Genomic DNA, 60,948 nt, shown 5'->3' with positions numbered 1-60,948 from the left:
GTGTGGTGGGGTGAGTCTCCGCCAATTTTTTTTTTTTTTTTATTAGATTGTAATAGAGATATTAAAGGTCTTCTTCAAATTTACTTTCGTTAATTCGTCTTTGAGAGGTTTTGGTTTTGGTCTCCCTCTTAATGGAGTGATAGAGATGCGGGTTGTCCTCTCCTATCCTCGATCATTCAACCAAAAGGAAAAAAAAAGAACAAAGAGTTTGGAATTCAGTTCTGAACTAAGGGTAACATATCAGATTTAGATGATGATCATCATGTCACATTCATGCTAATTGACGTTATTAGTTAATCGATCAGGGTTTAATTTTTTTATATAAAGCCCCGTTTGGGATTACTTCGCTTTTAAAAAATCAGCTTTTATTCAAAATTTTAGATTTTATTGTGTTTGATAAATAAATAAAAAGCAGCTTTAATTGCAAGTTATAGGTCACTGGCAGCAGATTTTAGAAGCAGCCTGGAGGTTGCTTTTAGAAGCTGTTGTGGATCAAAACACACTCTGCAATTACTTTATGTACCGACTGCACTCTTAAAAATATTATTTACCAAACATGAAACTGTTTTAATTCACAATTGATTATTCTCACAACACAGCAGCATCAGTTTTTTTTTTTAAAAGTCACAGCAATCCCAAACTAGCCCTAAGTATTACCCTTCATAAAATTAAAATAATACAGATAATTAAAGTTCACACTCACAGCTGAAATCATATAAAAACTTAAACTAAGAGATACATAAATCCTAGGTCTCACACTAGCTCCAGTGGTCGTATAAAGTGAGCATTGTTTTGCTTGACATGCAAGAAACTCATCATGTTGTCCTCGAAATTGCGCGCATAGGGAGACCTCCATCCATGTGCAGGGTGAACATGGTTCTATAGGTTGCGATTTTTGTTTCATCCACCAATTTAAAGCGAAAGTAGCACAGAAGTGCCATTGATACCATCTTCATCTGCCGGTAAGCAAAGTCCTTCCCTATACAAATCCGAGGACCAGCCTGCAAACAGGGCATGGTGAAGTTATTAGCCAACGTTTAGACAGCTTAAGATATGATATAAAGCAAGAGAAATGAAGTAAATGAGACCAACATGAAATGAGACGAATTTGAAAGAAGATTCAGGCTGGAAAATTCCATTTTTGAGCCATCTTTCAGGTCGAAAATCCTCAGCATCTTCTCCCCATATATAAGACATTCTGCCCATGGCATAGGCCATGTAGAACACTCCATCACCTTTTCTTACTCTGTATCCATCAGGAAGAATGTCATCTGTCTCTGCAGCTCTCCCATCCTTAATTAGAGAAGCCGAAAATCACAAACACATTAGTATTACTCGAGTCTTGAAATGCTATATAGAATACAAATAGAGCTATCCAGTTTAGTACAGTGTTTATTTTGATTTTCCCAGCATATATATAAATTATCAGGGTTTTCTAAAACCATAATATAAGAAGTATCCCATTGCAAAACCATAGCATACCACAGGAACTGCAGGGTATAGCCTCAAGGTCTCTGTCAGTGCTGCATGAAGATAATGCATTTTTTCAAGAGCTGCATCAGTTAAATTTGCCACAAACTTGTCGATGTCAGCTTTGTGGTTCAAACCAACTACATCCCTCACTTCTTGTGCAACCTTTTCTTGAATGAGAGGGTTTTTGCACAGCATGTAGAAGAACCACGAGAGTGTAGTTCCACTAGAATCTTTGCCAGCAAACATAAAATTCAGAGTTATATCCCTTAGATACGTATCAGTCATTTCCTCTGGCTCCTTTCCGCTTTCCATTAGGAACCTCGATAGTAGATCCTCCTTTTCATTCTTTGGAAAGTAAAATGAAATTCAAGAATTTTGATTAAGTAAAATTAAATAAACCATGTACAAAACATAGAGCATTAGAATGTAGCGCATATATATATATATATATATATATATATATATATATATATATATATATATTAGTTTCACTTACAACGTAGTTTTCCCCTGTCATCAATTTCCTTTTGCTCCTGATAAGTTGGTAAACAAAGTCATCAATTACTCTGACATTCTTTTTAAGTGTCGCTTCGGATCCAATGCAGAGAAATCTTTTCAATTTCCAGAATGGATCTGCATATCGCCAATACATGAGAGCATTTGATTCATCAAATGCATTTATAAATGCACTGCCTTCTTTGAAGCAATTCAGTTCTGTTCCAAACCCAACTTTGAATATGGAATCTAAGGCAGATCTCATAAACAATTCCTACAACATAAAAAAGTCAAGGAAAAAGACTTACATAACAATTTATATGATAGCAAGCTGTTTAAAAGTCAATTCAGTTATGATAACAATTTAGATTACTTACTTGCATATCAAAAAACCCATTGTCACTAGAAAACTCAGAAAGAGCTCTGACCAGTTTGGCAGCATTTCTTCTAAACACAGAGCAGCTAAAGTCTCTAAGAATTCTCGTCGAAAACTCTATGCTCGCAAGCTTCCTCTGCTGCCTCCACTTTTCTCCATCAACAACAAATATCCCTTGCCCAAACATATCAGACACAATGTCTTGTTGATATTGGCCTTTCGTATACTTGGTAAAGTTTGTTTTCAAAACATGCTCAATGTTTCGGGTGTCAGTCGTGTATATTTCGCTTTGTGTTGGGGCGAGTATCCGGAAGGTTGGGTGTTCTTTGGCGACGTTGGTTTGGTAATTTGTTGTAGTGGAAGAGCTGGTCGAAGACGGTGCCCTTTACAGGCGGGTAATTTGAGTTTCGGATGGACTTGCCTGTGAAAATTCTAAGTATGAGAAAGGAGAAGGATAGCAGGAGAAAGAGGATTGAGAATAATGTGAAGGTGAGGATGGTATAGAGAATAGTCATTCTTCTTTGTAAGATAAAGAAGCAAAGACAGTAGTATATATAGGAAAAAACTAACTAGTCTGAGGCATTAACTTATATTATTAAACTATTTGTTAAGAATTTAAAATGTCAATAAGAAGCATAGAAGTTGAAAATTTGAGCCCGCTGATGAAAAGCTTTTAAATGTGCACACCTAGGCTAAACATTTTGGCATTTTCTAGAACAGTATGTTCCGACCAATCAAGATATTAGATTGATGGTTAACAAGAGAGAGCCAGATAGTGGTCTAGAAAAGAAATTATTACCTTGAATGGGTAAAAAATGGAAGACAGATGAGGTTCCGGGTCAATTGGTGCATTACTTAATTAATCCCAGAGCAGATGGACCTCAACATTAGCAGGTGTATTCTAAAGGCATATAAGATAAGAAAATGTCTCACTATCAGTAGTGATTATCATGACTATTATGCTAATATTGACCTAAGCATCTGCAAAATAGAATTGATTCATGGAATAAGCCCAAAGAGAATACCTAGTCAGCACGAAAATTGGATTTCTTGCGGATTAAGGTTTGTAATAATTATTCACTTCTTCCGTGTTAAGAATTGGACTTTTTCTTTAAACCCTACCTATTCACTTTCCACTTATTTGTTTTTATGTCAAAATGAACTACTCACTTTTCCAGACTCTCTTGCCGCAAGATTTCTATAACATGTGCATAGACTTCTGCCCAAATAACCTATGTTTTTTGTTTACTCAGCAGAAAATAAGGAACATAATAATAAGTTTATAATTAGCTAGAAGGTGTCTAGGTGCTCTACGACACAACAAATCCATGGGCAGGCCTAGCCTCATTTTTATATGTCTTTCTACTGAGATACTTTACAAATAACCAACATGTCACAGCTTGCCAACTAGCAGATCTTTATGTATACAAATCTCTGCTATGTATTTTTGTAAGTTACGATTTGCTAGTTCATTGCATTTTTCTTGTAATGAAGGGAGCCAGAAATTTCTAGTTGTGCCAATAGAGAGTCATCATGCGGAGCAGAAATGTCAAGAGCAAGCACCCATGCCACCATAGAGATCATGGCATGGATATTTTTATTAAAATGGTCGAGTAATTTTGTATATATAGCATGAGGTTCTGCCTTGATCTGTGCATGTCAAACCCTCATGCGTCTTTAGTTGTACTTGCACTTAAAAAGAACCACCTCCTACTTTTGTAACGAAAGCCTCATGCCCAATCCTTGCATGCTCACGATTTATGACTCGTTTTTCACGTATACCATGTGATGAAACTAGTTTTAAAGGCTTGTTGCTGTATATACATAATCATCGAAACAAGCTTACATGTAGTTGTTATTAATTACTTATTTCTTCTAATTAATAGAATTTAGCTTCCATGTAATGTTTGACAGTATTATTGGAGAAAACTATAATTATTAAGATATTGGAGAATGATAAAAATATATGTTTATAGCTAAATGTTAAAAGGAATGCTTTAAATTAATTAAGATCCAATCTTAATGTATCATTTCTCATTGTATTGAACACCTTTATTAAAAGTCAGAAACATCAAAAATGGCAACCTTGTCTTCAATATTTACAAGAGCTTGGGACTTGTACATTGATTATACAACTTATAATCTTGTACCATTAAGAAGACGATGTGTTACATTTCCTCTCCAAGTCTAAACTTCTGTTGAAATTGATAATTTATTAGTTATGAGTTACTTGTGTAGGAATAATTAGCTCGTATGGCCTAGCCTGTAGTATTTATCTTTATCTTTCATTTTTTATAGTAGAGTGTGTAGGTTAACTGATTAATAAATTACTTTTTTTTTTTTTTTTGTTAAAAGCACTTTGCAATACACCAAAATCGCATTCGTTTTGGGTCTTTTGGTTTGATAGTTTAATGTTGAAGGACTATTTATTGTTCACGTAGTATGTGGTTTCTAGTTAGTTGGTGCTTTTGTTGTAATGCTCTCTCTCTATTTTTTTCAAGATAGAAATTTAGTCTTTCCTATCTAGCTTCTTCTTCTTTTTTCTTCTCATTTTACTATTGGAGTAAGGTGTTGTCCCCTTTTTTTATTGTATTTTTCTTTCATTATTAATAAAAACTAAATAAGAAGACGGATGTGGTGACTTCTCATAGTGTGGCAAACCCTTTGCCTTCGGATTTGAAGAGGTGGCACTTGTTCTATAATTCATTTGCCTGTGAATAACTAATATCGCTTAAATCCTTAATTAATTATATAAAAAGAAAGTTTATTAGCAACAACTATGTGCCTATAACAGCCCTAACAAGTAACAACTTATTAGGCTCTACTGCATCAAAAAAACAAAACAAAACAAAACACTTACTAGTCTGTCAGTCAACAATTTTTAAAATTTTGACACGTGTATTAATCTTGTCTATTTTGTTAATAGAGTTAGCTAAACTGGTATAGGGTAAAAACCCAAAAATATATATATATATATATATATATTTTTTTTTTGAACTAATGAAGTTTAATTGATATATAGAAAAACTCATGCCAAGAAGGCCATTACATACCCATCCGCTGACACATAACAATGGCCGGACAAGAATTCATGGAGGAGCCACAGTGGTACATAGGATAGACCTACTCTATTCGAACTTATCGCTCACTTATTTAAAAGTGAGCCTATAACTATGTCAGACATTTACATAGTTTATAGGCTAAACATAAAAGAAAAACCCTATATCTTCTCCTTGCCCTTGAAGCTAGGGCTTGGAGGCTTACCCGAATACAGAACACTCAGGACATCTTCAGCAGGAACCTTTTTTGCTTTGGGAGGATTTTTGTTCTTTGCTCCCAATGGCCTACCTCTCTTCTTCTTTCCACCAAGAAGCTCAACTTGTAAAGGTTTTGGCGTCATGACCTCTGCAAGCACTAGCATATATACCACCTGGTGTCTCCACTAAACCCAGAGATTTGGCCATGAACTTTGTAGGGAATTCAAGCATTTTAACTCTCTTGGATGGAGCAATAGGGATTGTTTTGCCCTCCAGTAAATCAGACATCATAAATTGCAGCTTTTTTGGAGAGGGGAAGGGCCAATCTCTCTTAGCAGGTTGGTCGGTGTCAACGGGTACCAAGGCTAATTCATTGTCTTCATTAGTTTTTTTTTTTTTTTTTTTTTTCTGCATGACGAAGAACAATAGGTTTGCGTACCTTACTAGTTTCAACACCTCCAAAAAGAGACCGTCCCACAAGTGGAAGAATGGGGGTGGTAAGACCTTGAAAGTGAAACAATTCATTCTTGAACTGACTGTCTTGACACCTTAAAAAGGGACCATTGATATCTAATTTTCTTGTCGTCGGTGTAGGAGCAGCCATGACTGCCAACACAGTGGCTTCAACCTTGCATACTTCTCCCTTGTGATACACAAATTGGCATATGTTGCATTTGCCCACGACATTCTCAAAGAAGAAGTGAACCTCTTGCTCTACCCCTTTGCCAAATTTTAGGGTTTTTTGCATGAAGAAGGGTTTTGAAATTGCATGAGAAACCCTAACCCTAATTTCACAAGTTGCATCAAACAGCTTCTGATCCAGATGAAGAAATTTACCCGCAACAGAGGCAACGTTAGCAATAGTGTTCCTCTGTTTATATGCTGGCGGCATGTCGGTGATGCGAACCCAAAAGAAAAGATCCTCCATCTTTACAGATTGCAGAGACGCCACTCCATCATATGGCTGAATAACAACCAAAGCACGATTGAAACTCCACGGTCTACCCATAAATACTTTATTTCTATCTCCCCGAAGATCAAAGGAGAAAAGAAAGCGATTCAGAGCTTTCTGCGGAACGCTGAAACCTTTGTTCAGCACCCAAATTTGACGAAAATGCCTACGCAGATCAGCAGCATTTGTTGGCTTTGTAGTTAGAGGCCTTGCCAGAAGGTAGGACTGGGCATTGGCTTTGTAGTTAGTGCTTATTTTCACCCTCTGGATCACGGGCACAGTTTCCATACTGACCTGGGTCACCGGGTCAGTTTGCAGGTCGCAAAAGTGACCCAGAGGTCACCGGGTTAATTTGAAAACTGTGCCCATGACCCAGATGGTGGAAATAAACATAAAAAATAGTGAATAGTAAGTGACTTGCTAACCCAACGGGTGGACTTGCTCCAAGAGATGGGTTGTTTAATTTTTCCCAACTCGACCCAATAAAATTGAAGATTACTTGAATTTTATACAAAATTGCTTGATTATTGAACTGTATTTTAAGCATCAGCGTATGCACCCAATATGTTTTAGTATGTTTAGCATCAATACACTGAATTTCAACTATTATATAGCAGAAAAGTTCTACTGTATGTTAATTTATCAATACATCAAACAAATTCATTCAATATAGAGGTAAACTGACTTTATGCATTCATAGTCTGACTTGGTTTAATCTCGAATTAGTTAACCTTTATATCGAACTAGTCTACTATTTATCAAACCTTTTTACTTGATGTATGAGTACCTTAATGTACATTTCATGAATCTATTAACTTGAATTTTGAGTTGAAGGTTTAAATTAGTTGATTCTGATTCAGAATAAGTAGTAAACAATACTCATCGAAAAAAGTGTATTCCTATTCTAATTAAATAATGTTAGTAAATTTCATATTGAGAATAATTCATTCCTATACTAATTTATTTTTCTCTCCACATTTAGGTTGTCATTTGATTCTTGTATTCTCTATTCAAGTAAACAAACATGCCATAAGATATATGTTTACAATAAAACCAAAACAAAAATGTCATGAACCAAACACCACCCAACAATCAGAATCCAGATCATGCATTTTCAACCAAATTGATAATCAAAACACTTGTTTAGCATGTGTTCGACCTGAATCTATGCTGTGCAAGTTAACACTCATGCTTGAACTACACAAGTTCACCACTTAAAAGCATCTTTAGCAATGCTAGCAATTTTTGAGTCAAATTTTAGTCAAAATAGCTAAAAAATCATTTTGGCTAGCCACTTTAGAAATACATCTGTATCAGTGCTCTCTATTTTAGCAAATTTTGAGTTTATATTATTTTTCAAATGAAGATTAAATAGTTTAAATGTATTTATAAATTACGTTTAAAATTAATGTTTTAAATTACAGAGAGGCTCATCTCGCTCTCTATATTTAGGAGCGAGATAGCTAAAATTTATAATGAAGAGCTACTTAGCTAAAACATACTCTCTAAAATAGCTAAGGAAACAAAATAGAGACTCTACTAAAAATGCTCTAAGAGAGTTGCACCCAAAAGAGAATTTAATTCCTTCTGATAATATGAGACTCACTGTTGTTGGCAAAAGTAAAATGTATACAGTATACGCATGTGATAGGGATATTTAGAAGAGTTACATGGAGTCATTAAACAAGTAGAATTGATTTCTTCCTGTAATCGATATGACATGTGCTGATTGTCAGGTTTGTTTGTATAAGACTTCACTAAGGTATTGGAGAATGTTAAAAGGTATAATTCAGTGCTCATTACCTAGTTGAGATTAAGGGTGATGATAGATTGAGTACTACAGTACTACTAGTGCAACTATTTCGCTTCATCTTTGTCAGGATAACAATCTTTTGTGAGCTTGTGAAGATTGTTAGAATAGTGATTACATTGTTCATTGTTTTAGCAGTAACTTTCTTAATACCGTACTCAGTTGTGTTTATTATAATATTAGCTGTAAAGTAGAAATAGTAGCAGCTAGCATTTCTACTAGCCAATGCTTAATTGTATGTTAAAGAGAAAAATCTTTTATAATTTTAATTCATTAACTGTTTGAGATTCAATAAAGATTTGAGAGTGATTTTTTTTTCCCACTGTTCTAAGTTTCTTTATTCAGTATAAGTAGGTGAAAAACTAAGCAAAATATTAATCAACAAAGTTCCATTAGCTCTTCAGAAGCAAGGTTGTGGGACGTACTTCATTCCCATTTCCTTTAAGGAATATAGGTTTTATCGTAACAGATGAGTTGAACTGTCAACTGTGCAAGGAAAGTAGTGTGCTGTCTCATCAAATTGCAAGCCCCATACTCAATCCCTGATCACAACATGTCAGAGACTCTATTCCAATGCCAAACTCATTTCACTGGCACATGATGTACTTATGTGCCAATAAAATGAGATTAGTACCACCGTTACCAAGACAAACATATAGCGCGATGTACTTATGAACTTAAATACAGAATGTCTGTTATCGTTCTTGATATGTATTTGTTAACTGCTACACCCAATTTAATGAACCAAACAATGCAATTAAGTGATACAGTGAAACCACAATAGAAATGTGTACAGCGGCCGCCTCTCTCTCTTGTTTCTAGGGTTAGGGTTTTGGCTTTCTGTGCAATTTTCAACTGATCAGCTATGAGTTCTGTTGATACCATGGTCGCGCATCTCGCCTCCTCTCTTGCAATCGCCGAGGGGAAGAGACAAGTGGATCTCCGTCCATCACAAGGCAAGGGCTTGAGGCAGTCAGATGTTGTTATGGTTGGGAAACTTCTGACAGCTAGGGAGTTTAAGGTTGCGATTTTTTTGGGGATGTTTCGTTCTGCTTGGAGGGTGAATGGCACGTTGCAGGTGTGGAGGAGGCAGAGGGCCAACGTGTGCTCTTTACCTTCTCGGATCCGGCGAACCATCTTAGGGTTTGGAAAGGGGCGCCATGGGGTTTCAACAGAGCCCCTGTGGCATTGGTTGAATATGATGGAGTGGTTTCGGTGGAAACGGTGCCATTGATGAAGGCATCATACTGGATCACGCTGCAAAACATACCTCCTGCATTCTGATCAGAGCGAATCATGATGATGATTGGGTTTACCCTTGGTGACTTCCAAGAGAATGATAAGTAAGGCAATAAAATGGGGGAATATCGGATCCAGGTTGAGATCCCCTTTTCTCGACCTCTGCCATTTCAGAGATGGTTTTGGGTGGAGGACACGGTGGAGTTCCTTTGCAAATTCTACTACGATAAACTGTTTAGTCGCTGTGGGGTTTGTGGTTTTATCACTCATGTAGGGCTGTCTTATTCCTGGCTGGCTTTGGATGAAGATGAAACCACAGCGGCGCGTACAATGCTGGTTGAACTGGTAGCGATGTAGGTGAGTTCTGGATTGCAGCCAGCGCAGGCAGTGATGCTAACGGGCTTAGGGTCTGGTTCTGCTAGCTACAGCAGAGTCAACTCGGTTTTTCAACCTACGGTTTCAGTCAATTGCCAAACCCTAGTTTTTAGAACACAGGTTCCGAATGCTATACTGGAATCTTTGCTCCATAATCCGGCCTATCTAGTGCAAAAACCATGCCGCAAGTCACCATTAGAGAGCTTGAAGGTACGGAGGTCATGGCTGCAAGTGTAGTTAGGAAGCGCAAGGATAGTGTGGAAGCTGAGGTTACGGTTTCTCCAAAGAAACTGAAGTTGAGTTTAGCAGTGGGGAAAAGGAACTTGGATCTGATTGACATGGGTCTGATTCCAATAAGCCAAGAGAATGATGGGACTACCAAGAAGTTGAGAGGAATACCTGTGGGAAGCAAGAACAAGCTCCCATACAATACTGCTGACAAGAAGAAGGCTGCAAAGCCAACAGATGCTGTGGAAAACAAAAAGAAAGCCAAGCAGAATTTGTTGGATAAGTTGAACAGTGCAAGTGAAGGAACAAGCTCTAATCCGAAAGGAAAGGAGCTTGTGATTGCTTAAAAGCATATGTCCCAAGGGTGCAAGCCTGTGTGAGGGTGGAAAGCTTCTATGAGTTTTCTAAGATGTCTCTAGTTTTTTGCTTGTACCACAATTGCGTGATTGGCAGGTAAAATGCTAGTTGAATGATTTCCTTTTGTAGAAGACAAGGTGATCCGTTCTTGTGTAAGCTTGCACAATGCAAGCGCTTTTTAGAACTTAATTGTTTACAGTTTCTTAGATAGGTTATACCAGTGTTTATTATCCGGGTTTCTTGTTTGAGAGTTTGTAGACTTTGGCCTTTTCATGGCTATTGATTCTAATGATATCAATTTCTATTCAAAAATATATATATATATATATATATATATATATATAAATGTTGTAAATTACCACCCAACAGAAATGTTCCTCATCCACATGATCGATCATCCAATTTTCTTCAACTTAACCCTCATGTTCAACTATATATAAAACTCAAAAGGAAAATTCTACGGTACATTAATATACCGATACATTAAATAGACTAAATTTGATACAAAGCTAGATTGACTCCATGCATAAATAGACTAACTTAACTTGATCTCAAATTAGTTTACCTCTATACTTAATGTACCGTAGAGACAGACGGTAGAGTAGACAAACCCAAACTCAAAAGAGTTGCACCCAAAAGAGAATGTGATTCCTTCTTTGCCCCGGCTTTGTCCCACTACAGCTCCATGCTCATAATACCAGACTCATTGTTCTTGGCAGACCTAAAATGTACACTATGATAGTGCTATTAATTCATATTGAGCCTATATATAAAATTATCAATTACACAAATTGATATTTATGGCTAAGTGTGTCATACTTAAATATCAAAGCTTGGAATATTATATAAAGGTAAATGTGTCAATTGTTGTTCCTTTTTGTATTGTTATTCTTTGCTAATATCTTTATCTATAATTTGAGCATATGAAACTGGTTCTACTCTTATCATGTGAGGTAAGATTCTGACGACTTAGCTAGTCACTGGCTAGTTGTTATATAATCATTAAACAAGTTTTTTTTTTTTATTTTTTTTTATTTGCTGATTTCTTCTCTGTAATGGATGTTTGTTGGTTTGATTTAGTGTTTTATGCGACTTCATTAAGGTACTGGAGAATGCTAAAAGAGATTAAGGTATGGTATAAACATGCAAAATTTTAATCAACAAACTTTTATTTATATCACAAGAGAAACATCAACATTTGTGTGGAATCATTCCTTTTCTTTTTTTTTGTTACAGTATACACACAACCTTATATGAGATTTCTTTAATTATGTCAATATTTTTTAAGAGACAGTGATGTACTGATGTTGATTCTAAAAATTTAAACAACTAAATAAATACTCGATCACTCGGCTAGAATTGATCCCAATGTGTAACACATGAATAAAATTGGATGATATGAAAGTGATGTGTTGACACTACTTGATGTAAATGTAAATGCAGAGCAGAGGATCCTTAAAAGAATATAGATAGTGTACAATTTAATATGGTAGCAATAGCCAAACTCCAAAAGAATAAAACAAATGACATCAAATATAAGCAATGCAATAAGCACAAAAAAAGAAAAAGAAAAAAAGGAACAAATCAATGAAAACAAAAATTAGGGAGACCAAGTTTATCTCATAGACATTTGTTAAAATTAAAATGAAGTGAGAAGGCTCCATCCCACCACGTCAATTAGGGGAACATTCACATCGACTTGGAGATTGTAGGAGGTCCTGGAGATCCACGTTGGAGGTTTACGGGATTCTATGGATATGCTAGGACCACAGAAAGAGATCGGTCATAGCAACTGTTACGGAATTTGCGTGATCTAGATTCTTTACCCTGGGTTGTTATTGGGGATTTCAATGAAATCCTGAATAATGGAGAAAAGATTGCTGGGCTACTTCTTTCGGAACATCAGATGCGTGGATTTCGTGAAGCTCTTGGATATGGTGACCTTCTTGATGTAGGGTTTTAGGGTGCTATGTCTACATGGTGGAATTCTGACACACTGATAGCTAAATTTATAAGCTATTGATTTTCCTTATTCTCCTGCAAATATGTCAATTGTAATATAGGGAAATAAGGGTCTCCCGCAGAGGATTAAGTTAAACTAAAAGCTTCAACAAAAGTCACAAAACGTGACTGCAGTTCCTACTGAACAGCAGTCGAAAAACAAACTAAAAACCTAACCAAAAAAACCCAGAAAAATATGAAAATTTACAGAGACGAACTAGACACACAAAGCGTCCATCACACAAAATTTGGGAATTTTTGGAGTTCGTTTACTATGAGAATAAAATACGTTAAAACAGAGAACAGAAAGAAAAACGAAACTGAACAGATTTAAGATTGGTTGATATCAACATGATGAAACTAGCTAGGAAGGAAGTATCCACCTCCAACAATCACACACAACACACTTTGTCCAATTTACTTCCAATTAACTTAGTTGAAGACGCTCAGATTGGCTCGGTACGCTTGAACACAACCTATTACCCTTTCTTACTTTGTACGCTAGGCAGGAAGTGCTCTACACCTAGACTATTCCCAAGCAATGCAACCTAAAGGTACGTTTATTAGATTAAACATGCAGAGATCGTTAAGTTTGAAAAGAGTTTGAGCAATCACTAGGCATCGCAAATAACTTAGAGCCTTGCTAAACCTAGGGTTTTGTTTACTTGCTAGTGAAAACTACCAATTACTTCTCTAGATAATTTGAGGAATCCAACTATTGATCCAGGCATCAAACAATCAAAGTATTAGAACCCTAGCATGCATACTAAGTAGGCCTCCAAAGCATACAAACATAGAATTCATCAATGAGAAATCAGTAAACAAAACCTCAACTTTATTAATTGGAAAACAAATTGAATATCAAAGCATGTTATGGATCATGTCTAGGGGCTTCAACTGCCCCCTAACTACCGGAAATTTAGTTACACATAATTGGAATCAAAAACACAAAATAATGAAAAAGGGAGGAAGAAGAAGAGAGGGAGAGCTGCTGCAGATTGATCTCCTTTTATATGCTTAGAGGTTAGGAAATCCAAAACCTAAAAGAATTAGGGTTCACGTGCTTAGGTGGAGTTTTCCTATTGGCTCTTGAACTTGATGACTTATTCTAACCATTCACATCGTGCCATTTGTCCATCATGAGTCGGAATATGAAGCACAAACTCATCCTCGGGCTTCTTGGTGTGATTTGGGCCTCGAAACATAAATTCCCGTCCAACCTCAGATTCACGCGCAGCCTGACCTCTTGTACTAAATCTGCCATAACTTTCTCTAGAAAAATGATATTGATGAGCCGTAAAAATATTCGGAAACTAGACATCCGAGGCTATCCATCACTATAAAGATCATTCTCTGGATCGTTCTGAGCTGGTCTCAGTGCTCTGTCGAAGTTAACTGATCTGCACAGGCAGATTTTCCAATTTTTCTTTTCAATCCCTCTTTTACTTCTTTTCTTCTTCTTTACTCCAAGATACCTATAAAATAAATAAAAAAAGTAAATAACTAGAAAATACACTAAACTAACAAAGAAAGTATGGAGATTAACGCTATTAACATCGCATAGATATGCTCTTATCACACACAACTCCTATTAGATCGTGCAGTTTATACACTCTGTTGGTGGGATATCTACGGGCATGCATGAGTGCGTGTGATTCTGACCATCTTCTGATACTCTTACAAGCCAGCTCTGTTCCATTGGCCAAAATTCCAAGAGTGCACCGGTTCAAATTCAAAGCTTACAGGCTTCAACATAATGATTGTGATGAGGTTGTGAAGCAAGCATGGGCAACAAACGTGACCGGAAGTCCTATGTACTATGCAGCCAAGAAGATTGAGTTCACAAGGATACAGCTTGATGATTGGCAAAAGAGAGCTTTCAGGACTAGGCAGCAACAGATGTTGGGGGTGCATGCTCGTCTTGAGGAGTTACTAGAAGTTCCTGTGTCGGTGGAGGTGCAGAATGAAAAGAAAGAGCTGATGAGCAAATTGCAAAATCTTCTTTCACAAGAAGAATCTTTCTGGAAACAACGGTCCAAAGTGACATGGTTGAAGGAGGGGGATAGAAACACAACCTTCTTTCATCGAAAGGCTGCCAATAGAAAGAGGAAAACTTCATTCATGGTCTTTATGATGAAAATGGGAATTGGTGTGATAATGACGTAGGTTTGGAAAGAGTTATCTCTACTTATTTTCAAAAGATGTTTCCTGCTTCCAATATAGATTTTGAGGCAGTGAATGACACTTTAGCAGCTATACAACCGTGTGTAACACAGGCAATGAATGTACAATTGTGTGCTATTTATACACAGGATGAGGAGGTGAGGACTGCTTTGTTTCAAATGTATCCCACCAAATCCCCGGGACCGGATGGTATGCCTCCTCTCTTTTTCCAACATTATTGAGACACTATTGGTGTAGACATTACTGAAGCAGTTCAGAGTTTTCTCCATTCAGGTCAACTTCTTCGTGAAATTAATTTTACTCATATCTGCTTAATTCCCAAAGTCGATAATCTGGAAAATATGTCGGAGTTGAGGCCTATTGCTTTATGCAATGTTATCTACAAGATTTGCTCTAAGGTAATAGCTAACAAATTAAAGTTGATCTTGCCTGAGGTGATTTCTCCATATCAAAGTGCTTTTGTTCGGGAGATTGATTACTGACAATATCCTTGTGGTCAATGAAACTGCTCACTTTGTTCATAACAAGAGGGAGGGTAATGAAGGTTTTATGGCTTTAAAGTTAGATCTAAGCAAGGCTTATGATCGCATGGAATGGAGCTTTTTGAAAAAAGTTCTTGACACATTTGGTTTTGCTTCTTCATGGATTGAGTTGGTGATGCAATGTATTAGTACTGTCCGGTATTCATTTTTAGTCTGTGGAAGGCCTCGGGGGCTTGTGATTCCTAGCAGAGGACTGAGACAAGGGGATCCTTTGTCTCCATATTTATTCTTAATTGGAGCAGAAGGTTTCTCTGCTTTATTGCGCCGGAAACAAGAGTTAGGTTTGCTTCAAGGTATTAAGGTTTGTGATGGAGCCCCTTCTGTCAATCATCTTTTATTTGCTGACGATAGTATGTCATATGCTCATGCTCCTTTGGAAGATTGTTACCAGATTCAGGAAGTTATTGAAACCTACGGGAGGGCCTCAGGACAATTGGTTAATTTTGACAAAAGTTCAGTGGTGTTCAGTAAAAATGTGGACTTTGCTATGCAAGAAGAAATATCCAGATTGTTGGGAGTAGAAGTTGTTGAGTCCCATGAAAAATACTTGGGATTACCTACTTATGTAGGGAGAAAGAAAACTGCAACCTTTCAGTACATTAAGGAAAATTTGGCTAACAAGCTTTCTAATTGGCAAGGGAAGTTACTTAGTGGTGCTGGAAAGCTCAAGCGTTACCTACCTATGCTATGAGTGTCTTCCAATTGACAAAGAGTTTTTGTGAAGATTTGGAACAGCTTTGTGCTTGGTTTTGGTGGGCATCTACAATGGATAAAAGAAAGATTCATTGGAAAACATGGAATGCGTTGTGTAATCCGAAAGAAGCAAGGGGACTAGGGTTTCGTAGCTTGGCTAGCTTTAATTCGGCGATGCTTGCTAAACAAGCTTGGAGGATTATTTCTAACCCTAATTCCTTGGTTGCTCGAATTTTTAAGGTAAAATATTACCCTACAAGCTCATTTTGGTTGGCAGATAATCATTCTTTTCCTTCATATTCTTGGAGGAGTGTTTTCTCTACAAGGAATCTATTGAAGCAAAGCACATATTGGCAAATTGGTTTTGGGACAGAGGTCAATAATTGGAATGATAATTGGTTGCCGAGTTTGCCTAGTGGTAGGCCTCATGAGAATGCAGCAGGTCTTGCTGAAGTGATTCAGGTTTCTGATTTGCTCACTACTAATGGTGCTTGGAATTATGATATGATTGTTAGATTGTTTTCTTCAGAGGAAGTGGAGGCCATTTTAAGTGTGCCTCTAAGTTTGAGAAGGGTTGATGATAGATTGGTCTCGAAATTGGAACGGGATGGGAAATATTCTGTTAAAACGGCGTACAAGTTCTCCTTCTCTCATTCTCCTGCTTGTGTACCCTTTGAGCTATCGGTTAACACTGATTTTTGGAAAAAAAAAATTGTGGAAAGTGAAGATTCCTAATTCGGCAAAGATTCACATGTGGAAAGTGTGCCATAATATTCTTCCATCCACTACACCAAAAACTGCATCACACAACGGTGAAAAAATGTCGTCTGATTTGAAGAGTCACCGTCGTCTATCTCGATGTTGTCTGATGAAAAATCAGACGACGGTGAATTCACCGTTGTATGATACAAAGTCAGTCGACGTATATTTCTTAACACCGTTGTCCAAGAACTCGACAGATGCCGGACGCACCCATGCTCAGCAGTTCACACAACAGAATTTGCTTTCATGCCGTTGTGGGTTGAATTTTCATACAACGGTTTTGTAGTTCAGCTGTTGTGTGATTAAAAGTAAGACAACTGTGTTCTAGTATTTTCTGTTGTATGAGCTTAAAACTAGACGACGTTACTTATTGAAATCCATTGTGTGATAGCTATGAATGAGTTAAACTAGACGACGTTACTTATTGAAATCCATTGTGTGATAGCTATCAATGCGTTGTGTGAATACCCAGAATTTTTTTGTTCAGACAACGTTGGTTGACATTTCTGAAAATCTATTGTATGTTTGCTGCAAACATCCATTCTCTAAATTGATTTGTGCATTAATTTGGTCCATTTTACCCAATGAACAGTGAATATATCTATCAAGCAATCCATCATAATATCTAACATTCTGTACATAAAACTGCAAAAGGCAGTATTTCCCAAACAAAGTTGTCCAAATTTCAAGCCAACAATAAAAGAAGAATAGCATTCTAGTGCATGCCCATCTACTTGGGACATCAAAAGCTAGCTGATACACATTGTTCCAAAACATGCACTTCATCTAATGCATGAAAATGTACCAGCAGAGAAGCACAAAAAATAAACTACAGAAATAACTGCTTTCAAATGTCTGCGACACTGCAGTCTCATTCAACTGATTTAACAGCAAGTGCTGACACTGCAATGTAGAACAACAAAAACATGAGAAATGAGAAATCTTACTAGATCAATTCTTGTTCTATCTTAATATTTAATTGGGACGTGAGAAATCTTGGCCCACTCCACACCGAAAATTCCAGAATCGACTATCATCGTCTGTAGTGGTGTCTTGCGCAAGCAGTCGGGCAGCCTACCAAGTTTCTTCAAGTTGGTGCAAGTTTTTCAAATCTTGCAACTTCAACATTCCTTCTTTGTGTAATGACCTGTGAGACTACCCAAGGCAATGGGTACCAAGTTTCTTTTATGGTGTAGTACGACCACTTGACAATCCATCATGCCTAGATTTAGTTCAACAAAATGTCAAGGAGTTACTAATTATTTAGTTGTTCAACAAATAAGCAACCAACATCAGTAAGCGGCGCATTTCAGTACAACACCCAAAATTTATATATTCTTGTATCATGAGTAGTAAAAAGATAAGAAATGACCAGTAAGAAATAGACAATAATATAACATACAAAACCTTTAAGATTTGATCTGATGAAGAGAGAAAGCAGGATAAGGATCACCAACAGCTAACACCATAGGTCCCTAGCTAGCAATCAGTACCAGTATTAAACACATATTAACAAAGAACTTAAAGTTTGTTGTGATATCGACCTATCCAGCTTACCTATGCAGTACTTTTAATGATCTTCATAACTCCAATGCCATTCTCGGTCCTTGAAGCTTCAAAGTGGTTTATAAATGTACCCTGGAGACTTTTTTTGCCTGCAGAAAATACATAATTAGAGCATTTCTTTATAAAGTGAATTGAAAGTAATGTATTCCATACTACGTATTCAAATTTGTATTTGGAGATGGGGCCTACAAGTTTTTAAGCCTACAAGTTTTACAATTAGGTCTTGGAGGTCTAAACTTCCAAAACATTGCCTCTGAAATTTCCTTTATGGTGTGTACCACCACTTGACAATCCTCATCCTGTTACGCAATTAGTAAGGAATATTGGTGATGGAAGGCCATGACTAACTAATCTCAGAATTTTGGATGATTGAGTGATTGGAAATTTAACATACAGGGGTTGAGAAGAAAAGTGTGGGACTGCATTGTGATGTGCAGAATTTTTTGTTACTTGAGTACCAGAAAGCAATATCAAAGTATCAAACAGACTAGGCAGCAACAACGTACTACAAGGAATGAAACAACTTACCACTCAACAGCATCCAGTAGCTCCTATTTCTGAACCACCATTTAACTTCAACTGATTTTGTATCTTCATATCCCTTGTCTAAGTAATGCACTTACCAAGCGTCACACCCTAAACCTTTTAACATCTGTAACTAACATATATATAAGAAGCAGTACACATGCATATATTTTGCAATATTTAGGGGAGAGAGTATATGCGGGTGTAGCCTAACACAATGGATCTAGCTTCCAATCCACATTCGTGTCCACTCCAAAAAAAGCCTCAGCCTAAGAGAAGAAAACCCATATATGCCATGGAAATTAGTTGTCAAACATAATAAAAATTAGAAAATTTGATAACTAGAATGTGCTTAAATTGAAGCCTTTAAAGTATGGCATTGGATCAATGAACATGCTGATCGATAACATGTACCTAGTTTAGCTAAGGGTCGCTTTAATCAGTTCAATGCATTCCTAATCTCCTTTATGGTGAAAGACCCTATGATGCATAATCCTGCATAGAACATTCATCAAAATCAGATTTATTTCTCCAGCTGGAGGTAAATAGATCTTTTGACAGTTTAACAAATTGACAACCGGGGACTATAAGCATTGGATTGCAGTGAGAAGACATAGTGACTAAATAATCGTGTTCTTATTGCAGATAATGCAAAGTAATATGAATACCTAGCCTGAATGTAAATATATATCCTTTTACTGAGAAGAAACTAGAAAGAGACAACAAGTTTAGGAAATAGACATGATTTGGCATGGGGACTACAATATAAACTGAAACTAAGAGAAATGACAAGCTATTGCATTTGTGGTTTAACAAGGAAACAACTCCATAGTCCAACAGAATCCTGTAGCTCCTGCTAAAATACATTTGTCAAGCTTCATACACTAAACTTTTATCATGATATATGCACCAATATATTTCAATTCTAGGCAATATAGTTCTATCAAAGCACCAGACTATGTTTGTGTGTAGCTTAACAGAATAGAGCTCTTTGGTTCTGAACCATATAAATACCTTCAAGTAGCCTTCAATGATTGAGGTGGAAGGATTTGAACGGTCCATTTGCACAAAACCAAATATCAGGCTCCCGGCCTGCTGCTTATTGTTAAGATACAGATTGTAGAAAATGCTTCCAAACCCCAATTTCTAGTCAATCCCTGTCAGCATGCATTCCACAAAACCTTCAGACACCAAACTTTCAATGGAATCTGTAACTTGAATATACATGCATCAAAAACCATTGAAACATTTAAGCTACTGAAGAATAGTCCATATCTCCATACCCCCAACATGTCATAAGCACATCAAATTGGATGAACTCCAACTTCACAAGTTAATTCAGTCACGACCTTTGCTGACAAGAACAAACAGTTTCGATATCAATTAGCTATAACAGTTTATGGTCGAAATTTTCTTTTTCATCATTGCATAAGGAGTTAGAAAAGAGACACGAATGTAAAGAAAAAAAAAGTTTTAAGATTTGATCTAATGGAGAGAGAAAGCAGAGGTGTATCTAGCTAGCACACGTAGAGAGCTTCATCAGCTTGACAACTCCAATGACATTCTTAGTCCTAGAAGCATCAATGCGGTCCACAAGTGTAACTTATGATTCTCTGTCGGGAGAACTTCATTTGGACGTGACTTATGACCTGTACAGAGACAGTACCAGTCTTTTACTGAATGAATATAATATATCAATTGAAATTTCAAATAGCAGCCAAAGCGGATTCTGCACAGGTGTGTGTGTGTGTGTATATATATATAAGAGGTTTGCTCCACTCTTCTACCACATGATCCTTTAATCATGTTTGGCTATCTAAGATGCTTCTATTTCTTTCCCAGCTTGAAATTTTTAATGAAGAAGCCCTCCAAAGTTGGGTTGCTTACCATATCCTGATTGACTTGCACATATCCCATTTGCATTTGCAAGTTCTTCATGAAGAACCTAAAAACACTCTTAAAGTGAGAACACAACATTACTTTTCAAAAAAAAAAAGATTTGTAGTTTGATATGGATATTGCCAAGAAAGTACTCCAAAACCATGGATTCAACTCCTGACCTGAGTGCAGTGTGCATCCATCAGATGACATGGAAGCCCATCATTCAGAAGTACGTCAAGTAAAGAGCGGAGCATATCATCGTCAAAGGCAAAATAATTTGCTGCAAACAAACAGAAAATCAAAATTCCAACCTAAATTAGAAACTGAAAGAATAAGAAATGTAGAAAGTAGAAATAAGAAAAACAGAATACAAATGGAGAAACAGCATTTACCTCTGAGGATGAAGGAAGAGCCACTTTATGGTTTGCAACCGCCTGCATAGGATGTGTTGATCAAGCTGGATTGGAGTTAAATCATCTTATGGCAGTTGAACAAGTCTTTAAGAATTGGACTACAGAAAGAAGATACAATGATTAAAGTAAATAACTGATAATATTCTTATTGCAAAATGTGAACAGAATGCAAACTTGCAAAGTAGTTGAAATCCAACAATATGAATACCTGAACGGAATTATAGCTTGGAGGGATTTTCTGTTCCATGGAGATTTGTATTTGGTCAGCGAGTCATCCAATTGTGAGGTTTTCAACGTGAGAAATGTTGTGCCACTCCTTCCCCACGCCTTTTTCATATTCTCGTTCCAGAATTGAACAATACCCGATCGTCAAAGTACGCAGTTCTTCTATCTTGTAGAGGAAGTCTGGCAGTGCTTTTAGCCCTGGCCAGTACCAAATTTGCAACGAAGAAAGCATTGGCATTATTATGATTTCAGAAGAATCCTTTATAATTCCTTCCCATTCTTCCAAGTTGAGCATGAAACGAAAAGAAAGATGTTTTAATTTGGGGAATAGAATTCCTGAGACTTCTTCTTGTACTCCCAAAAATTCAACTCCCACCTTTTTCACATTATCCATCCACTGAATTTCCAGAATTTCAAGCGATGGCAATTTTCCAAGAGGAGGCAAAAGTTCACAATATTGCCAATCAAAGAGATGAACTTTTCTCAATTTGTTCAAAGACTTGATCCAATAGAGAGACTCGGTGGTGCCATGGCAATACAAAATGGATAAATATTCCAAATTTTGATGTGGTTACGCATGACAACAATACCAAAAATCGAATTCAGAATTAATAGCTACAGTTTTAGAAAAGTACTCACCAACAATACAGCAATACATGCAGAACCCAGCAAATGCTTTTCGAACTCAGACAAAGTAAACCAATTGAATGTTCCTGAGAACCAAACGAACAAAGACAATTAATGAACTTATTCGCAAAATTTTAAACCTGAAGAGCAACAATGAAATCTCAAATTTAACTCACCAATCGCAAGGATTTCAGAAACTTGAACCCAAATCGATTGGTGATAACTCGAACCTCCTTCTCAGCAAAATGTAATGAGAACTCAATCCCAACTAGAACCCTAATCGAGTAGAACCCAACTCGATTAGTGAGAACTCAATCCCTCTTTTCAGTAGAACTAAAACCCCAAATCTAACCCAACTCGAACCCTAATCTAACCGAACAAAAGCTAATCCAGACTACAAAGCTCGGGGTTTGGGAGAAGATGGTGATTTGTGATGGTTAGAAGTGTTTTCATACGATGGTGAGAAGATGGCATCAACAAAAGCTCGGGATTTTCTCTTGAGTTGAAAGACGGCTAAAGCAAATACTGAGGCATAAGTGATAAGTGTGCCCTCCAGTGATGTCGAGTTGTCTAATTAGCCCCAAGGCATTAAAAAATTGTTTTTTTTTATTGTTTTTTTTTTCTTTCTTACTCAGACAACGTATAGACATATTTACATTGTCTGATTTATTATATCATTGCGGGAATAAAAAATGGAAATTTCCCGCCTCTGCAATCGAAATGTTAGATTTGGCGCTTCGGCTAGTCATTTCTCATTCACACAACGGAAATAGTTCATTCTGTTGTTAGAACTTGCAAGCATAACAAATAATTGAGGTCAAATTTTCCCGTTTTGGAGGGAATGAATGTCATTTTGGAGCCACCGCTCCAAATTTTGGTACTCGCTTGCACGACAGCACATTAAAAACCATTGTATGATGATTTGCAAGTATACTCCTACAACGGAAGTAACTAAACTGTTGTCCATTTTAATGGCATCTAGGATACAATTTGGAGCCAAATTTGACTCAATGGTAGGAGGGAAATATGCCGGTCTTTTTTCTTCATTCACACAACAGATAAACTTTCTTTCTGTTGTGCCATCACCTTCTAACTACAAGTTTTAGAATTTGAGTATCTTTATACAACGAAAATTTATTAAAGGTGTTGTATGATTCAATTCTTGTCAACAGACAACAGAGGATTTGTTCTCCGTTGTGTGATTACCGTTGTGTGATGCAGTTTTTGGTGTAGTGATCCATGGAGAGACTCGGTTCTAAAAGGGTGGTGTTGGAGTCACAGGTATGTGTTTTGTGTGATAGTGCATTGGAGACTACATTACATATTACTCGTGATTGCCCTTTTACAAGACAGATTCTCCAAAGAAGAGGAGTGTTGGCCCAAGTATGTTTAAGTTCTTATGCCATATCTTTTGATTTGTTGCATTGGTTAAGTTTATGTGTCCATGACCTTTCATTACTTGACAAGACCCGCCCCCGGATTTCACCCTGAAATCCGAAGTGGCCCTACGGGGTCCACCTTAGAAGAAATTCTTCCAAAAATTTGGCAGAATTTCCCCTAAAATGGACTACCCAAAACCTGAAGAAATGAAATTTACACTTCTAAATCACCCATCCTTATTCTCCTGGAGCCACCCTGCTCCCAAATCACAACATCTTCCAATTCACATTACACAAATCTCAACTTAATAACATTAATCTCATAGGTAATCAGAGCAATTCTAATAAAAAGGGTAAACAAGGAAAACCTAATTCAAAGGAAAACGTGGAAGCCATGCTGTTGACTCCATATACGCTTGACCTCAACTAATTTCGCCTGCAAACTGGGCATTTGAAAATGAAGGGCCCAGGGGAAAAGTATTGAAAAACACGTTAGTGTGAGTGGACAAAAATAAATAATTAAGATGATTTAAATGAAGCAAACTTAAATATTTTCCCACTTATTTAAATTTATAAAACCTCGATGCATGCAACGTTTATAAAAATTTTATTTCTTAAAATCAGGAAACTGGAAACTGTAATTCAAACCTGCTGAGTATCGTATCATCGGATTAGGCCCCGCTAGCCCAGAAATAATATAAAAGTAGGGGAAGAAGATAGCCATACGAATGAGCCTCCCAGGCTAAAGTACTCCCATATACTCCCGTTATATACCCACACGCCACTAAGTGTAGCGATTAGGATATTGGGCTTCAGCATTACTGTCACAAAGACAATAACCAGCGCCACAAAGGGGGACGGGCTTCGGTGATCCCATCACCTCGCCACAAAGGCGGACATATCAATGCTAGCATGATAAATAATCACCCAAAGTATGGCAAAAAGAAAATCCGAAAACCACATAAATCCATAAAGCTTCCCCCAAATTCTCATAGTAAGCCGAAAATATCATCGACGTGTCCTACACGACAAAAGTATCTCAAATCAATAGCAGAAAGGCGAGATCAAATTATAAATTGCAATTCAGAAACAAAACCGAAACAAGAATCATCAATAAGGCATTACCAATGCCAAAACCGAAAGTCGATAAATAAATAAGAAAATGACAATAAATCAACGGCGTGTCCCACATGCAAAAATATTCTCAGGTTAATGATGAATAAGCAAGGAATTTCAATAATGAACTAATATTCCACTTTAAAATAAATACCATGGAAAATACTTTGTTGAAAAATAACATAAATCAAAGTTTCGAATCCGAGCATAACAAAATTAATATCCGAAATTCACAACCGGAATAAATCGTAGTCACTTCATAAAAATCATTATTGAAAGCAAATCCGCGAGATAAACCGAAATCAAATTCCGAAATCAATTCATATGCTCGAAAAGTAATATGTTAATTAAATAAAGCATTAATTCAAGAAAATAAACGCATGCATCATTATTTAAAACAAAAGTCCACTCATAGTACTATTCCGACAATCATGTATACGAGTCCCTTCATCGAGCAAGAGCTCGGTACATCGCCCTGTACAATATTATAATTCGTGAATAACGATTCGGCAATTAAATAAGATTCTAATATCTTATCCTCCTAAATCAAACTTCCAATTCTTTTCGGATTCAACTCAAATTTCACCACTAATATCAATCCATAGATTAAAGTATTCCATAGCGAAAACAAGGGAAATCTAAAGGTCGGATTCCCATAAATCAACCTCCGAAACTCCAAACTTCGGAAATTCACAATTGGTATCAAACTCCTCCAAAATTCACCAAAATCACATATATAGGCTCTAGATCAAAAATATGATTTAACTAGCTAAAAACATAAGCCAAAAACTTGCCCTATATGCCTCCACGCGCCACCCATAGTGGCTGTGCGTGGGGCCCACGCGCCGGCGGCCACAACATCCAATGGCCACCAAATTTTGACCGCAAAAACTACTCAACACGCCCAACATTTTTCTCAACTACCACACATTCCAATTTTACCTTTAAGTGCACGAAATCGGCCGGTGAAATTTTTCCAGAAAATTCAAAACCCTGGATTCGGGTATTTCTTCGATTCGACCTCCAAACTGAGAATTGGAGCTAGAGACTTGGGGGGAAATGTTCCATAGCTCGAGGCGCGTCGATTGACCTGGAATTGTAGCATGGGACCACTGGAACCGGAAGAAATCACCGGAATTCGTCAAATGGGACCGTCGAGCTTTTAGGCTTCGATCTCACTTTTCCGACCAAAACATAACCACCCACGGCCACAGCCATGTAAAGGAGGAGAAGTTGCGTCGACCACTTACCGGGGCTCGCCTTCTGGTGGCAGGACGGCGCCGATCTCGACGGAGACAGAGGAAGACCGAAAGAAGAGGGAGAGAGGTCGGGGGAGAGGAGAGTGAAAATGAGAGAGTTATCTAGGTAGTTTCCGAAAATGGAAGCTACCACAGTAACTTTCTATATATATATAGAAAGTTACCGTGAACAGTAAGTTCTACATTTTTGGCCATAACTTTCGCATACCGATTTTTACGTACCACATATGCATGCGCTCGGTTTAACGTCCTCTACTACTTTCATGAAGAAAATTTTCTCAAATTTTGACCCAAACTAAAAGTCAACTTTTAGGGCCACTAAAATTACCGAAACGACAGTAAAAGTGAAAGTAATTGCCGTTTACCGTCCAAATAATTAGTAAACTGGTACTTTAAGATACGGGACGTAATATTACTGAACTTGGGGGAATTTATCTACCTTTTGTGGGGCATTTGGAAGGAGAGAAATAGCAGAGTTTGGGACAATAAAAGGTGCCATGCTGTTGATGTGCTTCTTAAGTCTACTGTAAGATTGCATAGTTTCAATTTCATAATACTAGACCAATTACTCAAGGGAGTGGTCGTCCTAGAATTGCTTGATGGAAAGCTCCCTCATCTGCTTGTTGAAAATAAATGTGGATGGTTCTTTTCACCATGTCTCACGAGTGGGAAGTGCTAGGTTTGTGGTTCGTGATGAATATGGCAGTATGGTGGCTGGTGGTGGGAGGCCGTTGGCGGGTTTAATTTCGCTAGAACATGCAGAGGTTTTGGCATGTAAGATGGCAATTGAGTTTGCCTTGGCTCAGAATTTGTTACCTGCTGTATTAGAAACTAATTCTGAGATGGTGCAACAACAACTATCTAGCTCTGAAGGGTCTAACACTTCCTTTCTGGGTCGTATCTATGAGGATCTGACCTCCATATTGGCTTCAAATCCCAATTTGCAGGTTACTCACACTAGAAGAGGTGCCAACAAGGTTGCACACCTAATGGTTGCGCACGCTAGTTCTCTAGTACAGGAATGTTTTTATTTTTCTCCTCCTTCATTCTTATTAGCTGCTATTGCAGCTGACTGTTATCATATGTAACTTTCCGATTTTTCAATAAAGGCTTACCTCTTCTACCTCAAAAAAATATGACTTTATCAATAGACTTCTTTTGTTTTATAGAAAGTAAAATAAGCGTTTAGACAAGACTAGTCACAAATTTAAGAGCAATGCTACATGCAAACTATCAATATAGCTCGGCCATGGATGAATCACAACTCCACAACTCTCATCCATCCTGGCCTTTAATGCATGCACGCGCGAATCTACACCTCCCCTATCCATCGAACTCTTTCAAATCTTATAAAGCAATGACAATCAAAAGAAAACAATAATATGTCCGGTATCGATCTCTATATCATGTGGCATAAGTTGTCTCTAAGAGATCATGACTTCGACTCACCAAAAATTAATTGTTGTAATTATGAGTTGTTGATGTGATAAAACAAATAATAATATTAACTATAGAAGAAAACAAGTTGCAGTACAAGTGAGCCAGGCAGCCAGCTATAGAAAAATCAAGTAGTTTTTATGACGATGAAACAAATGACGTACACTTTGATCAAGTTTATCTTCTCTTCTAGTTTTATAGCTTGGATACACTCTCCTAGGAACAAGTAGTCAAAGAATCTATCACCAGCTAGCATGGAGGTACCAATTTCAGTTCGTGAATAGATGATTAGCGAGAAATAAATCTCAAATATTTATTTGGATAAAACCTTTTCTCTTCCGAAATTTCAATACTCCTGAGTACTCGATCTTAATCATGCAATATGTGTAGATGTGTAGAGATACATAATTACTAATGGCTTGGCTTTAGAATGAAAAAAAACAGATTGAGAAATCTATATGACGTATGCCAGGGGCAGAATGACTTGTATTTTAGGATGGGGTCGTGACCACTTACCTAATTTTAGCCTGAAAATTGCCCACTTACTCCACTAAGAGTTTTTTACTCTCATTTACACAATTTAATATTTAATGACAGTTTTACCCTTAACGCTATTAATTAATTACATTTGCATCTCCTTGTCTCTCTCCACTCTCCCTGATCTGTTCTTTCTCTCGCATCCCCCATTCTCTCTCTCACTCTCTAACCCTTGGCTTCTCTGAAATCTTCAGAACCAGACCGTCGGCACTCCTGCTTGGCTATCGTATCCGACCTCCTCCCCTCGCTTCCCTCCCAAAGCGACACCCCCAGAGACCCGAAGGCCAAGGCGGGGCTGCAACTCAAACGATCGTCTTCAGTCTCAGACTTCTCGCCTGCTGCGAGGACTCCAGTGAGAGAGGAGGAGGCAACGACGTTAGTGCTTGTGTGGATATTGGATCGATCCGGTCGAAGAGATCGGCGTCGGCACCGGCGTATGCATCGTCATCTGCGGCGACAGTAGCCTCGCCTTTGGACTTGTTACTCTTCTTGGCCTTCTTCACCGTCGACTTGGTGTCCTTGGACGATGAGTAGTTCGCCGCCGCCGTCACCCTCCATGGGCCGTCGGACCTTGGGCCCGTCACTGTTGCCCTTCGAAGAATTGTTCGCAACATTTCTCACTCTTCACTCCCTCTCTCTTTGGGGTTTTGGGGAGAAGAAGAAGAAAGAGGCTACTGGGAGATTGGAAATTTCACACTTCTTTGGGCCTCTTTTGAGTTTAGCTTGTCCAATTCAAATTGGGCCTAGATTTTGAAGCGGTGAGAGAGGAGGAGGAATAAATTTGAAGCAGTGTTAGTGTTTGGATCAACGAGGTTTGCTTTTTGTTGGTATTTGCATGCTTAATTGAGGGGCAATAATGTTTCTACTGGGGCAATAATCACATTATTGGGTGGCAATAATCATATTATTAGGGGACAATAATGTTTTTATTGGGGGCAATAATAAGATTATTTATTTGGATAAACCTCCGAAAGCTTTCAAAATTCAAAACATCTTCATTTTTCACTAATTATTGATCCCCAATAACAAGTTTATGGGGAGCAATAATATGATTATTGGAGGGTAATAATATAATTATTGGGGGGTAATAAAATCAGACGACGGAATCCGGTCACCAGTCCGGCAGTCGGATTAGGGATTCCGGTGACTGGTTGTCAGATTTCGGTCACCGGACTCCGGAGTCCCGTCACCGGTCGCCGGAGTCCGGTCACCGGTCACCAGAGACCGTGGCCGGCCACTGGTCACTGGTGCACAGTAAGGTGGAGGATGACTTCTCTCTCTAAGTGAGAAAGAAAGAAAGGGCAAAAAAGTCCCAAAAATAAATAAAAAGAATAAAAAAAGAATTAATTGGGTATTAGGGAAATAATCTCTTAGAGTGTTTTGGGTAAATGAGGTTAAAAAACTGTTGGTGGAGCAAGTGGGCAATTTTTAAGCTGAAATTGGGTAAATGATCATTTCCCCTTTTAGGATTTGACACCTGAAAGGCAGCTCAACAATGGAAATTCCACTACTCTTGCTTTCTGCAGGAATTTAGGTTACCGGATGTGTCTTAGGGAAGAATTTTAATCACAGGCGGATGAAGAGGTAGTCATTAGTCAATGGCTCTCTGGATTGTTTGCTTCTTCCACTTCATATTTTGCTGATGAAACCAAATATGTAACCCATTGGACCATGTCTCCCTTCACATTGTTTCCAAAGAAGACCTGGCATGGTTAGTTTCTATGAATGTGCACTTTGAAACAAAACGATGTGCACTTTGATTTAGTTTATCTTTTCTTGCAGTTTTATACTTGATTGGACACACTCTCCCAAGAACCAATTGCCATAATCAGAGGATCGTGATTGTTGATCAATCTGATCTTTCAAGGCATCTTGAACATATGCCATAGGATCAAAAGTGCATTCTGCCGTTTGTCTCCAGAGTGCAATTTTGTATTCTCTTCATGTCATTTTCTCTGTCTCCCACTCTATATATTACTTTCTCTTCCTCCAAATAGCTTGAACAAAGATGGGTTTGCTGTATATCATCTTCAGGTTCACATTTTCATTACTCTCTCTGTTCCTCTCCCTCTTCTCTTTTCTCATGATCAGAATCTTCACAGGCAAGTCCATAAGAAACCAAAACTACCCACCTGTAAAAGGCACCATCTTTAATCACCTCTTATACTACAACAAACTATATGACTATCACCACCCGAGTTGCGAGAGAATGCCCAACTCACCGGCTTCTTGCTCTAAACAGCAGCACAGTATATACATGTGACCCTCGAAACATTGAGCATTTTCTCAAGACCAACTTTGCTCATTACTCGAAAAGTGACTATAACCAATGTATTATGTCTGAGATTTTGGGACAGGGCATTTTTGTTGTTAATGGAGAGAAATGGAGGCAGCAGAAGAAGCTTGCTAGCTTTGAGTTCTCAACAAGGAATCTTGTTAGAGTTGTTTTTGAGTTTTTGGATTCCAAAAGGGTCTTTGATGTGCAGGTGAGTACATTTTCACTCTCAAAACCTATGTACATCATGTAATGAAACTAACGACTTAATAGGTTACTATGATCCAACTTGTAGGATTTGCTTATGAGATGTACCCTGGATTCCATATTCAAAGTTGGGTTTCGAACAGACCTGAATTGGGTCGAGTGAAGAAGGGATTGCATTTATGAAGGCTTTTGATGAATCAGCTGCTCTAATCCATTCTGGAAGTTGAAAAGATTTCTCAATATTGGTTCTGAGGCCACTCTTAAACAGGATGTCAAAGTCACCCATGATTTTGTGCACCAACTTATCAGGAGAAAGAGGGAACTTCTAGCTGGCAAGAAAGATGGTGTAAGTGACAAGGAGGACATACTATCAAGGTTTATGGAAAGTGAGAAGGATCCAGAGCAAATGAATGCATGACAAATATCCAGGTGATATAATTCTGAATTTTATGATAGCTGGCAAAGATACAAGTGCAAATACATTGTGACGGTTCTTCTACATGCTCAGCAAGAACCCTCTAATACAGGAAAAAGTTGCACAAGAAGTGAAGGATGTTGTCTGTATGAAACACGACGCTGACATTGATGAATTTGTGACGAACATAACTGATGCAACTCTTGAAAAGATGCAGTAGCTTCATGCCACACTAACAGAGACCTTGAGGCTCTGCACTGAAGTTCCTGTGGTATCTAATTAATACTCAACTTTCTCAATAATGTCTTTTTTCCTGTCCTAATTGTATTGTTTAAATCAAATTCTAAGGATGTACTAATTTTCATGACTTTTATCTTGATTTTTACTCCAAGAATGGGAGGTTTGCAGAGATAGATAACATTCTTCCTGATGGCTTTAGAGTGAAAAAAGGAGACAGAAGCCTTACATTTGGGGAGAAGATGCTGAGGATTTCCAACCTGAAAGATGGCTCGATAATGGAGTTTTCAAGCCCGAATCACCTTTCAAATTCGTCGCATTTCATGTTAGTATCATATATTCTGTTCTTAATTTACTAATTGTTACATATGTTGATCATCTCTACACTCGCAGGCAGGACCTCGGACCTGTCTAGGGAAGGACTTTGCTTACAGGCAGATTAAGACAGTAGCAATGGCTCTCCTTTGCTTCTTCCGCTTCAAATTGGCTGATGAAACAGGTTATAGGACCATGTTCACCCTTCACATAGATGGCACCCTCCCTGTGCTTGCACTTCCAAGGGCCACCTCATAGATTATTTTCATATGAAGCAAATATCCTTTGTAATTACCGGATGGAACAAAATTGATAGAGTTTGAGTAATGACAGTTATTCAAACAAGCAACAACACAAATAAAAGAACACAAGAATTGCTGACGCAGTGTAAACCTCTCCACTGAGGAAACTTCACTGCGTGGCTTTTAACGTAGCCAACACGAGAATCAAATCCAATATGAATCAAATCGTTACAGATCACAAGTAGTGGTATTCAACACAACCACATTGACTAGCAACAATGCTAACTTGCTCACAACTGTAAAAGACCTATTCTAAACAACTATGAAGCAATCTGTATAGATGAAGAAATCTGGACACGCCTTCAAATTCAATCTTGCCTTGAAGCCTCACTGATCTCAATCACATATGCAAGTGATGAATGCAGTGAACAAGCAGTATGATCAATCAATCAAACAAACAATGAGAGTTTTGTAAAACAGTTAGTGCAGACTATGCAGCACAATTAAAATTCTCAATCAGAAAACTCTACATCTCATAATGCAGTTTCAAAACCTTTTATAGAAGATAAAGACTCCCCCTCAATCCAATCACATTAAACACCGATTGAGATAAACATGGAAAGGTTTTTCAAAACAATATGCAATCACAATCTTTTATCTGATATGTATTCAAAACAATTCTAAATGCAGATAAGATTTCCTAAACTCCTTTCCTTAAACACTATTTGAATTGGAGAGTTTAGACCCACAATATATGCATCAATCACATGCAAATTGATATGATATGCAAATTAAAAGCTCTCTAAACCTAGACCATATTTTCAAAATTATATGGAGAAAGAATCGTGTAGAATCAATGCGTCTAACCCTAATTGATTCTTATTAGGAAAGATCTTTTTAACCAAAGATTGCCAATTAAATTAAACAGACCTAAATCAATTAGGTCTTCAATGGGACGATTTTAACTGGTGAAAAAAATCTTTGCATAATAAAATTTAAGAATAGAAAGATACTTTCCAAAAACAAACTTCCTAAAACCTAGGACTGACTCAAGGATTGCAACACAGATTGCAATCCCAATGCATATGCTGACTCATGAGATGCATTTACCTGTAACGTATTTGAGATCAATATTAGGTCCTTTTCCAGCTTCTTCAGTGATGAATTGTCATGATATACTTCACTAGCTTTGTATGGGAATGCCAACAAATAACATGTACAAAATCTTGTACTTACAATCTCCCCCTTTGGCATTCCTATACAAAACACATCTAATTAATACAAACTCCCCCTCAACAAGTACTTGAGGATCCTCACTTGGGAAGAAGCCTGCAATTCCTGTAACACTTATCACACACACCTTGTAAAAAGCAAGTTAAAGATAAGGCATAGGAATGTCAACGCAATTTCAAGATCAATATCAAAAGATTTAAACAATCAAAACACAAGTTGATCAAATTCACCAATATTCTCCCCCTTTTTGTCTAGGAATGACAAAGGCAACCTTCAGCTTGTAGTTGATGAACAAGTGAGAGCACAACATAATAAAACTGAACATGTAGACACAGCTTGTGAATGAACCCAAGAATACCAGCTCTTGTGCTGCTCGTACTTGAGTGAATAAATAGAGGAGCATGCAACAAGGAACAAAAGCACATACTTCAAATATTTCATTCCGATATCATCATATTCCTTTGTCTTATTCCCTGCATGGGACTCAGAACCTCAACATTGGTATCTTCCCACTTCTATCAATCTCTATGTGCATGGCCTTCCCAATTTTCCAAAATTTAATGCAGCAGCTAATTCCAGAGCTTGCAAGAACCATCCATGAATTCATTTTCAAGTAGATAGAGGAAGATAATGAACTAGCTTATGAAGCACACAAAAACTGAATATCGTTTTTTTTTTTTTTTATATATATTTTTTAATTTTTATATATATAACGAAAACGCAAAACTAACAACCTAAAAATAGCAAAAAGGTTTCAATTTTCTTCCCCCCACACTTAAACCAAATATTGTCCTCAATGTTTGACAAATAATCACATGTAATGAAAAGATTTAAGTATAGAAAGAGAGAGAAAAGAAAACAACAAAAACAAGTATAGTTAAGAAAAGTAGAGAATGCTCCCTCTTGTAGACCTCCCAATGCACACAACCTTTGGAGACGAACTAAAGACACAAACCTCAAGGCTAATTAAGCCTTGACTTCCTAACATAAGCTCCATGCCAAACATGCTCCAAAGGTACTCCAATAATGCTCAAAGACAATAGGAAACATCACTTGTCACAAACTGATTTCAGCTAAAACCTTGCAGCAGTCCTACTTCCGAGGCTTATAGCTCATCCATTCAGAATCAGAATCCAAAGATCCTACTTGGAGATGAAAGTTCATATTCAGGGATTTCCGTACATATGTGGCGCGAATTCTAAGTCCAAGGGATGTGAAAACTAGAGACCTGCAAAGTTAGCAAAAAATACAGAAAATTGTCAGAATGCTGACAGAATGTCCTTTGTCCATTCAAACCTGAATTCCGGAAGCTACAGGGGTCACATTCAGAAACCCTTTGGTATGAATGAAGTAGACATCTGGGGCTTCAAATACATATAAGGCTTGTCTCATTTGGACCCCAGGAATTATCCCCTGTTTTGCGCTTTATGTGGCTCAGCTGCCCAGTTTTCTGGTTTTCTGCCCTGACCTTTCTGTACTCAACTGGAGACTGCAGACTCATTAGAACTCAGAATTTCTATCTGTCAACTCCATTGGAAAATAGACTCCTGGGGCTTTTTATCCATGTATGGCACGTCTTCTGATTCCAAGTGAGCTGTGAACCCTAGCCGTTCAAAATGAACCGATCCGCGAGCCAGAAAAACTGTTTCGGTCAACAGTGATCTTCTTCTATCTTTCCTCAACTATATGACCTGCACACACACTAAAAACATAAAAAGGAACCAGAAAAGAAGCAAAGAAATTGAAAAGAAGATTCAGGTAAACTATAACACCCTTTTAACATAAAAGTTTCCTATGCCGTTGCCATCTCCTCATCCATTCATTGGATTGCCTCCCAATTAGTGCTTGGTTTCATGTCATACAAGCGCACTTTCATTTCCAAATTCATTGAACTTCTCATGTTCAGTAATCAGTGACCTATTCAATGACCTGATCGGTGACCTGATCGGCTTCACCACTGAAACCAAAATCATTTACACGGTTTTTGTCCACGGGATAGACCCATCTCTGGTATATGTACATCAGAAATATGATATCATCACGGAACACACAAAAAAGCGATGCAACATTGACATTTTTATGATAAATGCAACTTATGTAGCGGAAGCTATGTAGAAGGAGGATCACCAGTAGATGTTTCGCAATAGACACCAGCCCAAGCAGAATCAATCAGAGAAAGATAGCCCAAGTATCAATACTCCCTCTAAGTGTGATCATGTGATGAGAGATGCAAGGATGAAATGCAAACACACAATGAGTGGGTTGTATCCAAATGCTAAGAACAGATTTAATTCGCATAGCTTTTCCAACAAGAGCAATACCACTTAATCATAAACAAGAGTGCAACAAAATAAGTTCACACGAGTGAATTGATTCCGACAATCACAAGGTAAGATAGAGGGTGATCGAGTATTCTATACTTCTTGTTGTGAAGAGTGAACATATCTCAAGATGGGGTGTGTAATATTTGTGGAAACCTGAAAACCAAGCCTCACATACGAAACAAATTTAAGCAAGTAAACTATATTTCCCCTTATAACACCGTGAGGGCATGATTTTGAATTTTTCTTTTGGCCTTTCACACAAAGTAACATTTTTGCTCAAGAAGACTACTACCCATGTAACGAGTATTAAGCTAGCAGCTCCCAAGTCAGATGACTTTAGGGTACTAGATGTAACAAGGACATCCCAAAGAGCACATCTACTCGAGTCAATAGTCTCATAATCCACCGGGGTGACCAAACCATTCCCGTTTCTTCCCAATCCTCATATCGTTCGTCACGACCGAGGGCTGTTTACTTTGGCAATAGCCTGGCCATGCTCCATATAAAACATTTTTTTTTTTTTTTTTTTCAAGGAGCAGCAAAAACAAGGAAATATTCCGTACAAGAGTATTGAAAACAGGCCAACCAACAAATATGACTTACCACCACTTAGAGTATGTGTGCATGTGAGGATTCAAGGTGATAGAGAATATGTTGTTCAAGCTCACAATTACAGAGTGATACAGGAACAAATTCAAAACATGCTAAGCAGCTCATTGCACACAGATTTAAGAAAAGGAGTAGAGCCCTCGTCAATCTAAGTTCAAATTAATCTGTCAGACACTTAGGGATACAAATCACAATCTTGAATTTCCAGAAACTGATCCTAACAATGCAGAAACGGAAATAATAATGCACCTATACTACCATGAAGACATACAACATGAATGCATGCAAAATGGATCAAGCGAAGTGAGAGTATCAATACTTAGAGCATCCACCAACGGTGCTTCTAAGTGATTCAAATTGAGTTCTGTCTAAAGACCTTTTTTAATCCAGATTTGCTTCTGCTTCAAATTCTGCTCTTTGGGGATTGCAATCCTGCTAATCAACTTCAGATGCTCTTTCAGCTCTGCTTGCAGCGATGCAGTTGAGCCTATTTTTGATGCTTTCCTCTGATTTTGAGTGACCCTGCGAAGCATATTACATCTAGGACGTATGTGTCCCAATTTTCCGCAGAAATGACAAGTGGGAGTGAAACTTTTTGAGTTATGAACATACCTAGGCTGACGCACAGAGATGTGACTGTCAGAACTTACCTGAGTTCTCCTTTGATGAGGTGGAGGTGCTGAATCAAATTTAGGCTTTTGAGGAAGAGTTGGGGGATGAGTTTCTTGGTCATTTGATGAGCTTGAGTGCACACTTGAGCTCACACCTTTCACAAAGTTAGAACGATTGATTTTTGCACCTTTATGCCGCAACCTTTTCTTGTTGGTGTGTGGTTTTCCAATTCCAATCATTTTGGAAACCAAATCTGACCCTATTGAGAATTTGTTGAACTTTTCTTGAGACTCTTCAAGCTTGACCTGCAAACTCTCAATTTTAGAGGTTAGTGAGATATTCATATTTGATTGGGCTTTAACTTCAACCTGAAGGGTTTTAATCCTGTCAATCAACTCAATACGCTCCACCTCCCAATTTTGGGAATTCATCTTATCCTGCAAAATATCAAGTTTGTCAGTGTAAGCAAAGCGTTCACCTTCCCATTTTTCTTTGCATGATTCAAGATTTAACTCGGCCTTGATCTTTGCTTTTCTGATTTGCTCAATCTCGTTCTCAAGTTTAAGATTTCTTTTGAACATCACTCTTGAAGCTTTATACAGTTCCCTGCACTTATCATTAGTCACATCATCTGATATATCAAAAATCTTACCTTTACTGTTGGAATCGTCAGATGCCTCATGATAAGGTGAGGAGATGGAAGCAATATTCTCTTCTTCATTCTCAGTTTGAGAATTTTCCTCACTGTCGCTCCAAGTTGACTTAAGAGCCTTGTTATTTCGTGAGCTATATTTTCTATTTCCACAATCAGAAGAGATATGACCAATACCACCACATTCATAACGTATAGGTTTTTCAACAACGCTTTTCTCTTTATCAAAATTATTGACTTTTGGGTTTTTGTCAAATCGTTTTTCAGATAATTGCCCCCTTTTTGATTCAGATATACTTTTTGAAGTACTACCATAAGAGTTTTTATTTTTCAGAAATTTTTTAAACTCTTTGGTTAGTAAAGCTAAATCCACATAATCACTATCATCCACATCTTTCATTTTAACAGAAGAGATAGCAAAATTTTGTACCTTTTTCTTAGGCTTGAACCTCATCATGATCTTCCATTGCGAGTAATCTTCACCATCAAAATATGGGGGACACTTTATCGAACTAGCAGCTCTATCACATTCATGTTCCATCATGTCCTCGGATCTACTAAAAAGCTTTAGAACCCGCTCTGATGCCAATTGTAATTACCGGATGGAACAAAATTGATAGAGTTTGAGTAATGACAGTTATTCAAACAAGCAACAACACAAATAAAAGAACACAAGAATTGCTGACGCAGTGTAAACCTCTCCACTGAGGAAACTTCACTGCGTGGCTTTTAACGTAGCCAACACGAGAATCAAATCCAATATGAATCAAATCGTTACAGATCACAAGTAGTGGTATTCAACACAACCACATTGACTAGCAACAATGCTAACTTGCTCACAACTGTAAAAGACCTATTCTAAACAACTATGAAGCAATCTGTATAGATGAAGAAATCTGGACACGCCTTCAAATTCAATCTTGCCTTGAAGCCTCACTGATCTCAATCACATATGCAAGTGATGAATGCAGTGAACAAGCAGTATGATCAATCAATCAAACAAACAATGAGAGTTTTGTAAAACAGTTAGTGCAGACTATGCAGCACAATTAAAATTCTCAATCAGAAAACTCTACATCTCATAATGCAGTTTCAAAACCTTTTATAGAAGATAAAGACTCCCCCTCAATCCAATCACATTAAACACCGATTGAGATAAACATGGAAAGGTTTTTCAAAACAATATGCAATCACAATCTTTTATCTGATATGTATTCAAAACAATTCTAAATGCAGATAAGATTTCCTAAACTCCTTTCCTTAAACACTATTTGAATTGGAGAGTTTAGACCCACAATATATGCATCAATCACATGCAAATTGATATGATATGCAAATTAAAAGCTCTCTAAACCTAGACCATATTTTCAAAATTATATGGAGAAAGAATCGTGTAGAATCAATGCGTCTAACCCTAATTGATTCTTATTAGGAAAGATCTTTTTAACCAAAGATTGCCAATTAAATTAAACAGACCTAAATCAATTAGGTCTTCAATGGGACGATTTTAACTGGTGAAAAAAATCTTTGCATAATAAAATTTAAGAATAGAAAGATACTTTCCAAAAACAAACTTCCTAAAACCTAGGACTGACTCAAGGATTGCAACACAGATTGCAATCCCAATGCATATGCTGACTCATGAGATGCATTTACCTGTAACGTATTTGAGATCAATATTAGGTCCTTTTCCAGCTTCTTCAGTGATGAATTGTCATGATATACTTCACTAGCTTTGTATGGGAATGCCAACAAATAACATGTACAAAATCTTGTACTTACATCCTTCCCATCAAAGATGAATGTTCTCTCTCTCTCTCTCTCTCTCTCTCTCTCTCTCAAGTACTAGTATTCATGATCATGGTGACCAATTACATTAAATCAACCAGAACAAGGCCGAAACGTACTCGCATTATAACTCAGCAGATAAAATAAAAGTTTAGTAATCATTGTTGACTCTGCGACCCTTAATTTATCATTTTCACAAATTATGGGGTTTGACCAAATTTTTTCCTAAACTTTGGACTTGTTTGGAGGTACAGACTTTGGAAGAACTTATCCTAGACTGTTTGGAAACAAAAACAAAAAAACACAAGAATGAAAACAAAAATAAAAACAAAATGGTAGTCAATCTTTTGGTTCACCAAAATAGTCATACTGACCTACAATAGTGCCAATGACCAGAATAATACTTCACACATATACACCACCAGCCGCGCATGAAGAACTCTTTCATTTTCACCCCAGGTTTCGTCTTGAATACAACCAAAAAAAATTAACCGAGTGAAAAATAACAGTGGTCTTCAGATGGTCTCCCTCGCCTCTCTATTCAGTTGGCGTTTCCTTATTGCAAATTTGATGCAGATGATAACATGGAATGGAATGGACTTGTTAATAATTTTGTTTGTGTTGGCCTCACTGCGGAGCAAATTATCTCATGACCAAACCATGTTCACACAGGATGGCACGCAGCAACATGGGGATGCTCTCCAAGTCTCCATCTAGCTCCAACTCCCTGTTTGAGTTTGAATTCCATCTAGCTCAACCTGCACTGTAGCCATGAGGTAGATTTTCTCACCATCTAGCTAGCTCCATCTCCCTGTTTAAATATGAACTTGTGAACCGAATCAAAGTATTTGTTTTGTTTTGTTTGTTGGTTACATATATTGCATGATAAAACTTGTGAGATGCATCTGTTTATTTGTTGATGCAACAGCATCGTTGATTTACAGAATTTACAAATGAGAAAGAAGAAACGTTGGCCAACGTTAGCTCCGTAAAAGGAGCACAACTTGTGATGGATAGAGCTCAGTGCTTGAACTTCCTAATGGAGTTACACAATCTCCGTTACAGCACGAAACTAGAAAGATGGTCATGTGAGCATGGAGACCTCAAATCCGACTAAGGGCCAGATCAATAGTTGAAGGAAACATCAACATACCAACCAGATGATGGCTCTGAAGCCGCGAATGGAGTTCATATACTTGAGTCAACTCCACCTCCTAAGCAATGAATGCACCTGATTAAAATCTAACATCACTCATCAATGATGGTAAATATCCCTAAAAAAAAAAATCAATGGTCGTAAATGGAGCAACAAACGACCACAAATGATAAGACTTTTTAAAAAAAAAAAAAAATGATAAGGCTTTAGAAAAACACAAAACAAGTCAAACAAAATGCACTCATGATGCTAGTGAGATATTTCAAATTATGACCTCAAGTTGTTGAATAATTAAAATAACCAACATGTCACAACTCACCGACCAATGCATTTTCTCTTTAATAGTAAATATAACACTAGAAATGCACTCTCAGGTAGATTCTTATACTCAAATATTGGGGCAATCATCAATGAAAATGGGCTCTACTTCTTTTAGGTTAAGCTTCGAGGTTTAGAAATTGTTCTCTTTATTTTTCAAATATTTTGTATTAATAAACATTGGTAAGGCTGAATTTTCCTCTTCGATATATAATGTCTAGTCACACATAAATACTTGGTCCATTTAAAAATTGATTGCTCAGTTTCTTCTCTTCACCGGCGTCTGAAAAGCGCAACCCAATGACTTTCTCGGCACGTTTCCGCCGCCAATGGTACGAACCCTAACTCTCTCTCTAAAACCCTCTCTCTTTCTCTCTCATCGCAAATACTAATCATCGCTCATCTTCTCAGATATGAGTTTCCTCAAAGGCCTCATCGACTCTTTAGGCTCCGTCTTCTCCGAATCCTCCTCCTCTTCTTCATACCCAAACCCTACCGCTTCCAATTCCCCCGCCATGGACGGCGTAGCTGGGCCCGGAGCTGCTTCGGTCACGAACGAGCGCGTGGCGTACAAGCTCAAGGGGTACTTTGATTTGGCCAAGGAAGAGATCGCCAAGGCTGTTAGGGCTGAAGAATGGGGCTTGGTTGAAGACGCCGTTGCACACTATAATAGCGCCCAGAGAATTCTAGCCGAAGCTAGCTCCACTCCAGTGCCTTCCTTTATCAGCGCCAGGTTCTCGATTTTACCCTCAAGTTTTGATTCAGTTGCCTACTGTTGAAGTTGCTATGTTGATCTTGAAACAAATTGTCTGGGTAGTCTTGAGATTTTGAAGTATGTAGAAGTAACAAGGTTGATCATTTATGTTGTTACAAACTAAATCTTAAGTTGAAAACATTGTGTGTGTGATTGGGGTAATGTTGCTGCAAAATGAGCTCTATTTTTTTGTATGTTGTGAAGCGAAAGGGACATCAGCATTGTGTTTCGGTAGTGGTTTGATGGAATCCTATTGGTAATGGCTGGCTTTTGTTTACTCCCAGAGACATTGCGTGTAGGTGTTGTGATTTTTTTTGAAATTGCTGGCCTTGGGGGCAGTTGCGTTAATGAGCTCATTAAAATGATGGGGGTGGTAACTGGTAGGATTTTGAAAGAGGTGGAAGAAGTAATCCTTGTTCCTTATGATGTTGTTATATGGAATTTCTAATGTGCAATGGAGAACTTGATAAGACTTGGAAACTACATTTACTTCATGCTCAATTTGTCAATAAGGAGCTAAAACATGACTTCTGTAAGTTTGCAAATTTTCCCCTCATGAAGGATGGTTGTCTACTCCCTAAAGAAACTACTAGAAACATTAATAATACAGAGAGGAACAACCGAAAGCATTCTTACTGCCAGTTGATCACGATCATTGATGCTGAGATGCTCTTCCTTTGTGATCTTAATAAAATTCTGTTCTTTTGTGGCAGTGAGCGGGAGAAGGTTAAATCGTATCGTCAAAAGATATCAAAATGGCAGGGTCAAGTTTCTGATAGGTTACAAGTCTTAAGTAGACGTCCAGGTCATATTTCCTTCTCATTCAACTTAACTGAGGATTGTCTTCAAAGTATCTATGAGTACTTTTGACTTATATTTCTTTTCTTTTCTGTTTCCTGTCCTCATTTCAGGTGGTACGTCCATAAGCAAGGTATGTCTGCTCTAGCTGAAGAATTCTTTATATCCTTATTTCTGTTTCTTTGGACCATTACTTTGGTTACACCAATGCATAATAGTATTATCTGAAGCATCTAATGTGTATTCTCACTAGTACACGGAAAGAATTGAGTATTCGATAAGATTCAAGATTTACTATACCCTGTGCATTTCTAATGAAATTTAATGTTTCCAGACCGTAGCTCCTGCACGAACTACTGCAGCTACATCAACAACGTTGAATTCACGAAATCATGTGATACCCAAGACTCTGCATCCCAGTACAAGCATGCCAGCAACGAGGAGTCAGACCAATAATATTGTAAGATCAAAACCTGTGCAAGATTCTGGTGCAGGTTATGATGAAAAGTTGGTTGAAATGATAAATAGTGCCATAGTGGATAGAAGTCCTTCTGTTAAATGGGAAGATGTTGGTGAGAAGATTATAGCATACCTTGATTTCTTGTCTATTTTATATTTCTTTATTGTGTGTTTGTCAAGATTCCAAAATTGCTCATTTCAGTTTCTCTGCAGCTGGTCTTGAGAAGGTGAAGAAAACTTTGATGGAGATGGTTATTTTACCGACTAAGAGAAGAGATTTGTTCACTGGCCTTCGAAGGCCAGCTCGAGGTAATGTTTAAGATTGTCACATCCATACTGATAATAGTGAAACAGCCTAAGAACTTGTTTTGTAAATAAATTTGGCTTTCTTTTTCAGGTCTGCTTCTGTTTGGTCCACCTGGTAATGGGAAAACCATGCTTGCTAAGGCAGTTGCTTCAGAATCAGAGGCAACCTTTTTTAATGTATCTGCATCTTCACTGACATCAAAATGGGTATGTCTCTGTCCTAGTGTTGCATAATTTCGCTGCGTATTCTTCTTCTCTTCTTTCTGCTATGGTTTTTGTAGCAATTCTAATAAGTTTTGCTTTCTTTGAAATAGGTGGGAGAGGCTGAAAAGCTCGTGCGGACACTTTTCATGGTTGCTATATCCAGACAGCCATCTGTAATTTTCATGGATGAGGTGCGCTATATTCCTAGAAACCTAGTTTTGGATTCATTTTTGACAGGCACTAGCTTCCCCTGTTTCATCTTATTGGTTCTGCTATCTAGTATGCTACTGCTTGCATGCACTTCTGAACTTTATAGTTGTTTAGGAGTAATTAAATGTTTGATAATTTGTTAGCATTAATGTTTGTGTATGTTCTTTTTATATAGACGTATATGTCACTGGTATCTCATATATCTATTTTAGCCCTGTAGCAGAGTTTTATTAGTTGTATTGATTATCATTTACTAATAGTCATCTGGCTGATGCATAGCTGTAATTAGGTATCAAGCATCTTTCGTTGTTTGTGACTAAATTATTTGTGTAAATATAACAGTCATAGTCTACAGTCTCTTTGAAATGAGTAAACATTAAACTTCTGTCAGCCTACATTCAACCTGCATCTCTGTTCCTGCTGGAACAAATGCTTCTGTGATCTTCAGCACTATTTCTACCTTCTTCATCTTCATCATCTTTTTCTTAATTGAACCCCTGCTCTTATTTGGATTTAGGATTTATGGTTTTCTTGGTGTTTTTAATGCATTTGGTTGCACCAAAGTTTTACGATCTTAAAATTGGCTGCCAGCTTTAGAGAAGTGAGATATTAATATTAGATGATGATGTACTAAAGGAAAAATGGAAGGTGTGTCTCATGTTTCTACTTTTAAACATAAAAACAGCAATTTAATGGTGTCTTTTGTTTGTTTGTTGACAGATTGATAGTATCATGTCAACAAGGCAGGCAAACGAAAATGATGCAAGCAGAAGGTTGAAGTCAGAGTTTCTAATTCAGTTTGATGGAGTGACATCTAATCCTAATGATCTAGTAATTGTGATTGGTAAGCTTTTTATCTCACTTCAACCAAAGCCTGTGTATTTTAATAACTAGTGATGACATTTCAGGAATTGATGGTCAGTGTTGCCTGGCTAGCTTCAACAATGCCAACTTGTTAGACAGTGCCCTTCTTATTTCTAATCATTGGAGTTTGTGAGGGACTTTTATCAGGGAAAATAAGTTCACTTGGATTGTTAATAAAACCTTAGAAACAAATTTTTGTTCATCTCCTGTAATTAGTTGAATTAAATAAGTCAAGGGATAAAGGGAGACCACGAATGAAGTTCTGACCTATTTTCTTAGATGAGTTTTGAGGGCTGTTATATTTTTCCAATTCTGTTTTCATTTTATATTTTCATTCTGATCATACCTAAATTTGAATAGATTATGGTTTCTAATATTGTTTTTATGTTCTTGCAGGTGCTACTAATAAGCCTCAAGAACTAGATGACGCAGTTCTTAGGAGATTGGTCAGTTTTGTTTTCTTCTCTCTTTCACTTTGCTAAGACTATCTTCTGAATCATTAATGTTGAAATTTTGTGTCGGTCTGGGAGTGCACATTGATGCTTTTCCTGCATTGGAAGCGTATTTGTGGTAGGGGTTGGGTTCAAGGAAATTGTTTAGGCTTTCTAGTGAACAGTGACGACCTTATTTGGTTCTTCTGTTACTTGAGTAGTGGTCATGTATCTAAGTGCTCTTCTCAAAAAGAAAAATACACACAAGTTTTGTATTCTGAAAGATTTTAAGCAAAGAAAGCACTGTGCAAAGATGGGAAGTTGATTGCCACATTCTGAAGTATCATTATCCTGTTTTCAGCTATTGTTATGTCCAATCTGTTTACTCTCTATTGCTTCTTTTCTGGTTAAACTCACCGTAAAGTGAAACCGTGACAGGTGAAGAGAGTATACATACCTTTACCAGATCTACCTGCTAGGAGACTTCTCCTAAGTCACAAACTCAAAGGCCAAGCATTTTCCTTACCAAGTAAGATTATGCTCTTATCTTGTAGCTAATACTTTTATTTAAGATTAATGATCCAATATATCCGGTTAGGTGTAGACGATACTTTAGCTTACTATGTTAATTAGTCTAGAAATTTTTTGTTTTAACTGGGCATCTCTTGTTACAATAAAGTGTTTCTCATGTATATGGACAATGTTTCAGAACTTTCTTCTTTGTAGATCTTACTCCATGTAACCAAATAATGACCAAAAGAAGTGATGTGGTATAGTTAGTGTTCTTACCGGTCAGAATAATTTACTTCTTATTGCTTATATTAGGTGGAGATCTTGAACGACTTGCAAGAGACACTGAAGGTAATATCAGTTTTCCCTGTTATCATTCTGAACTTCTTTTCTGATAGCACTTTTGACCCAAATTGAGACACTTAGTGCTACCAATATTAGTTCCACTCACATGGTGGTTGGTGGTTTACAGCTTCTGCCATCTTTGTGATGGAATTGAGCTGTAATTAATATACTGGAAATTGTTTTACAGGACATCCTTCTGATTCAATTCAGCTTGTGTTCTGTATACAGGTTACTCAGGAAGTGATCTACAAGCATTGTGTGAAGAAGCAGCAATGATGCCAATTAGGGAACTTGGTGAAAACATTCTCACCATCAAGGCAAATCAGGTATTATACCTAATCAATTCTTGGTCAAAGCTTTGGTAGATAACTAGATATAAAAGCAAAGTTGCTATCAACAATCAACCACTTTTTTTTTTTTTCCTTCAATGAAATGGCTCATAAGATACTTTTTGTTTCCATGCCTTTAAACTACCAAAGACAGTTGCAGGTAATATTTCTCGTTGATGTCAATCTTAGGCTAAGGTAGCACTTATCTGGTTATGAGGATAAGGTTTACTTTTGATGTTTGCCTCAATTGTGAAATGCTACAAAAAAGCTATTTTGATCTCATGTATTTGATTGTGTTTATATTTGTTTACCAGGTAAGACCACTAAGAATTGAAGACTTTCAGAAGGCAATGACTGTAATCAGGCCAAGTTTAAGCAAAAGCAAGTGGGAAGAGGTTGAACAATGGAACGAGGAATTTGGGTCTAACTGAATGCATATCATGGCATTCTCTATAATTTATATGCTCAAAGCAATCCTGTGTTTAGTTGCCCACGAGTAGAAAAATGATGCAGCAAAACACAGGAGGCAGGGTGAGGAAGGAAAAAAAAAAACAGGAAAAGCTCAACGTGGTTGAGTAAATATCACACCTCAAACCAGACCCAACCCGGAGCATTCTTTGTATTCTTTATATGAGATTTGAGGTGTAATTGTAACAGTAAACGATGGATGATGATTATTGTACAAGCTGTATATGGTTTTTCTAACATGATCTGAATTATAAGTGGAAGATAAGAGTTTGGGTACAGGATTATGAAAGATGATCCGTGCTTTGGTGCTAACCCTGTACCTCTCGAGTTTCTGGAGTTTTGCTTGTAAATTTGTGGATGATTAGTAGTTTTTCAGTTTATGATGAGGGTTTAGCCATTTGTTTAGGGCCTTTGTGCCTCTGTTTCTTTGATGTAGGGTTTCTAATGGAATGGTCATTTCCTAGTTAGGAAGCTCCAGTTCTAGTTCTAGAACTGCTCCAGTTCTAGTTCTTTGAGCATCAATGAACTAGTGACCACCGGTACTAAAACCTGATGAGGTAAAAAGCATTCTGAACGTAATTACTATTACTATTACCAAGGACGAGGTGACCCTTCGAAAAGACGGATATGGGAAAATGACCATAGAAAGAGAAAGATGCCCTGCAGAATGGTAAAATCGATGAGGTCAAAAGCAAAACTTTAACCAACCAGTAAAAAAGCTCCGATAATTCTAGATGGGTATTTAAACAACAACGGTAAGGGTTTTTCACATTTCAGTTTGCGCGGTTTAGCAAAATTCAAAAACCCAGAAAAACCATTTCTGATCATCATGGCGGAGACCGAACCGGAAACCCAGAAACCCCAAGAAACCCGAAAGAGGGGAGATTGGTCCCTGACGGACTTCGAGATCGGAAAACCGCTGGGCAGAGGCAAATTCGGGCGGGTCTACGTCGCCCGAGAAGTCAAGGTTGGTACCCGAATTCAATTTGGGAAATTTTTCAATTGAAAAAAAGTTAGGGTCTTGAATAATTTGAGGGGAAATTGTTTTGCAGAGCCAATACGTCGTGGCACTGAAGGTTCTGTTCAAGAAGCAGATAAAGAAGTACAACATTCACCACCAGCTGAAGAGAGAGATGGAGATTCAGACGAGTCTGAGGCACCCCAACATTCTTCGTCTCTATGGTTGGTTCCATGATGATGAGCGCATCGTCTTGATTCTTGAGTACGCTCATGGCGGTGAGCTTTATGGCCTTTTGAGGGATTGTACCTACTTTACTGAGAAACGAGCCGCGACTGTAAACCCTCTAAACCCTAAACTCTGTTTTTGATTGTGTTTTCTGTGTTTGGGAAATTGATAAGATTTTTTTTTTTTTTTTTTTGTTGGTTTTAGTATATATTGAGCTTAGCGCAAGCTTTGGCCTATTGTCATGAGAAGGATGTGATTCATAGGGACATAAAGCCTGAAAACTTGTTGCTTGATCATGAGGTATGTATAAGATTGGTCCTATTGAACTATGCTGTTGATTTGTTTGAACTCTGGATTCTGGGTTATGGTTGATCTTAGAAGTTAGAACAGTTTTTGCTCTTAATTAATGTGTTGAAATTTATCCATTGCTGTTAACATCTAATTAGAGATAGTATAAGCTATAGTTATATTTCGTTTATATGCCTGAAGTTTGATTGTTTGGTTGAAACTACTTATAATGCTGATTTTAGTCCTATGGGAAAAGAGGAAACAGATCAACGATTTTGCTTTTGGGTAAAACTTGATTCGGATGTGTTGCTTGATTTCAAATTGCGCTGATTTTGTAAAACGCTATCTGTTTACATTTTCAGGATGATTGAGATCAGAAAGATACCAATTCTGTTTTTCAATAAATATTTGGTTTCTGGGCCTGCACTTTCTTATGCATTTATCATTGAACTAGTTAAGAACCTTTCGTGGAACTATGTTTAGTTAATTGATTACAAACGTGTTTTTGCAGGGTCGATTGAAAATTGCAGACTTTGGATGGTCTGTGCAGTCAAAGAATAAGAGACGCACCATGTGTGGAACTCTGGATTACTTAGCCCCAGAACTGGTGGAGAATAAAGCTCATGACTACGCAGTCGATAACTGGACTTTGGGCATTCTTTGCTATGAGTTTCTCTTTGGCGTTCCTCCCTTTGAGGCTGAAAGTCAAAAAGATACATTTCAAAGGTACGAGATAAGAATTCCGTCTATCTGTTTTCATTAACATGATCTGAACCATATGTGGGATGACGAGTTTGAATTTGATGCAGGATAGTGAAGGTTGACCTGAGCTTCCCTGCAACACCTCAAGTTTCTTCTGAAGCCAGAGACCTCATTACCAAGGTAAGTTTGCCCATGAGTATGTTCTTGATGAAAGATCTGTTATTGGAATTCCAGTAGTTGTTGGTATTAGTTTCCATTACCTTCAATTTAACTCTGTGCAGCTTCTCGTGAAGGACATCTCAAAGAGGCTCTCTCTTCAGAAGATCATGGAACACCCATGGATAGTTAAGAATGCAGATCCTACTGGTATCTGCAATAACTAGCTTTCTCTAACTATGATCCTTCTCGACCCTATCTCTGAAGAGTTTTAAGCTACGATTCACGTCTTATGGTGTATATCTTGGTCTATGTCATGAACACCAAGAAGCAGCTAGTTTTCTATTATGGTCACCTACTTTGAGGGTTCAGGTATCATTTTCATGCCAAGAAGGCAAGAACAGCTTGTATATATAGCTAGTGACACTACCTTTTGTGACTATCGATTCTGGGTTATGTAGAACTTAAGAGAACTTTAATTTGTAGAAGCATGGAAATCTCTAAAATGTTAGAGCTAGCAATTAGCCCCTTCTAGTGTTCTAGAAAGATATAACTTGCTTGGCTGTTGGTGACATTTATAATAGGGGTTCCAAACCACCATCAATCCTTCTAAGAAAGAAATCGTCAGATGGTAAAACTTATATCCAGTCTTCCCCGTAAATAGACATCTTTGTTAAGTTCAAACTCAAATATGTGCAGATAATTGCTGTTTCAAGTCTTAATTACTAGGCTGTACAAAGGGTCAATAGTTCTAACTGATGGTAAATTCCCTTCTAAATCAATGACCCTGAATAGCTAAATCCAAAAGAATACAAAAGGAGGAAACGAAACAACTAGCTGTTAATTAGTGTTTCACTTCTCCAACAGTCATTCACACTGATGCATCAAGATAGTTCCCACAGAAAATGACCAACCCCTAATATATAACTACAAAACAAATCCATTTTTTCATATCCAGTTTCCACAATCAGAACAACTCAAATCTGAAAAACAAGAAGCAAGAGACAAACCATTTTTCCTATTGTTTATGTAGCAGTTCTCTTCTGTTTGAAATTGAGTTCAATCTGTATGAACCTTGAAACCTATCGACTTCAACCCAACCTTATAGAACTGGATACCATTTCAAGCTTCCCCTAGGGTCGGATCAATGGCTTCTTTTGAGACAGTTCTGTTGGAGAGATGAACCAGTGTTATAGATCTGGGATGACATAAAAGTAGGCCTGGCAATTCAGCCCATGACCCGTTAACCGCCCATTAACCGCCCGCTAAAAACCCATTTATTTCCGCCCGATAACTTAACGTGTTAATGGGCTACCAACCCGTTAACAACCCGTTAGTTAATGTGCGGAAACGGATTGCCCGACGGAACCCATCGAACCCGATTAGAAGAGGAAAAAAAAAAAAAAAAAATTTTAGAATTGTGAGCCCAATATGTATTAACTTTTTATTTAATGAAAATTAACAATGAAAAAGAGTTATAATGGGTAATGGGTTGGAAGAGGGTTTAAAAAAAATAAAAAAAATTTTTTTTTTTGTTTTTTGAGAAGGGTTTTAATAGATAATGGGTGTGAAAAAGAGTTTTAAAAAATGCAAAAAAAAAAAATTCATTTTTATGTTAATGGGTCTTAACGTGTTTCAATAGCCAATTTATTGTTAACAGGTATTAACGGGTTTTAGTGGGTAATTGATTAGAAAAGAATTTTAAAATTTAAAAAAAAAAAAAAAAAACCTTAGCGGTCTTAACGGGTTCCAACGGGTAACCCGCGAACCCATCGGGCTCAACCCGTTATAACCCGTTAAGATAACGGGTTATAATGGGTTGAGCCCGTTAAGACCGCCAATCCGTTAAGTCCGCCCATAACCCGCCCGTGACCGCACTATTGCTAGGCCTACATAAAAGACAATATGTTTTGCAATGCATTCTAGTTTGGTCCCTTTGCTATTTAATTTAGATATTGTAAAACCAGTCTGCTCAGCCAAGTGACCTAACCTGTATCCCATGTATTAACTCAAATGACTGTTTTAGGAATTTGAAGCAAGCAAAATTTGAAAAAAAAATAAGAGATGGGACTGAATAGATTCATAACCTTATTTCTTATGGTATGTACGCTATGTACTATTCTTCGTTTATTACATAGGTCCAACTAGTCTTGCTTTAATTGAGGTATGTTGAGGGCAGTGTGGTTTATAGCTGTTATGATGAGTCACAACACTATTGCAAGAATATGGCCAAGTTTTATAAATGATACATTGATACATATGCAAAGATCCTCAGAGACTCAGAGTCATATATTGTCTATGATCTTCTGCAATGGTTTATTTCTATTATTGGTCATTTACAATGCCCTGTAGACAACCAAATGTTTAGGCACTGATGTTTGGTTGGGTGGTTCATTTAACTCAAGTGGTAATTTTTCTCATTGATCACGAACTTAGGCTACCTGCTGGTTGTGGCCCTTATCTGGTTGTTAGGATAAGAGATATTTGATGTTCCCTTTAACTATGAAATGCTATGAAAATCCATTTCCATCTCATATATATGATGTATCTCTTTGTATGTCTTTATACGCAGGCGTTCCAAAGAGGACGTCCGCACTTTCGCTAAAGTGCGGACGGCGCTGCTGCAGCTCGACTCGGGGCGCGACGGAGTGGCGAGGGTTGCCGGAAGGACGCCAGGGGTCAGGCAGAGCCATCTGCAGTCGTTGGAGGGCTGCCCAGAAAACCTGCAGTTGCAGGTCGGGTTGCTGCCCAGAACCTGCAACCCCGACCTCCTCCGACCTTGAACTCCGCCCAGAACAGTCCAAGATGCCTCCGGCCTCCCTCCTGCAAGCCGCGCGCCGCCGCCGCACCCTGGAACTCCTCCGCTGCATCGCCGTCCGCACTTTAGCGAAGTGCGGACGTCCGCTTCAGAACGGGCCTCTGTCTTTATATAAGCAACTGCAATACTTCTCTAAATAATCTCTACTTTAGGGGCTGAAAAGTTAAAAATTCTATTATATTTTATTCCCTTAAGACTCTAACAGCCCCATTACATTCCTTGTAATAACTACAAGCAGGTATAAACGTGTAAATGAAAGCCATTTCATCATAAACAGTTGTCAGAACAATGCTAAAGCTTCTGTGGAAACAATTAAAAAGCAGCCTAAATAAATTTCTAATACGAAAGAACATACAAACTCAAGATCAACGAGCCCACTTAAAATATACCTGCATCAATGGAACTAAAGTCTTACTGCTGTAAATTTGTTGCTGTGAAATTGTGACTGCAAGCGGGAGATAAGAGGTCATAGTACTTCCTATGAATCCATGTAATACATGTCATTCAAGTGAGTTCAAAATTTGCCAGGCGTGGTATAAATATAGCTGGTCTTTCCGTTAATTCTTTTGAAACACGATGCATCCACAAACTACAGCCATTTTCTTTCACAGATAAAAATGGCATTTGTTGAAAACAAATTTCCCTATTTAGCAAGAGTGTACGAAAAAATGAAATGGAAGAAGCTACAGGAATAAAAATAAATCTTACAGTGCTTAAAAGGATTTAGGAGGTTCCCTTATCGTCATACAGAATTACAGATATCTCATAATATGATACTTCAACTTCATGAAGAAATGTTCCAACAATGAAGAGTTGGAATATTAAACTCAGCATGTTAAAAACTACAGCAACAGCTTACATTCCAGCCGCTTAATTAAGCATTGTAGGTATATGTGCTACCCTGAGAATAGGAATGAGAAATTTCAATTTACTCAACCTCTCACTGGTACTTCCTGTTTTGTTCTTTGCATTTCATTCACATGCCCTCAGCAATCCGACTCTTCAGTTTGTTGTAAGTTCTCACTGATAAATCTTCTCTCTGATATAATAATAATAATATTATGTAATAGCACTTAAAAAGCTACAAATTAATGATTTGTGGTCTCCTCCACAGAAACCTTGGTATAACAAAGCTTAATTAACAGATTGATTACCTGATGTCGATCAAATTTAATTCCTCCATATGAGGCTGACTAGCTTTGTCCATCTACCATTTTGTGTAGCCCCTCCAAGTGTCGTAACTGGCACTGCTTCTGTCCTGTCTTTTAAAACAGAATTCAAGATATGTACCATCACCTCTGAAGATATAAAGATCTTGTTTTGCAAACCCCGTCACGTATACATGAGTAATATACTTTTAGTTCTTAGTAATTATACCAACAGATGGCACAAAGTAGCATCAGCAAAGAAAAATAGAACAGTTATCACCAAAAAGAATATGCAACCCCCAAACAATAATTGAAACATTAACCAATACGGTAAGTTCTTCATCAAGGGATGCAGGTCCAATGTAACAATGAAAAATGAGTTAGAAATGCAGTCAAACCAACTACTACTAACCAATTTTAGATATTGTATATGTAAGTAGTCCTTGTTAATGAGCTCAAATTGGTGCTTTGAATAGTGAATAAAGCCAACTGCAGATACATGAGAGAAAGCTTACACGAGACTGGTAAGATATGCCAAAGCTCTCTTTGCTGCCCCAAACAATGTTTATATGTGTTCCATCTCTCTGATTCTTGGTTACCGCATATTACTTTGAACAGGTCTGGCACTGGCTGGTCATCAATTATCATGCAGGTGGCACGAGATAATTGCGAAAAGGCCGCATACCAGAATATGGGACATCTCTACACCTAGAGAGAGTGAGAAGTCCCCCTGCACCCGAAAAGTCTGCTAATTCCTGTGACTGACAATCCCGACACTGTGAATCCGATGACACCACTCCCGCCTTCCGTTCTCTTTTTCTTTGTTTCATTCTCAATGACATAGTGCACCCAGCCAATAAGAAGCAGAAGCATATAAGCCCTTCCGAGCACCCCTCCACCTCCTCCATCATCTCTTTCTCGTTTTGTTTCTCTCTCAGTCTTTCCCACACAGGCCATAGTTGCTGGCATGTGTCTCTCCCTTGCCCTGAGTCTGACCACTCTTCTTATCCTGAGACTCTGACCTCCGCCTGTTTGTCTCTCTTTCTCTTACTTCTCGTTGCGCCTAGGTCCACAAAAAGGGAGCCATGGTTGTCATGAATTCTGGGCCAGGGCATGCTTGGATAACAAGTTTTAAGATGTTTAAAGAAGGGTTATTATCACAAATGGTACCTGAACTTATCCTCTATTTTATCGATGGTACCTGAACTTCAATTTTGATCACAACCAGTACCTAAACTTTTCGATTTCATTTTAAATGGTACCTAAGGCCACCTTCGGTCACTATTCCGGCCAAAAAAACCAAATATAAGAAAACAAAAAACAAAAAAAACAGGTTCAAGACAAGTCTATTACCAAAAATCATCACTATATATGATCGCAACCCTCGAAATCATCAAAAATCATCACTATGATCGCCTCCCATGTCGTTTTTAGTCGGAATAGTGACCGGAGGTAGCTCTAGGTACCATTTAAAATGAAATCGAAAAGTTCGGATACTGGTTGTGATCAAAATTGAAGTTTAGGTACCATCGATAAGATTGAGGTATAGTTCAGGTACGATTTGTGATAATAACCCTTTAAAGAAAGAGAAACTGAGCGGTTTAATACCACTTCTCTCTAGTTCAAGGTTGCGCAAGGATTCTAAATTCAACGAGTGCTGGGGAATATTAGAAAGTTTTGAGCACCCTGTCAGAGACAGCTCTTCAAGGCATGCCAAATTACAGATACTGTCAGGAAGAAAGACGAGGCTTGTGCAGTTTCTCAATACTTAATAATTGCAGCCCCTGAAGCCGTTCAATTGATGAGGGTAGTTCTCTAATTGCAGTCCCATCTAAATAAAGTTGTGATAGCTCCTTCATATCTTCGGCAATCTCTGGAAACTTCTTAAGATTCGAGCAGTCAGAAAGATGAAGGAACTGAAGAAGCTTCATATGAAGGCTTCTTGGAAGGCACTTGAGTTCTTTGCAACCTATGAGGCTCAAAGTAAGCAACCCTGTAAGATTATTAATTGATGAGGGCAGTTCTTTAATTGCAGTCCCATCCAAATAAAGGTACGACAGCTTCTTCATAACTTCTGAAACCTCCGGAAACTTCTCAAGATTCGAGCAGTCAGAAAGATCGAGGAACTCAAGAGATTTCATATGGATACTGGTTGGAAGACTTTTGAGTAATCCACAACCTCTGAGGCTCAAAGTACAAAGCCCCGATAGATTGTTAATTGATGAGGGCAGTTCTTTAATCGCAGTCCCATCCAAATAAAGCCATGATAGCTCCTTCATAACTTCTGAAGTTTCTGGAAAATTCTCAATATTTGGGCAGCCAGAAAGATCAAGTTCAAGAGATTTCATGTGAATGCTTCGGGGAAGCTTAAGTTCTTTGCACCCTTTTAGATTCAAGTGAACAAGGCCTTTAAGAGCTGAAATGGATGGGTGAACTTCCACTAAACTAATACAACCTGCAAGATGTAGTTCCTTGAGTTTTGTAGCCTCAGTGAAGTCAGGGATCTTCCTAAGGTATCGAGAGTGACTTAGATTGATGAATATCAAGTTTTTCAGAGGCTGCCGAGACAACCAAGAATTCATGGTTAAGGAGTAAGAAATATGAGAGTTTAAAACAGATATGTAAAAGGTTAAATGCAAACTGATGATTATACCTTTGTTCCTTCCCAAAGTTGTTCAGTTTGACTATAAGGCATGTCTAGGTACACAAGATTCTTCGGGTGAAAAGAAAATGACAAAGACTTTAGAGGGTATTGATGCCAGACGAGAACCCTCAGCTCATGAGAACGAAACTTTACTCAGGTGTTGTTTACAGTCATCATCATGTGCTTGAGGATCTATATTTTCCAAACTAAACTGAAAAGATTCCAAACCAAACTAATCTGTGTAGTGATTATAATAAATCTCAAGTAATCGCAGTTTTGTCATCCTAACAAATGCTGCAGTATCTAGGTAGACGTCTTTTGTCTGGGACAAGTCTAGGACTATGCCTTCAACTGCTTCGGAAGCCTGGTTGACCAACAATGGAAGTATATGAGTTTAGTGAAAATGTCTGGAACCTTACTTCTGATAATAAAGTGATACATATTTGTGATTAAGATAATTTGTCAAAGTTGAAGCTAATAAGAGTTATATACAGATTATTTAGAAAAAGAGAAATGCATAATCATATATCTCACCGTATCTTGAGTAAATACATGATTGACATCTTCATAATTCCACAACCTACTGAATCTCCCTATTTGCTGACCCATTTCTTGTAGTAAATCATGCATCTCGAGTTTGTAATCAGGAAATGATGAGATGGTTATGAGAGCTCTATCGACTAGAACTCTTAGTCCACCATGCGGAAATAAGCCACAATTGTCCAGAAGTTTTGTTACATAGTCTCTACCCCTTCCTCTATAGAAACACCCAATATCTAGAAATATGTTCTTCTGTGAATCATCTAGTCCATCAAAGCTTGTCCTTAGCACACCCTGAATTCCTGGGTGTGGGATTTCTTTTATTTTATCTAGCTCATCTTCCCACTCATGCACACTCTTGTTATCAAGAAAAGCTCCCAAAACTTTAAGTGCTAAAGGCAGACCATTAGCATAATTTATGGCACGCCTTGATAGATCATCATACTGCGGAGAGGGTTTGTTTGTTCTGAAAGCATGCTGCCTAAAGAGTTCCAGAACTTTATCATGAGCAAGTGACTGAGGCTTGTATATCACATTTCTACCTAGTAAGTGTTTATCTCTGGTTGTGATAATGATTCTACTTCCACCACCAAATGAAGGTTTCTTTCCGATTAAGGTTTCAATTTGGTCTAGATTGTCCACATCATCAAGAACAAGAAGAACGTTTTTCTGTCCTAGCCTTTCCATTATCATTTTGGAACCTCTATCCAAAGTACCTAAATTGTGATGATTTTCCTCTAAGATTCTAGATAGAAATTCTTCCTGCACATGTACTGCACCATTCTTTGTAAGGAAACCTTCTTTGACATTGTGAAGAAAGCAACAATGCTCAAATTGACGAGCAATTTTGTCAAAAACAGCTCTAGCGTTGGTTGTTTTTCCTATGCCACCCATTCCCCATATTCCAACAATGCGGACATCATCCACTCCACAGCCTAATAGCCTATCCATTTCATATATGTTGGATTTCATTCCAACTAAGCCATCATGTTTACTTGAAGAGATGTGGATTAATTTTGTAAAAGTATCTTCCACAATGTCCTGAAGAAGCTTGACATCATCCCTTCAAAATTTTAAACAATATTATAAAGCATGCGAGACCTTATTTCATTACAGCAATTATGTATAGCTTCGTCCAACTGAAACAAAATCAGATACTCCAGTTAAAATCTTAGAGATCAGTTGATATAGCCTTATTATGTTTACAGGACCATGTATGCAACAAGTGAAAATCAACTAAACAAATACAGTTGATGTTTCTCCTTATTCTTTTTTATTTGAGTAGAAACGTCAATAAACGACTGTGTAATCCAAACTAAGCAAAATCGCAAAATTCAACTTTAGCTTAGGTTGACCTTCAACTTATTTCAACTTTCCATTTACTGCGTAATAGTAAGGAGTAAGGACCCTCTAAATTTATGAATAATTTTTTTTCAGGGTGAACTAGGTTATTAAGCAAATTAGTAGTTCATTGAACCATAATGTAACAAAAACTACTCAATTTCTTTTGGTGTGTTTGTTATAATAAAAGGTTCAAATTCAGACAGTAAAGGAGAATTAATTAAGAGGGATTAAGAAATATTACTCGTAATTTCTGGAATCCCATCCAGATAACATGGTGGCTCTAACTAATGCAGACTTCCAGTGCTTCACCTCTTCCTCGTCGGCGGCTTTAGAATGGTTTTCATGTTTGGCAAAAGCTTCAGCAAAAGATCCCTTCAAGTTACAAACATCGGAGGGATCTACTTGGTAAAAAATTGGCACCACTGCTTTTGTGCATCCATACATTTCAAGATATGAACCAGTTCTTTCAAGCACCATGTGGAAGAAGCATAATTTTCTGAGAAAACTACAAGAGATAGCCTTGAGTGGTTAATAGCTTTGAATAGCTCTGACAAGTCATTCCCTTTTCTAAGCTCTTGAGAATCCATGAAGGTGTTGATTGCTTTCTGTTGGAGAGCTTTGTATAGATGGCAGACAAAGATCCTGCGTGTGTCTTCTCCCCTAAAACTGAGGAAAACATCATAGTGCCAAAGACCCTCAGAGAATGAACAAGCAGCCATTAACCAGCAGAAGAACAGAATATCCTAATATAAGAGATTTTCTGATTGCAGCTTGGAACTAGGAATAGAATTAATATTGTGTTTCATTCTAAGCCACTGAACTAGCTGAAGTCTTATTAAGAGTTTAAGACCACTCTCTCCAATTGATGGGGAATATTATTTAGAATAATGAACCAAGAAGGAATCCACTGACCATGAGAGCGTGCGTTTTCTTTTTATATTTTATCAGGAAATGGTAACATCTCTTGGATTGAGTCTCAAAAAAATGCTTTGTTTCAGTAGGAATATCTTTTTTATGCATTTGTATCAGCTTTTTCCTGTGGATTGGCTACTTAACAACTAAAAACTAGAATAGAAAGTCTGTTTAAGTCTTAAAGATGCTCTAATATAAAAGATATTAGATCTTTGCTGGCAACCTAACATTAAACACATCTAATGGTGTAATATTTTGGTCCAAGTCATGAATTTCATGAATTAGTTTATCTACTATTGTCACCAACTTTGAGTTTCATGTATCATGTTTATCCAAGAACAGCTTATATAACTTCTAAATGGGGTCAGAAAATAGTGACACTACTGTTCCATGACTGCATTATGCAAGGCTTTCTAGACTTCATGTAACAAGTAGCTGTTGATAAAAGTATAGTTGCTATATACCAAGCCACTTCAATCCCCCAATTGAAGCTTTGCTGGGGAAAACCATGGAGCTGTAAACAGATAACTGGTCTAATCCCTTGCTTTGTACTCAGCACGTCCCATCTAACTAGTCAAAACCTCGAAATACATTTCTTTCAGTCAAATTTCTTGCCCTTCAATCTTTCTGGTTCTGATATGAATTTCGACTTTGTCTTGCATAGCAATACTATATCAATGGCAATAAAGTGAAACATATGACTAAAAGTCTAAAACATGAAGGACTTAAATAGCAACACATGACAAACCTTAGGAATAGATTGTAATGTTTTGATAAATTGGTTACCAACAAGAAATCACACTTTTCAGTTAAGAGGGAGTTGATAAGCAATGAAGCTAATTTACCTTGATTTCTCTTTCTGTATTGATTGTACATTGCTTGATCTTAGGACGTTAAGGTGTAACTGCAAATCTCCAGGATCTAAACTGATCAGCAATATCCTATAACTGGGATCTAAACTGATCAGCAATCCTTTAATTGTATTCATTGTAATGGCTGAGCTCTAGGAACTAAACTGATCAGCAATCATGTATATATAAGATTGAAATACATCAATGAGAAGAAGTGTGAAAATACTTTACCAAAATCTGCTTTAGGAGTAAGATGCAATTTACTTATTGGCATGTCTTGTTAACTCTAATAACTGTAAAACTCTTCAAATATTGTTACTATTGGAAGGTGTTCGAACTCAAGTAATGTATGCAGATAATTCAGTTATTAGGGCTGCAAACCCTCCATATCTATAAAACAGATAGTATATTCCCTTGTAAACCAACATTGGTCCTGAAACAACAGTAACAATACTAACATATAAGCAGGCTTTAGTAGTTTGGAATTGCACAACATCTAAATCCAAAAGAAAACAAAGGAAGGAATAGTGTTTCACTTCATCAGCATTCAATCACATCAGTGCATCATGATAGTTCCATAGAAAATGCACCAAGCCAGAAAATATAATTAGTAGAAAAGATCAAGAACCAAAGGAGAAAGTAACTAACCATTTGAATTCCAAACAAACCCATCTTTCCATTTCCACAATCAGAACAAGTCAAAATGTGAAAAACAAGAAGGAAGCAGAGAAACAAACTGTTAGATCTACAAAAATAAGAGAATAAACCAAGGCAAGCACCCTAGAGGTTGAAGATATATCACTGTTCCAAACTTCCAATACTTGGGAAGGCTTGAAATGTAACCGGCCAGTTCTGTTCTGTTTGGAATAGACTTCAATCTGTCTGAGCCTCGAAACCTTACAGAACAGGATACCATTTCAAGCATCCCAAGAGTCAGATCAATGGATTTTCTAGATCGAGATAGCTCTGCTCTAGAGATTGACCTAGTTTCAGGTCTGGGATGACACAAACATAGTGAAATATATTGCAATGCATTCTTATTTTGGTCCCTCTGCTATTTAATTTAGTCATTGTGATTCACCAGTTTGCTAACCCATCCAATGTATTATTCAAATTATTCAGAGATAAAAATGTATTAATTCAAAAAAATTAATAAGAGAGAGTCTGTTGGAGAGGTTTATAACCTTACTTCTTATAGTATGTAAGCAGATTCAAATTTGCTCACCACCAATACTTTAGTGGTGATATCACCACTCAATATACAACTGTCATGTTGTTGTAGGAGAATAGAATTGTGTGTTATCATTGATAATAGGAGCCCTTTAAATAGGGAGTTACAAGGTACCCAAAAGGTAATAGAATCCGATTACAATTGAATACCTAAAACACATTCCTATTACAACTCTAAACCCTAGTTTGTAGAGGCACACATTATGTCGATATCCTTCAACACTCCCCCTTGTGCCGCTCAAACTGGGTGATGACGCTTTGATTGTTGCCTCGTTAAAAACCTTGCCAGGTAACAAAAACCCTGTGGGACAAAAATAACCCTGGTCGAAGGACAAAAAGAGCACAACACGTCCTTCACTCTTCGAGATCGAACATGTAGACATCATGCCTCCCCCTGATGTCAATATCTCCCCCTGATTGCTACAATCATGGGAGTTCGGATAACTTTCTCAATCCGATGCTCTTCACATGTTTCTCGAAAGTGGATTTTGGTAACGACTTAGTAAATAAGTCCGCTACATTATCCTCTGATCGGATTTGGTTCATTTCAATATTTAGAAATGCTTGTTGTCATTTCGATGGAGGTGAGGAGAAGCACGGAAGGTGGCATTTTGCCTTGTGGGTCCGATCCCACACTTCCGTCATCTCTTTTTCTGTAGGGATAGAACAAGCCCATATCAATCGTACCTCTCAAATATCGAAAGATTGTCTTTATACCAATCTAATGGCGTTGCGTTGGCGCGGGGCTATGTCTAGCCAACAAGTTCATAATAATTGAGGTGTCCGGTCTTGTATTGTGCTAAGTACAATAATGCGCCTATTGTACATAAGTAAGCACTTCTGCTATTAACACGTCTTCGTCATCATCCCTGGGACGAAACGGATCCCTTTTAGGCCCGAGACTACGGACGACCATGGGAGTGCATTTTTGACTTTATCAAAATGCCTAAGCATCTATTGACACGGTATACAAGTTCTGAATCTAGACAAAACCGTGTTCTCCCTAGGTCATTCCTCTCAAACTCGGATTTCAGGTGTTCAGCGGTTTCCCTTAACTCTCAAGGGTTCCAATTATGTTTATCAACATAAACCGCGACAATTGCAAATCCGGAACTTGTCATGGAAACGCGTGGGCATAGTTCATCATATCCCTTCCCAATCAAGTAGTCATTTTAGTGAGCATTTCAATCTCGTTGCAAATGCGCTCCGTGGTCTAGAGCCACTTGACTTGGGTAAATGAAGTCCACAAGAACCTTCATTGTATTCCGTATCTAGATCCCCATAAAGATACGTAGTGACCACATTCGTAAGCTGCATGTTCAGTTATTTGGAAACTACCAAACTGATAAGGTAGTGGAG

At 37.7% G+C, this 60,948-nt stretch overlaps 3 protein-coding genes and 3 pseudogenes across 5 annotated transcripts; 4 read left to right on the top strand and 2 right to left on the bottom strand.

Annotated features, from left to right (window-relative positions):
* Positions 1-613: 613 nt before the first annotated feature.
* On the bottom strand, positions 614-2,859 carry LOC112181725 (annotated as a pseudogene).
* Positions 2,860-14,204: 11,345 nt separating this feature from the next.
* On the top strand, positions 14,205-14,729 carry LOC112167491. The gene has a single exon (XM_024304518.1). It carries the CDS (start codon positions 14,205-14,207, stop codon positions 14,727-14,729), a length of 525 nt encoding a protein of 174 aa, XP_024160286.1.
* A 14,988-nt stretch (positions 14,730-29,717) lies between these two features.
* On the top strand, positions 29,718-31,416 carry LOC112173284 (annotated as a pseudogene).
* An 8,851-nt stretch (positions 31,417-40,267) lies between these two features.
* LOC112181454 (spastin) lies at positions 40,268-46,048 on the top strand. 3 transcript variants are annotated; one of them, XM_024319795.2, is made up of 14 exons: positions 40,268-40,424; positions 40,504-40,825; positions 41,560-41,651; positions 41,758-41,777; positions 41,979-42,216; positions 42,317-42,412; positions 42,501-42,616; positions 42,724-42,804; positions 43,544-43,667; positions 44,084-44,133; positions 44,557-44,647; positions 44,944-44,979; positions 45,202-45,299; positions 45,617-46,048. In XM_024319795.2, the coding sequence occupies exons 2-14, from the start codon at positions 40,506-40,508 to the stop codon at positions 45,731-45,733; spliced, it is 1,479 nt and encodes a 492-aa protein (XP_024175563.1). In that variant the 5' UTR covers positions 40,268-40,424; positions 40,504-40,505; the 3' UTR covers positions 45,734-46,048. The 3 variants fall into 3 exon arrangements, with proteins under 3 accessions (XP_024175563.1, XP_040368217.1, XP_024175564.1); XM_040512283.1 differs by lacking the exon at positions 45,617-46,048 and adding an exon at positions 45,453-45,500; XM_024319796.2 differs by lacking the exon at positions 40,268-40,424 and having other exon boundaries at positions 40,485-40,825.
* A 146-nt stretch (positions 46,049-46,194) lies between these two features.
* On the top strand, positions 46,195-48,725 carry LOC112182119 (serine/threonine-protein kinase Aurora-3). Its single transcript, XM_024320561.2, has 6 exons — positions 46,195-46,737; positions 46,823-47,065; positions 47,161-47,256; positions 47,756-47,970; positions 48,054-48,126; positions 48,228-48,725. The coding sequence occupies exons 1-6, from the start codon at positions 46,600-46,602 to the stop codon at positions 48,327-48,329; spliced, it is 867 nt and encodes a 288-aa protein (XP_024176329.1). The 5' UTR covers positions 46,195-46,599; the 3' UTR covers positions 48,330-48,725.
* Positions 48,726-53,681: 4,956 nt separating this feature from the next.
* LOC112182021 lies at positions 53,682-56,146 on the bottom strand (annotated as a pseudogene).
* Positions 56,147-60,948: the final 4,802 nt, after the last annotated feature.

Source organism: Rosa chinensis, chromosome 1, assembly GCF_002994745.2.
Source record: "Rosa chinensis cultivar Old Blush chromosome 1, RchiOBHm-V2, whole genome shotgun sequence".
In the NCBI taxonomy this organism is placed as follows: Eukaryota; Viridiplantae; Streptophyta; class Magnoliopsida; order Rosales; family Rosaceae; genus Rosa; species Rosa chinensis.
This window is presented reverse-complemented; position numbering and strand designations above follow the sequence as displayed.

Bases quoted from the DNA above. Each gene is read 5' to 3' on its own strand.
- LOC112167491 (XM_024304518.1), top strand. From the start codon at position 14,205: ATGAGTGCGTGTGATTCTGACCATCTTCTGATACTCTTACAAGCCAGC.
- LOC112181454 (XM_024319795.2), top strand. From the start codon at position 40,506: ATGAGTTTCCTCAAAGGCCTCATCGACTCTTTAGGCTCCGTCTTCTCC. The intron at 41,778-41,978 runs GTATGTCTGCTC...TAATGTTTCCAG, and splicing joins GTGGTACGTCCATAAGCAAG to ACCGTAGCTCCTGCACGAAC. The intron at 44,134-44,556 runs GTCAGTTTTGTT...AAACCGTGACAG, and splicing joins ACGCAGTTCTTAGGAGATTG to GTGAAGAGAGTATACATACC.
- LOC112182119 (XM_024320561.2), top strand. From the start codon at position 46,600: ATGGCGGAGACCGAACCGGAAACCCAGAAACCCCAAGAAACCCGAAAG. The intron at 46,738-46,822 runs GTTGGTACCCGA...ATTGTTTTGCAG, and splicing joins ACGTCGCCCGAGAAGTCAAG to AGCCAATACGTCGTGGCACT. The intron at 47,257-47,755 runs GTATGTATAAGA...GTGTTTTTGCAG, and splicing joins ACTTGTTGCTTGATCATGAG to GGTCGATTGAAAATTGCAGA.